At 35.2% G+C, this 72,089-nt stretch overlaps 5 protein-coding genes across 5 annotated transcripts in view; 2 read left to right on the top strand and 3 right to left on the bottom strand.

Moving 5' to 3' along the window:
- Nucleotides 1-29,776: 29,776 nt before the first annotated feature.
- LOC113316606 (F-box/kelch-repeat protein At3g06240-like) lies at nucleotides 29,777-30,702 on the bottom strand. Its single transcript, XM_026564768.1, has 2 exons — nucleotides 30,516-30,702; nucleotides 29,777-30,273 (listed from the first exon to the last, which is right to left on the bottom strand). Exons 1-2 carry the CDS (start codon nucleotides 30,700-30,702, stop codon nucleotides 29,777-29,779), a joined length of 684 nt encoding a protein of 227 aa, XP_026420553.1.
- Nucleotides 30,703-31,806: 1,104 nt separating this feature from the next.
- LOC113318952 (protein trichome birefringence-like 41) lies at nucleotides 31,807-34,525 on the bottom strand. The gene is made up of 5 exons (XM_026567245.1): nucleotides 34,035-34,525; nucleotides 33,444-33,615; nucleotides 32,780-32,955; nucleotides 32,470-32,628; nucleotides 31,807-32,306 (listed from the first exon to the last, which is right to left on the bottom strand). The coding sequence occupies exons 1-5, from the start codon at nucleotides 34,370-34,372 to the stop codon at nucleotides 32,012-32,014; spliced, it is 1,140 nt and encodes a 379-aa protein (XP_026423030.1). The 5' UTR covers nucleotides 34,373-34,525; the 3' UTR covers nucleotides 31,807-32,011.
- Nucleotides 34,526-46,707: 12,182 nt separating this feature from the next.
- On the top strand, nucleotides 46,708-51,018 carry LOC113318243 (serine/threonine-protein kinase HT1-like). Its single transcript, XM_026566379.1, has 4 exons — nucleotides 46,708-46,862; nucleotides 47,638-48,790; nucleotides 49,252-49,707; nucleotides 50,576-51,018. The coding sequence occupies exons 2-4, from the start codon at nucleotides 48,044-48,046 to the stop codon at nucleotides 50,861-50,863; spliced, it is 1,491 nt and encodes a 496-aa protein (XP_026422164.1). The 5' UTR covers nucleotides 46,708-46,862; nucleotides 47,638-48,043; the 3' UTR covers nucleotides 50,864-51,018.
- Nucleotides 51,019-67,573: 16,555 nt separating this feature from the next.
- Nucleotides 67,574-71,302, top strand: LOC113316894 (coatomer subunit zeta-1-like). The gene is made up of 6 exons (XM_026565052.1): nucleotides 67,574-67,727; nucleotides 67,847-68,006; nucleotides 69,989-70,136; nucleotides 70,229-70,306; nucleotides 70,778-70,862; nucleotides 70,976-71,302. The coding sequence occupies exons 1-6, from the start codon at nucleotides 67,710-67,712 to the stop codon at nucleotides 71,033-71,035; spliced, it is 549 nt and encodes a 182-aa protein (XP_026420837.1). The 5' UTR covers nucleotides 67,574-67,709; the 3' UTR covers nucleotides 71,036-71,302.
- A 497-nt stretch (nucleotides 71,303-71,799) lies between these two features.
- LOC113316607 (putative FBD-associated F-box protein At5g56700) overlaps nucleotides 71,800-72,089 on the bottom strand; it is a 1,152-nt gene continuing 862 nt past the window's right edge. Inside the window, exon 3 of the mRNA XM_026564769.1 lies at nucleotides 71,800-72,003. Coding sequence (XP_026420554.1) covers nucleotides 71,800-72,003 — 204 coding nt within the window. The remainder of the gene's footprint in view (nucleotides 72,004-72,089) is intronic.

Below are 72,089 nucleotides of genomic sequence, written 5' to 3' on the forward strand. Positions count from 1 at the left end.
ATCTTCATATTATGTTTCATTATTAGTGGATGTAAATTCCAATCTGAATGAAAAAGCCATCTTTATTCCTTTTGGAGAAATTAAAACAATTCCAACTCCATTTCCTTCTCCATTTAATGATCCATCTACCAATGTTTCCCATCTATTTGGTTTTGTTAATAAATCTTTTGGATCTCCATGCTCTTCTTCTACATCCATCATTTCTTCTACTTCTTCATCTTCTTCTAAAGGAAATTCTGCCAAGAAATCCGCAACAACTTGTGATTTTGGTGAAGACAAAATTTCATATTTAATATCAAATGATGCATAAATAATGCTAAGATTAACTTTTCAATCTTTGAGTAATTCTTCTCGGCAGTATTAAAAGTTTTGCTAATGTAATAAATGGGTTTCTCCACTCCTGCGTCTACTCGTAATAACACAACACATAATGCATACGACGTTGTCGCAAGGTAGTTCAATAATTATTCTCCTGGTTCTGCTTTTTGTAAAATAGTTGTATTCATAAGATGTTCTTTGATAACTTGAAAAGCCTTTTCACATTCATCACTCCATTTAAATTTTGCACCCTTCTTGAGTATATCGAAAAAATATTTGCATTTGTCTGATAATCGCGAAATGAATCTTCCCAGCGAAGCTAGAAGCCCATTCAACTTTTGTACATCTTTTATTGTTGCTGGTGTTGGCATGTCACGAACTGCTTGCACTTTTTCTAGATCAACCTGTATTCCTTCCTTTGATACAATGTAGCCTAAAAATTTTCCCGATGCAACTCCAATAGTACACTTCTCAGGATTCAATTTAATGTTATACTGCCGCATTTTTTCAAAAATCTCCCTCAAATCTTGTACATGGTCTTTAGCTTCTTTACTCTTTACTAACATGTCATCCACGTATACTTCTAACGTCTTGTGTATCCATTTTGTGAACACCTTCTCTACCATTCTTTGGTATGTCGCTCCCGCATTTCGCAAACCAAATGGCATTTTCGTGTAACAATATAAACCTCTAGGGGAAAAGAAAGCAGTATGTTCTTGATATTCTTCGGCGAGAGGGATTTGGTTATACCCTTTGTATCCATCTAAAGATGATACCCTATCGTTTCCCGCTGCGGATTCTACCATTTGAGGAATATCTTATAATGGAAAACTGTCTTTGGGGCAAGCTTTGTTTAAATCAGTGAAATCTATGCAAATCCTGATTCCTTTGTTTTTCTTTGGGACAATGATCATATTCGTTATCCATTCTGGGTATTTAGCTTCTCTTATGATTCCCGCATCAAGCATTTTCTGTAGTTCTTCTCCTATTTGGGAATGGTAAGTTATTGCAATTTTTCTTATTTTCTGTTTAAATGGTCTCACATTTTTGTTAATCTCCAACTTGTGGCATGAAATCTATGGATCTATTCCCGGTATCTCATCCATGCTTCCTGCAAAAACATCTTTATATTCTCGCAACAAGTTAACAGTTCTTTCTTCTTCTTCCTTATCCATTTTGGTTCCAATTTTCAATATTAGAGGTTCCTCTATAGTCCCCACGTTTATTTCTTTTGTTGGTTCTGCGGCAGTGTAACTGGGTTTAGGTTCTCCCATTGGTGTTGGTTCTTTTATTATTTTCATAGGCTCTTCTCCTTCTTCCGAAATTTCGCTGGGTATTCCTTTGCCTTCTTTTGCCCTTATCATATATACTCTAAATTCTTCTTCTTTCTTTGCTTCCTTTGCCAATTTTCTGCGAAATTGTTTCTTTTTTGCTTGTCCTTCATAATGTTTGACTTCAATCTGATGACATAATTTCGTATTGTCAACATCTCCTCTGATTTCACCTATTCCATTTGGAGTGGGGAATTTAATACATTGATGCAACGTTGATACCACATCTTTTATCGCATGTATCCATGATCTTCCTAATAACATATTATATGGTGATTCCATATCCACTACGCACAATGTTACATGTGTTTCGATTTCTCCAAGTGGAATTCGTACAATTATCTCTCCTTTAGGTTTTGTTGTGGATTTTCCGAAGCCGTGAACAAAATATGTTGAACTGGACATTTCTTCATCTTTAAATCCCATTCACCGGAATGTGTGATAAAATATTATAGCAACTGAACTTCCTGTATCGATTAAAGTTTTGTTCAACATCCATTCTCCTGTGGATTTTATTGTTGTCTCCTTCTCTTTTCGTGTAATAGGCACTGTGATGACCAGCGGAGATGTGTGGTTCAAATTTTCTTTTGGTATTTCTTCCGCCATGAATGCAATTTTTTGCTTTTCCCAATCTTTCAAGGGTGATGTTTTTTCTACCGCCATAACTTTTCTTCCTTCAAATTTTTTTTTATGTATTCTTCCTTTGATGTTTTCATGGAATTCATTAATCATCGTTTTTGTTATCATATTACACTCCAATCTTTTGCCATTTTCATTAATTCTATTCATCTTTCGTCTAACTGATTCATTGATTAATTTAATCACTTTGTTGACTTGAATATTCTCAATCAACAATCTTCAACTTTCGATCTTCAGTCCCTGTTTCTAGCGCCATTATGTAGTTGCAGGAAATCCTACACTACACTCTTCATGTGATTACATCATTAATCAACTCATTTTAGGTTTATATTCTTAATTTTATTGAGTAATCTTTGGATGTTCTTACAAGAAAAGATTAAGAACTAAAGAATGATCTCTGCTCTAAATTTTCTCTCTCCTATTTACTTGTTTCTTACTCAAAAAAGATCTCTCCCTCTCTTTACAACTTGAACGACTATTTATAGGAAATACATAGTGGATGACAACTAATCTGTCCTTTATTTTCGGATATGGTTTGCGACATTCTCGCAACCTTACAAATGTTAATTTCGCAATCTCTCTAATTTTCGCAGGACTATTACACCTTTCTCATGATCCTAGCTGACGTCGTTTGTATATTCTTCCTGAAATTTTTCTGCGACCCTATTGTGTTGTGCCATTGATAATTTCGCTGAGACATTATTGTTGCGATATTCTCATCCTACACCATCAATATTTTTCATTAAATGGATATGGTTATTCACTTTATTTCATCCATAAACAGTACTAAAGTAAATTCTTTGGCTATTTCACTTTATTTCATCCATAAACAGTACTAAAGTGAATTATTTGGCTATTTTGCAGAGATGATAAACTCCCTTAGGCAATGGAGGTCTAAGCCTATTAAGTTACTTGCATCTTCAGGCCTTGCAGATTAGGATTTCAACCGTGGAATCAGCACTTTGTTTTCGGTTATTGAACATGGGTTGTGGAAAGTTATTCTCTGCTATGTTGGCATGTCGCGCTCTTTTTCTATAATTGTGAGTATGGGAATATTACTCTACCGGGTATGGAATCTCAATGCGGTTTTTACTTTTGAGTTCTATATAATTCCTCTCTGTAGGCCTGTCAATATTTGTCCGATATCCGGTATCCGTTTCCGAGTATTCGAGATCCTATAGGATTTTATCCGTTTTATCGGATATCGGATATCAGATCGGATATTTTATCGGATATTTCTTCCTTAACATATCGAAAACGGATTAGACCCCATCCGAAATGTTAATATCCGATATCCGATAGTATATGAACTTATTTGTAATTTATCCTAATTTCGAGTCTAGTATCGGATATTATCGGATATTGTCGGATAAATATCCGATAAGTGTCAATTATGAAAATGTTTTACAAAGGTTTTTAAGCTTTTTTGTTATAACCGGATATTATCGGATATTTATCGGATATCCGACAGATTAGCCTATCGGAATCGAGATCTGATTTTGATATCCTATAGGATATTATCGGATATCGAATATCCGGTAGTGCTTAACATGTCGGATATCGGATTTCTAAATATCCGACGGATATTCTACCATTGACAGGCCTACCTGTCTGTTTGATGTGATATTATTTTTAAGGTAGTATTTTGGTTTCTAAGGTAGCATTGATCTCTATCCTTAAAACAGTTTTAAGGAGAAGAAAAAGGAAATCTGTAACTTGATGTTGAATTTTGTTAGCTTGACATCATGATATTGGCACCAACTTTTTTGTAGGTTAATGACATAGTTGGATGAAAGTTATTAATAATGGCATAAAAAATCGAGTTAAATCGTGAATGGATGTAAAATATATTGTGAGAAATGGTTCGGATTTACCTAACAAACATCATAATTATAGACCCACCTCTTAGGAAAATAATTAATTCCTGACGATATATTGATTATCGTCACTTAACGCGGAAAAAGTTATAAATGAGTTTAATTAATTTGACATATAACTTTGGACACTTTAAGTTATCTTTTTCTTTTCTTTGTGCTGGGATAATAGAGTGTACATGGATGGGTGTTGCCACATATGGCTGAGAAAAAAATGGTTTGAGGTGACCTCCTTTAGTTTCTTTGTTCCTTTTGTGGTTATATGGTTTCTTTGTAGAATTCTTATTCATAAAGATTGTTAATTATGAATTTATAAATTGGCTCCAGATGGTAGAAAGAACCATGGACATAATCTCATGAATCAAATACAAGAATAGAGTTGCAGTACAAATACTGCTGCACAAAGTATATATGGTCGATTGATTTCCCCTTCTATCAGTTACCATTGTTTGAAAAGACCAGCGCCGTAGGGAAATCTTGCTTCTATCCCATACTAAGACAAGTCTTTTAAATCAGGGATCTGAGGCGCAATGGTGTCGCATCTGACCCCACATCAAAAGGTTACGTGTTCGATTCACGTTAGATCCAATAGCAGGTATTTAACCGTGTTCTACACATAATTGAAGTGTTGTTTTCTGTTTTGCTTGAGATTCTTACAGTTTAGATTTTTTATCTTGGTACTTTGCTGATAAATTATTGTAGATTCTAACAACATTATGAAAGTTCACTGCTTCTTTGGTTGTCGAAACTGAGAAATCTTAAGAACACCTGAGAAATACCATGTAGGATGATTGACATTTTATTATAAGGATTCATTCAGAGATCTTTAATTAAGCTCCTCTAGGTATATTAGCTAGAGTAGGTTAATGATTAACGTAGCTTTATGTTTATGTTATTATTTTGTTAGCTAATGTATAAAGATGATACATAGGACCTCAATAATAGTTTGGATTATTGTTGCTTGCAACTCCATGGACATATATCTTTAATTAAGTCATTGTACTGAGCACACATGAAACGTATCCTCCATGGACATATATCGTGAAATACGTATTTTACATGAAAGTTTGTTGTGTTTAGATTCATCAATCCTTTCTAGAAAATAAAGAGATTTTCGTAGTTAGAACTGGAGCACTCTTTGCAACGTTAGTTGATTCATAGGAGAAAGATAGGATTATGTTGAGTCGTAAGATTAAAAGATAACGATAGTGGCAGGATAACGCCTAGATATTGCTCCGTAGAAGAACGGAATATTTAGCGAATCTCTAGGTTAATTGGGAAGTTTGGAGATAACATGATGGAAAGAATCCTTAGAGATTTAGTGTTATAGACTTTTAAGTTTGTAAAAGTTCGAGTCAGGGACCCAAAATCTCTTGCTCAGAGAGTAACTTGGTTTGCAACAATGTTGGGATGGTTCTTTGTAATACTGGATTCCCAGTCCTCTGTGAATGAAAGTGAGTGCGGTGCTTGGCTTTGATACCTTACCAATTTTTGGTCAGATGAAATGTGTACCAGTGTGGTTTTAAATAATTAAAGTTTCTATGCAATATTTTTTATATTTTCGATGAAAGTGGGATACGGAACTATGCTGGCTACACTCAGTTGCTCGTTGGACTATGATGGACTATTACTTCTACTGAATGTTTCCCCGCCAGAAGGAATACTCAACAACACAGTTCTCCGGAACGGCCAAGACATTTTATTTCTGTACAAATATGGTTGCACCGACCATAAACCAGTTAATTTTTTCTAGAGAACCATGAAGAATGCCAACACGGCAGTAATATCATTAATTGGTGACGTTGAGGCGTTCTTTTTTATTTTTCCTACATTGCATCTGAGCTACTCTTCTTTCTGGGTTTTGTGTGACAAAGATTTTGGTATAATCAACTACCCTATAGGTGGTGTAGGCAGTCGTCTGCATATAATATTTTGTCATTAATCAATACCACGGATGTAGCTATTGTTGATGCATTGATGCACTTTGACGTTTATGTTACACCATTGTTCGGTTAATGAAGTTACTTTATAAATGATTTGGAAGGTATCAACTTCCTAACCATGTGCAAAAATCCTCAACCACTTTATTTTTATCCATCTATTTAGCTTTTATTAGATTAGGTCACTTAATGAAGGATATTCTGGGTTTAACAAATGTTACTTGTGCAACATGGAGGAAGAATCTTTGGAGCATATTATTTGGAGTTGTACGTTTGCAACTCAAATTTGGCAGTGGTGTTCAGGTTTGTTTAATCTAACACCTTATTATGATATTGTGAATTCATATAAATCAGCAAAGGGTAGAAGTAGAATTGTCAAAGATTTATGGCTTTTAGCTATTTTGGTGATTCGCTCGGAATTATGGCAAACAAGAAATATGGCATGTTTTCAGAATTCTTCTGTTAGCATTCATTTTTTTAAGAAGAGAGTGTTCTATTTGACTAGTAAATACGCTGGTCGTTTGAAGGGTTTCATGCATAATACTACAACGGACTTGGATCTTTTGAAATTTTTCCGTGTGATGCATAGGAAGGTTAAGAAGGTTCAGCCAATTGAGTGCTTTTGGAGTCCGCCAAATAGGGATGAAATTTTATTATGTTGTGATGGAGCAGCCAAAGGAAATCCGGGTATAGCTGGAGCTGGTGTTGTTGTTCGTGATGCTGATTGTAATTTTTTGGGTGCTATGAGTATTGGTTTGGGTTCTACTACTAATTTCTTAGCTGAACTTTATGGTATTATTGTTGGTTTGGAGTGGGCTATGAAGTGGAATGTTAAAAGAGTGGTTGTACGTTCTGATTCAATGGGAACAATTAAGACATTGACGGGTACAAATCTTCCTTGGTTTGTCAAGCACAGATGGAGAAGAATACAAAATAATTATGACTCTATTCGTTTTGTTCATACTTATCGTGAGGCTAATTTTACAGCAGACAAGATGGCTAAAAGGGGATGTTATCTTCGTAATGGTGAAGGTTTAAATTATGATGAAAGGCCTGATTTCCTTTTGTCTTTAGAATTTCCTAATGTTGTTTATTTCAGATTCAAGTAGTTTGTAAGTTTTTGGGGTCTTCTGACCTCTTTTCTTATGAACATTTTGTACATATTGGTTATTCATTAATACAACATGGATTTAGGAAAAAAAGATATATCTTTACCGAGTGTCTCTTCTCGATTAGAGAAGGGAAAAGGGATTATAAATAGATTCTATATGACCTAAAAAGTGCGGAAGCACCGGAGTGAAGTTCTTGAAATAGAATACAACTAGAAGCGGATTAGTAATATATAAGTTCAAAGTTTGAGAGGTGATGTTGAGGCTTCGAAGAAAGATGGAGGTGATGCTGGACCAAGACAACCAAAAGAATGGGATTACCCAAGGATATACAGAATGAAATAGAGGAATCTTCCAATCCGTCGGGGAAGATATCTTCGCCCAAAGTAATTATATATGTCATTTGTACTTAGGATTCAAGTAATCATGTTTAATGTTCTTCGGATTCTGAAACAGATCAACAGTTGTGTATATCTTTTTCAAATTTTATTCAGATACGGACAATGGACAGACATGTTTAACCAAGAAAATTATTTATAAACTGGTGGTGCTATTCAAAGCTCTAAAACACCACTCTACTCATATCTCAACAACATATAAACCTCACATCTCTCAGATGGTGCCCTTTTAGCCAGTGATGGGTTCAAGCTGAACAGCCCTGAACCACTACGTACCTTTACGACACCTAGCATTGAGTGGTGAATATAGTTGTTAAGGATGAGATGAATATCATTTCCGTTTATAAACCGAAAATTAACGTAAAAATTATTTATAAACCGACACAACAATAGCAGAAAAAACTTCTCTGACTACAAATGGGACCCAACAGCGTGCCATATTTTTCAAGCAGGGCTGGCTCACCTGTTTGTGAGAGGGAGTTATTGTTTTTTATATATTTTTCTTGGTTTGTCTAAACGGACTGTATGTAATGAGAGTGGAGATTTTAAACATATATGGTAAAATGATTCATACGTTAATTAATCAACCAATCAAAGAAATTTCTGATCACATGTAAGCATCAAAGTAACTTCTGATCAAATATAAGTTTTTAGAGGAGTTTGCGCAGAAATGACTCCTACACTTGCACCTTTTTTAGGGTTAATAAGTTAATTGTATTAGAAAAAAAATGTCAAATACAAAGGGAAAAATATAAGAAAATGAAGAAAATAAAAAAGACACATTACAATACTACAAGGAGCCGAGAGCACAAACTTATGCAACTCCAGAAGATATAGCAAAAACAAGAAAAATTTCACCTCTTTTTTGAAAGAGCAAACTATTTCTTCTTCATTGCGGATCTATGTCTCACTTTATATTTTTGACAACAAACCATTGGGTGGATTTCCCCAGTAAATAACGATGCAGAAAAGTCGAATAACACATTCCGGCATATATATTCATGCATGGGCCATGACGGCACAGGTCATATAAGGAGAAGGAGAAATGTTTTCTTCTTATGGAATAGAAGTTTAAGACGTTCGTTTAGTTTTTTTTAATTATATATAAGAGTCATAGGGCCTATTATTTACTGGGCTATGCTTAAAAGCACATTTTATTTTATTTTAATATTAACCTAATTTCATATCGCACGTTCTGAAGCGTTTTGGAACTGAGGCGCTAAAAAGCGCACCCTGAGATGCGTCTCAAAACGCTTTTTTAAACACTGTTGCCTGCTACTTTTCATACAATTCGTACATATTATACGTAGTCACAAAGCTTGGTTATACCACCTAAATTTTCTATGTCACCTGGTTGTCTATATTATTAAATGATTGTTATGAAGAATAACTCTGAAGGTGCTGAGAGTTCCTAATTTCTACTACAACTTTTGACTCGCGGCTCTTACTAGCACAAGGATCGAGATAAGGCAGTAGAAGCAACGACGATGGGTGTCAGACCACTAACTTTCATGGAAGGTAAATTTCCTTCTACATGCTACTTCTCATACACATCTTACATATTGTACTTAGTCAGAAAGCTTGGTACCTAAATTCTATGTCGGATGGTTGGCTACATTAGTAAATGATTATTATGAAGAATAACTCTGATGGTGCTAAGATCAGATTTCCAATGGTGTTGAGATATGTACTGCATTTGCTGAAACACACACTTACTGCTCATGGATTGAGTTAAACATTGGGTGTAAGGGTGGTGGGCCAAAATACCTTTTCTTGAATTTTCGTTGGTTCTTCTGGAAGTGTCTCAGATGTACATGTAAAAAACTACTTCTCATCGCCCAATCAAAACTTAAGTAACCCTTCATAGAGCATTCTCTACGTTCTTTCTAAATTCGTTGCATTATTTTCTTTGCAGGCATGGTAGGTATATGCCATTGGAGTTTCTCTAATTATAGACATTAACCATACAACAAATAGGATGATATTGGTTTGTGTTTAACATTAAACGAAGATAACGAATACAAATTGGTGCTCAGTTAAAACGGTAATATCAATCTCATGTTCTATAGCGAAGACTTCATGTTAACATGTTTTCACTGTTAAGTTTAGTAGTGCGACGCAACTTATCTGTGAGCAATTATTTTAGGTTTCATTGATTTTATATGTTATTTTTCTTTACAAATCAAATCCCTGATTTTTTGTGTTTTTATATATTTTATTATGGTCGAGTAGTTTTTTGCATATTGACTTAATGTTTCCCAGGTTAAAAAAAAATCCCGTGCCTAGAAGAGCATGTGTTATAAATTGTAGTTGCAGGAAATCCTGCAATACACCCCTCGTATGATTTTATCGTTGATCAGCCCATTTTTAGGTTTACACTCTTAATTTTATTGATTAATTTCTGAATATTCTTACAAGGAAAATGAAGAAATAAAGAATGATCTCTGCTCTCAACTTTCTCTCTCTTATTTACTTGTCTCTCACTCAAAAAAGATCTCCCCCTTCTTTACAACTCGAATGACTATTTATAAGGGAAATACATAGTGGATGACAACTAATCTGTCCTTTATTTTCGGGTATGGTTTGCGACATTCTCGCAACTTTACAAATGTTGACTTCGCAAGCTTTCTAATTTTCATGAGACTATAACATCTTTCTCATGATCCTTGCTGATGTCGTTTCTGAAATTGTTCTGCGACGCTTTTGTGCAATACCATTGATAACTTTGCTGAGACATAATTGTTGCTAGATTTTGATCCTACATCTTGCCTCTTCTCAAATCTTCTCTGCAAAGTAGAGAATGATGTGAGAACTGTCGCAACTGCTTATCTTTTCATATTTCACATTTATCACACGTACTCTCTCTCTCTTCCACTTATTTCTTGACACGTCTTTTGTAACCGCTACTTTTCAACCGCTCACGTCTCTTCGTCTTAATGGTGTTTATTTCTTCGAGAAGTAAATTTTCTTTATATACTCTTCTCCCTCTTTCCACTTTTCTCTTTAATTTTTCTTCTATTTTTATTCTCTCATCTCTGCAACTCTACCATTCTTCTGCAAATTCTGTTGCTGTAATTTTTTCTTCCTTCAATTATTTTACTTTCCATACATTCCCATACCTTTTATTCAATAATGGCTCCAAGTAGTCACAGATATGATAAGAATCTACAAGATGTCCAAAAAGATATTGCTAATAAAGGTCTTACACTCTCCCCCATTCCTGATGTGAATGCCAAATCAAATCTTTCTGTCAAGCTTTTCTCCAATCAAAATTGTGATGATCAATCAATCATAATTTCGCTAGGTCAATTCTCGAAGGTCTCCCTCTTCCTCTTTACAACTCAGACATTCCTTTATTTTATGAAATTCTCGCTCGTCCGGGATTTTCGCGAGCCATTTTCCAACTAAGTGGGGATTGCATCCGTCTAATGCTAGAGTTCGCTAATCGTGGTGCTGGTAGAGGATCTCTTTACTCCATTGAACTTAGGGATCCAAAATTCGCAGACTTAGAAATAGTTGCTGAGAAGTATACAGTGGCGAATTTCTTTGAAAATTACGAACTTATCTACATGAAGAAAGAGAATACTCGTTGGGGTATTCGATTAAGAAGAAAAGATAACATTGATGAATCCAAAATTCTTATGAAAGATATTGACTGGCATTCTGGTCAAAACACAACTCATCGCCAGTCCAAAGATGAAAAATGGTGCGTGTTTTCTTTAATGCTAAAGGGTCCTTACATTGCTGGATCAAACGTTCTTCCTGCGAATCTCGCTGCATATCAACCTTGGGTTTTCTCCTGGCCCGAAAAGGAGAAAGAGGTACACTTCTCCCCTTTAACTCATTTTATACATCTTTATTGATTTTTACTATTATGTTCGCTAACTCTTGCGATATTCCGCAGATCCAAAAACTAAAATATAGTTATAACAGAACCGGGAAATCCAGTACTCTGTTAGCTCTTCACTCATATACAGATGAGGTAAGAAATTTTCTCTTATGACTTTAAATAGTACTGTTATTCCCATGCTCCCATTTCTTACTTCTATCTGTGTGCAAAGATTATTGTTGAAGTAGAAGAATCTGCGAAGATTGGCGATAAAGGTAAAGGTGCTCTTCGCAGAGAAAAATCAACTGGTCCTCCTCCAAAGAAAAGAAAAGTTCGTTCTTCTTCTCCTTCAAATGTTCTTCCTAACGAAAATTCTGAAAGTGACAAGGATGATGAGGATAATGATGATCTCGCTGGAACTGAAGATTCTCCACCCAAATCTTCTACGGCTAAGCTTTTTGGCCTCTTTTCTGATTCTCTACAAGGAATGGGAGATAGCCAGTTCGCAAACACCTGTACAGCTCTCGGTAGTCTTTGTGATGTTCCTTTACCAGATGGTGATAGCTCTCTTCGCGGAGTTTCTAGATCAGTGACTCCCGACTTCTTGCACTCTCTCAATAGTTTGGTATACTTTTATATTTTTATTTCTTCATTGTTATCGCTAAAAATCTCTTTCTATATTAATTTTTTTTTCTTTGCAGGCTGGAAAAGCTTCTTTTGCGGTTGCCTCAGATCTAGAGAGAAGACGCGAAATTCTTGAAAAGAAGAATCTTCAATTTCGCAAAAGGAATGAAGAATTAGAAGTTGAAGTTAAAGGTCTTCGCGAGAAGAATAGACAATTAAAAATTGATTCTTCCTCTTATAAGAACAAAATTTCTAGTTTTCAACAACCTAATAATCAGCTTTACGGTATATTATTTTCTCCTTTCTCTTTATTGAGTCATCTTGTTGTTTTATCTTATTTAAATGATCATTTTTGCAGACATTTATGGTCTTTCTGATGAAGCTACCCTTCTTCGTTCATTTCCTAATGCCTTGGATAATGATACCCTTCTTGAACGTCTTAACAATTCCTTAAATAGCTTTTCTAATGATAGAATTTCATCTCTTTCTCTAAATGAACTTAGATCAAATTTCGCCTCTTAGAAATTGATCATAGATCCAGTTTAGGCTTAGCTAACAGATTTAAACGTCTCCTTATTGATTCCAAAGAGAAAACCAATGAGTTGAGAACCAAGATTAGCGGTCTCATAGATGATGATAAAGATCGTATCTCTGATCAAGGTGCCAAGGCTGGCGAAATTCCAAGAGGCTCTCCTTGAAGTTCAACTTGAGCGAGATGAAGCTAACCGCAAGAATATTGAACTCTGCGAAAGGGAAAATCAAATTCGTTCTCGTCTTCTCATAAGTAGTGAGGAGAATTTGTCTGGGCTGCGAAAATTTTAGATGATGCTAGAAAAGATTTAGGCGTAAATGTTAGTCTCCAAGTTGAACATACAGCCTTGATTAGAGACATGATTTCTGACAGAGAAGGTTGCTAATTGCTCTTCTTTACTAATCTTTTGCTTCTTATGAGATTTTCATCAAGTTAATAATTGGTTGTCTTTTGTTCGCAGATTCTGAAAATAGATATCGTGAAAAGATTGAAGAACTTGAAGCTGAAAAGGAGGAACTCGCAAAGAATCTTTCTTCTCGCAACGACAAGTATTCTAGATTGAAGAATCAAATCAAAATCACCATTGAAATTTTAAGAATGACGCTATGCATTTTCGCAATCAAACCATCCAGATGGTTTGTGATGATCATAATATCCCACATTCTGATTACCCTTGTCTTTTAGAGAAATCCCACAGAATACTCCCATTTGATTATCTCTGATAGTGAAGCTGACGATGAAGTCTGATAGTGATGGAAGTTCTGATGGTGATGAGGATTCTGACGCAGATGAAGAAGGAAATAAGTCTGATGAAGATAATGAAGGATTAACCAAGAAATAGTCTTTATTTCTTCTTTGATTCTTTGTAGCACTTGTATATTATTTCTTCTTTCTGTATATTTGTGTTTCTTTCATTTTGGCCTGTAAATTAAAACAATTCTTCTTTGCAATACAGTTAATCAATATAATCATTAATTCTTGAATTTTTGAGTAAATCTCTCATATGGAGACAAATACATTTTCTAATTTCATACATTCCCATACTTGCCTCTGTTATTTGAATCCAAATGAGAGATTTCATAAATTTCTTATTTTAATTTCGCAATTTGCGAAGTGAATTTTGTTTCTTTTCAAAATCTCATTTTGTGGTCTTATTTTGCCTTCCTAATTAAAGGTCTTATTATGCCACCTCTTGTCATTGCGACAAAATCGCAGGACGTCCTTGCACTTTCATGCAAAACCATTGATCTTGCCTTAACTTTTTTTTGTATTATGGCCTCTTCAGGAATGTTGCGACAATATGACAGGCCTAAATATTCTTGCGAAAATAAAGCCCCATGACATTGCCGTCTTGCGATGAAATCGCAGGACGTCTTCGCACTTTCATGCGAAAACCCATTGATCTCATCTTATCTTTTTCTTTTGTATTATTGCCTCTTCAGGATGTTGCACAAATATGACAAGCCTTAATATCCTTGCGAATAATAAGCCTCATGACATTTGCGTCTTAAGACACTTATCAGCTCCCTAATGGAGGGTGCCGCCCTTATCTTCCCCCTGGTTGCCCCTTCAAGGAGGCGTACTTCTACCATACAAGGTTAGCTCCTCCCATCCAGTCTTAACAACAACCAGTTGTTTTCGCAGCCTCTTATCCCTTTTACCTATAGGGCTTATGGTTACGAGACTGCACCCTAAGTGGGGTTTTCTTCAGGCCGAGTGCAGTATAAGCCAAGACTTGTCAAGAATGGCAAGGACGCTTCAAACCCCGGCACTCTTGACTCAACCGTGTACCTCGGCGCCTTGATCAGATCTGCACTCCTTGGGAGAGTCCTTATTACCTTAGTCGCCCAACCTAAGTCATATGCTTAAGTTGAGAATCCAAGGTGCCTCTCCCGGATGGGCTTTATTGACCCCAAATCTCCATGACTCAGGTTCCGGTGGCGGTGTAGCCTTTCCCTGAGCCATGTAACAGGTACCCCCTAATATGACGTACTTTAGGTCTTACATTTGCCTCTTGCGAAATTTTATTCGCGAACTAGGGTGTACGCCATAAAGGTTCGCCTCTTTCTCTTTTGTCATTCTTTCTGATTATTTTCTGTAAAATTCATTATCTCTGCGAGAGTCTCGCAATTCATATTGTATCTGAATTTCGCAATCTCAATTTTGTTGTTCAATCAAATGTATTTTTGAGAATTTTACTTATTGCGAGATTATCGCAACAACTTAATCATTCATACATTTCTTGTTTTATTACTTTTGCCCTCCTCTGCTTCTTTATGATTTTCTGCTACTGCTTCCTTGGTAATGGTATGTTCATCCTTTTTATCCTGAGCTAGCATTGATTTGTAACATCTCTTCTCCTTTCTTTTCGATTGTATCCACCATCAACTTCTCACTTCTTTGTACATCCTTGATTTTGTGTCGCCAGTTTTCCTTCTTGTTTGCTCTTCCTTCGCAAGATTCTATCTCAGTTTCGTAACATTTCTTTCCTTCAACCCAATCTCCCTTTATGATTCCTACACCATTGGGGTGAGGGAATTTGATGCATTGTGGAAAGTTGAAGCTACACCAGAATCCCATGTAGCCAAGGTCGACCAATTAATGCATTGTAGGGTGATTCTACATCAACAACACAGAATGAGATTTTGAAGATATTCCCTTCAATGGAATTTGCATAGTAACCTCCCCTTTAGGCTTGTTGCAGTACCATTAAAACCATATATCTTATATGTTGATGGTATAAGATCATCATCTCTTCCACCCATGGTTTTATAAGTATGATAAAATAAGATGTTCACAGAGCTTCCAGTATCGACTAGATTCTATTGATTGCCCATGAATCTTCAGCTTCATCATCCTCATCTTCTTTGGTTTTGGATTAATCTCTAATTTTATTACCAATGGATTGTCATGCCTCTTCTCCTTCGGGAACTTCTTCTGCGGTAAAAGAAAATATCTGTTTCTGCCATTCCTCTAGTGCGAAATTTTCGCAATATTCATAATTTCTTTCCATTATTATCTCTTGCGAACACTACTTAAAACATTATCATGAAATCTTCAATTGTCTTATATGAATGTACGATAGAGTGACAGAATAGATTTTTTGCTTTTGCACCACTTCTATGAAGAATGTTTCTTTTTTTCATTGTATTCACTTTGTGATGTTCTGGTGGTGGTGGTAATGGTTGAGGTTGTGGATGCCCTACCAGAAAGTCGTTTAATTTTCCTTGATCTATCATTCTCAAAATAATCTCTTTTATTTCTGCAATCGTTTGTGGTATGTCCATGAAAATGATGATAAGAACAAAATTCATGACTTCTGTGATTTGGAGGTGGTTCCGTTCCCATGTTCCACGGTGTTGGTATATTTCCATCAAATTATAGCTTCCCATATTCTCCACACTTGCATTTAGAGGTGGCATCTTGATTTCTTCCCATACTACCTTATGACCTCCTTGTCCTCTATTAAAGTTTGGTCTTTGACCTCCATAAGTTTCTTGCGGTTGATCGAGTCTTTGAATCTTGTTATTTCCTCCACGACTGTAGAAATTTCTTTTCTTTCATACTCTTCTTGATCTCGACTTCCCATAGCTACCAACTTCTGCTGATTGTTACCTGTCACCTTTTCTTGTTGTACTTGCGAAGTATTCGCCACTGTTTATTAGCTTGGGTAATAAGCTTGCATTCGCTGCTTGTGAGCTGGTTCGCAACTGGATATGATTCCATTTCATTTTGTCTTTCCTCCAAAGCAATGTATTCTTCTTGAAGTTCTCGCAATTCAGTCATTGTAATGTATTCTTGACTCTGAAAATTTGGACATACAACAGGTTTGTTGCAAACATAGCATTGATAAATGATAATATGAGATATCTCTCATCTACACGGCCAGCCATTTCGCTACACATAGTTCTCCATCTTTTAGTCAAGTGTTTCAAACTTTCACCAATCCTTTGTTTTAATCCAAACACATCTTCTATACCAGGTCGTGAGGAATTATTACTTATATATGCTCCCAAGAATGTGGTCTGCAAATGATTGAAGGAGGTTATTGTGTTCTTTGGTAACCTTCAAACCATTTTAACCTCTCCTGTTAAGCTGGATGCGAAATATTTGCACAATACCGCATCATGATTTTCCCATTGTAACATGCACCTCACATAAGCTTTAATGTGTTGAATTGCACAAGTTGTTCCATCGAAAATGCTGGTTAATGCGGGCAAATTGCATTTCGGTGGTATTCCTCCTAATTGTACTTCTCTTGTAAATGGAGTTTTCGCAGCTTTTTCTATTGCTTCATCCAATTGTCTTCTACCTACTTCTCCTCTGTTATTTAGCATTCCTGTCATTTCTTCTAATTCTTTCAAGATTTGTTGATTTACTCCTGAATCTTGACCCATTGGTCTCTTTAATTTTGCTTCTCTTCTTATGTGTTCACGTTTATCTTCTCTTGCGAAATTTTGTATCTCTTCTTCATTATCCTCATCTCGTTTTCTTCTGCGATTCTGTTCCTCATCCCTATCTTGAATTCTCAAGTGATGATGTCGTTCATTTTCCCCTCCATAATTTGGTTCATTTCTTATCAACTCAATTCGATGTCTTTCAGCCATTCTCTTCACTCTATCATACTCCTCATTGAGATTATCATTATTCCAGTTTTGTATACGCCTTATTTCTCGGTTGTCATGATTGTTCTGGCGAATTGTCTCCTGAAGCTCTTGCTCTTCCATTTCCGCTCTCAACTTTTCACGTTCGCAGATTAAACGTGCTTGTTCAGCATTATGTCTTTCAATTTGTTCTTCAATTGTCTGTTGATTTCTTTGATTTTCTATCACATGTAAAATTCTTCTTCCCTTTTCTTGATTTCCTTCGCCATCTTGGTTATTTTGTCTCTGAATTTTCCCGTTCTCTTGATTTCCTCCAATTTGCCTATCATCAAAAGTTTCATTTTGTGGAACGTAACGATCATCAATTCTTTCTCTATTTTCGCGATATTCTTCATTAGGATTTGACATTTCTTCCTGAATATTGTTTCCAACATTGATTGTAGGTGAATTTTGCCTCATTTCTCTTCTAGTTGATCTGGAATATGATTTTTAATACTTCTCGATCTTTTATTCTGCAATCTAATATTCTCCATCCTTAATTCGTGATTTTTTCTTGTTAAATTTGCACGCTCTTCCGCCTCAGCTCTTCTTTCCTCATGTATTCTTCGTCTCAATGTTTCTAACGCTCCAATTTGTTCATCTCCATGAATTATTCCTTCATCTGCTTCTTGATTTCTCTCTTCCTGTCTGTAATTTCTATTTTGTTGCTCCTCTTCTATTTCTTCTGCTGAATTTGATCGCCAAGTGTGTACGCTCACTATGTCATAATCTGTATTCCTCTCTTGAACTAGTGTTTGTTGAATTGGTGATTGAATTATATTTTCTCTATTATTTCTCCTTCTAGTAGATTCTCCCATTTCTCTTCCAGCAATTTTTTTGCTTCTTGTAATAGTAGTTGGTTGTTCGGATGTATTTCTTCTTCTAGCCATTTCTTCAATGCTAACAGTGTTTCAATAAATTATGAAAAATTCTTAATCAACTACTTTAAATTTTCACAAATCTTAATATTAATCTTCGATTTTTTCTAGAATAGTCTTCACTCTTCAATCCTCCATGTTTCTAGCGCCATTATGTAGTTGCAGGAAATCCTACAATACACCCCTCGTATGATTTTATCGTTGATCAGCTCATTTTTAGGTTTACACTCTTAATTTTATTGATTAATTTCTGAATATTCTTACAAGGAAAATGAAGAAATCAAGAATGATCTCTTCTCTCAACTTTCTCTCTCCTATTTACTTGTCTCTCACTCAAAAATAATCTCCCCCTCCTTTACAACTCGAATGACTATTTATAAGGGACAGCTAATCTGTCCTTTATTTTCGGGTATGGTTTGCGACATTCTCGCAACCTTACAAATGTTGACTTCGCAAGCTTTCTAATTTTCGCGAGACTATCACATCTTTCTCATGATCCTTGCCGATGTCGTTTCTGAAATTGTTCTGCGACGCTTTTGTGTAATACCATTGATAACTTCGCTGAGACATAACTGTTGCGAGATTCTGATCCTACATAAATAATTAGTGATTTATTTGGGGTTTCAATCCAGGACATAGAAAGGTTTATTTAGCTATTATATTTAAGCATTAATTATCAGCGACTGTGTAAAACCTCATATTGTTTTGTTGTTTGGGGGTTTTAGTTGTTTTAGAATATCATGTCATAACCTCATCAGTGTTGTTGTTTGGGAAGAAAAGCCAACTTACTGAAATTGGAGTTCATCATTTTTTTGGGGTTAATTTTGTGGTGTTGTGCGGAGTAGTGTTGTTGATTTTGCACCTAGACCAATTACAATTGGTGAAGTTTTAAATGTATTTTGCAAGATGCGTAAGGTTCCATTTTCTTCATAGTATAATAGATTTTTTCTATAAACCACTTGATATCTTCTAGAGTACGGAAAGCGACTAAAAACATAAATTGTGGTGTATATATGTTTACGTATGGATGAACAGTCGCTAGACGACTAAAAACTCGCAACAAAGCTCTTGCCATTAAGAAGGGGTTTGCAAGAAAGTTCTTGCGAGTTTTACTACATTTTTGAAATATGCACTTTACTTTATATTAATCTGTAAGTTTAATACAGCTTTGGCGAGTTTTAATGCGGGTTTGAGATTTTAACTTTAAATATACCTGTAAGTTTTTGTTTATGGGCTATGTGGTATCATGGTAAACAGGTCAGACAACTTACACCATCTTAAGATATCAACAATTTATTTGTTCTAATTTCAGAGATAATACGTCTTTCTTCAAGTTTCCTAAGGGAGGGAAAGTTGTGATTTAGTTAAGAAAATCCTCCAATTATTGTGATATTTTGTTCATTGGTTCCTCCGATGCATTTTAGGGTAACTAATTCACCATGGACAAAATTTACTCGGTTCCGTGAAATAATCGACAACATTGGGGTTGAAAATGAGGCAACTATTTTTCGGTTTTTATTTGATCCTTTACTTATAAGGTCATTTGTTTACTAGGGTTTAGTATTTGTAATGGAAGGTTTTGTTTGATATACTTGATATATTTGAGATTCTAAGTTCTGTTGTTGATGATTGATGAAATGACTCGGTTTTGTAGTGGGTTCTTTTATCAAAACCTTATCTGTTTGGACAGAGTTAAAAATCTAAGTCCGACCAATTTTTTCAACTTTTACAAATGAATCTGAGAAGCGCCAGGGTATTATTGAAGAATAATTTAGCTTCAACTTGGGTAACAAATTTTCAGAGTGCAATAATTCAAGTGTTGACATGAATTAAATCTGGGAAATTGGTAAATTTATTAATGGTAGGAACCATTAAATCCATTGATGCATATCAAATGGTTCTCAGAAGACGCACAATTTCCAATAACAGTTTGCTATGCATGTCTGATTGAAAATAGCAAATCACAGAATCTGCATAATGTCGGTATATACATAGACAATGGCGTGTTTCGCCTGGACGACTTTTCCAATGGATCTCAAACACAAGGGAAGATGAACATATGAGGATGCTAATTATAACAAGAGATGACGACGAATATAATATACTAAAATTAACTATATAGAACAAAATTATCATAATATACCATTGATTGACCATAACTGTGTAGTTTTGTTAGAAGCTAGATTACTATGACCCGACTAACTAAACATGCTACTATGACCAGACTAATTAAACATTGATCGGATCTAGGCTCAGTATCACCGGATAATTAATTGACCAATCATAGTATAAGAGCTATGAAGCATTGTGATGTTCCCTGGCTTAAATAAAAATCCTAAATGCAACTAAACCAAGATCAAGGGAAAGAGCAACCATTATGGCCCTTGGTTATATGGTGTCCAAGAAATATTTACCGGAAACCGAGTATTCACAAATGAGCCTATAGGATTGGCCGATCATGTGGGCTGTAAAGTTTGGCTGGGAGAGTAATTCCTAAAATGCTAAATCAACTCCCACGTACAGTGACGTCTGTTTCCTAATACAACTCCGTTTCTGTATTAAGAAATACAAATTTCAGATTTAACTAAAATTCCTTCCCCCAGAACCTTCTAAGGTTTTACACCATGAGGTTAGTCTTTGATTATCTGGCATTGGATTATAATAAGGTTTTTATTGGTCAGTATGCTTAATGAATATATTTGTGTATCAGTTCTTCAAAGAGGAAAAAGACAACTTCATCACAAGCTGGCGGTGATGGACAACAAGCTATTAATGTATGTTTCTAGATACGCCAAACATGCGTGAGTGGTATTGATAAGAGAGATGCAACGGGGAAAATATTTTTCCGCTTAAGAGTTAAGATCTAAAAGTACATCGGAGGTTCAAAATCAAATTGCTCATTGAATTCGGCGAGTTTAATCAGGTCCTTAACCCATTAGAGGGTGTGGGTATGTTTTAAATTTGATTTTTTGTTGTTCGATGTTTACTCATTACTGTTATGATTGACAAATCTTTCTTTATTGCAGGATAGGGTGAAAAAGGCACAATTACAGAATCAATTAGAGCAGCACATGACTCTAAAGTTGCAGGATTGAGTGTATGTAAAACTTCAACTTATTCCTATATATAACTCATTACCCAGTTACTTGATAGAATTGGAGATTACATATTTTCAGAGTCTCAAGAAATGGGAACTTCCCAAGCCCTGTGAAGGCAAGACTTGGGTAAAACTTCGATAATTACGCCTTTAAGGTTGATGAACCACGGAAATTTCGGTTTTCTAATATATCTAGGTAATGCCTCTAAATAACTTTAATTAGCACTCTGAAATACCTCTAGGGAACACCTGAAACTCAGTGCACTGAGAGAGGTACAGAGTCTGTAAGTTACAGAGGCTAGCGATAGAATCAGGTAGTGTTATCCCATCATTGTATAGAGATGTTAGGATTCCAAAGTCTCTCAAAGACTTAGCCTAGGCCTAATTTCTACATCGTATAAAATTAGTGTGCTAATTTTATTTTTTATATTTAGATTCAGTTTGTTTCACCTCCAACATTCTTCTTATATCTTTCACATGAAAATAATTACCTAAAATGAGATTGTTAAATGTTCCTGGGAAAATACCATCCAAAAATTCCCTCACAACACTAGAAGTCTAATATGGGATGCAATGAAAAAGTGTTACCGAACTAGCTCAAAGCGGTTCTCTGTAATTAATGCCATTTGGTTTCCTCAGGCTATGTATTAAACCTCTGTTAATGTTTCGAGTTCCATTACAATCCTTCTCTTTAATATGTAACAACTATTCTAGCGGAAAAATAGAAACTTAATGTTTTTAGAGGGAAAAAGAGCCAAGGTAGAAGTTGCATCAAAGAATTATCAAATTAGATGCCTTGAATTCACGCTATTTCCATCAATATGCAAGCTCTGAAAGGCTCTTAAGTAGAATTTTTTTATTTGAAAAAGTAGTGATGGGCATATGTAAGCTCTAGAAGGCTCTATACATTGGTGAATCAGGCATCCCTGAACACAAATATAATTTCATAGGTTTCAAAAGTGCACCGAAAAAGTGAACGACACAGTAATATATCTAAATAAGAACCGATCTACCTTTGTGTTTTCCATGCAACATATATATGATACATATATTTAACAACATTGTTACTTGAAAATGCATTGGAAGATTGAAATCAATTTCAGGTATTACTATGGTTGCAGTCAATGGTCAAAAAGGGTCTGGCGAATTTCATAAGAAACATATAGTCATTGAAGGTAGAAAGTAAGTAACTTTAATTGAAATTGTATATTATTTCTAAATTATGAACTGGGACTCTAAATCAATTGTCGATGAATCTCATATTATTGTTAAAACAAGGGGTTGATATGTGAGTCACTCTATGAAGGGAATGATGAAAATCATTAAAAGAGGTGTTGTGGAGGAACACATGAATACTCCGATAATTGTATTATTACTGAAACATTTGTGAGCGAATTCGGAGGTTAGTGGTCTGTTACAAATATACTTCGCCATGTACTGACATTATCATTTTTTTTCACCTAACGGATAATTATACCTTGCAACAGGTGTACTTGCATTAGCTATTAACACTTCCTCTAGAGTGTTGATCAAACAGGATTTACCAGAAGTGGATCAATTCAATAAAAAATAAGGGCAAAGAATCAAATTAAGACTACATGACTTTTATTACTTATTAGAAATACAAAATGAATTTATCCAGGCTTAAATCAGGAGAAAATAAAATCAGAATAATTGGCTCGCCACAACTGGATGATCCCAACGAAAATAGAAACACCAAACATGAAGCAACTTCCATGATACAATAGACTGAAAAAATATGGTAAGCGTGTATTTGGTTGAATTTTTTACCTGCTAAAATAAAACATAACTAAATGTGTGCTTCTTCGGGTAAATGGTAGGGTAAAATATTCAACATCGAGGCGACGGTACTGGGCTTGGATGAGAACATATTATGGTACTAAATATAATTTTATTTTTTATATTTAGCTTCAGTTTGTTTCAGCTCCAACATTCTTATTATATTTTTCACATGAAAAGAATTACATGAAATGATATTGCTGAATGTTCTTGGGAAAATACCATCCAAAAATTCCCTCACAACACCAGAAGTCTAATATGGGGAGTAATGAAAAAGTGTTTCCGAACTAGCTCAAATTGGCGGTGCTCCGTAATTTATTCAGTTTTCTAATCATTTATCCAAAATAAAATTTTGTTGACAAGTAATGCCATTTGGTTTCCTCGGCTATGTATTAAACCTCGACTATTAATGTTGCGAGTTCCATCACAATCCTTCTTTTTAATCTGTAATAACTATTCTAGCGTAAAAATAGAAACTTAATGTTTTTAAAGGGAAAAAGAGCCAAGGTAGAGGTCGCATCAAACAATTATCAAATTAGATGCCTTGAATTCACGCCATTCCCATCAATATGCGTGCTCTAAAAGTCTCTTAAGTATAATTTTTTATTTGAAAAATTAGTGATGGGCATATGCAAGCTCTAGAAGGCTCTAAACATTGGTGAATCAGGCAATTCCGGACACAAATATAATTTCATGGGTTTCAAAAGTGCATCGAAAAAAAGAGAACGACACTGTAATCTATCTAAATAAGAACTGAACTGCATTTGTGTTTTCCATGCAACATATATAAGATACATATAATTAACACATTGTTACCTGCAAATGCATTGGAAGATTGAAATCAATTTCAGGTATTACTATGGTTGCAGTCGGTGGTACGACACAACAGAAAAAGAAACCTTACACACGATGCCCTCATATCCTTAATAGAAAATCAATGGATTCTAATGACATATACAAAGAAAACAGTGTCAGTACAATATCATATTATCACCATATTATCCGATTGAGTTTTATGAGTCTAAAAAATATTTGATTAGAGTTTATTACTATAAGATCATATGGATAAATAAAAAGAGAAGGCAAAAATACGAGCTGACAATGTTTAGAAATATAAAAATTAGACAAAGATTGGAATGGCATCATGTTTAACGTAGAATTTGAATACACTGACGAAATCAACAATGTAGGAAAAAAAATTCTACAACTCATCAAAAAAATCGTTGAGACCTCCAAATATTCAACACTCAATAACAAGCATAAGAATCACAAGATGACATCAAAAATAGGATGTATAAACCAACATACTAACAAGGTTTACCGATACATAAACCCGAAAAATAACTGAGTTTTCATATGACAACGGTTAGAGTTTGAGAACAATAGAAAGATACACTTATATCTCTACAACAAGATAGTTCAAACTTCAGATCGAAACAGTTCAATAGATAACGAACAAAGTGCTATCAATCAAGCAATGTTAGGGACGGCACAACAAAAAGGTAACCCTACACATGACGCCCTCATATCCTTAATATAAAATCAATGAATTCTAATGACATATATGAGTTGGAACGGTATATACAGAGAGAACAGTATAAGTACAATATCATGTTATCACAGTATTATCTGATTGAGTTTTATGAGTATTCAAAAGATTTGATTACAGTTTATTATGAAAGATCATATGTATGAATGAAAAGAGAAGACAAAAATACGAGATGACAAAGTTTAGACAATATAAAAAATTAGACAAAGATTGGAATGGCATCACATGTAGCGTTGAATATTATGACACTGACGAAATCAACTGTGTAGGAAAAAACTTCTACAACTCATCAAAAAAATCATTTAGACCTACAAATATTCAACACTTAATAACAAGAATAAGAATCACAAGATGGCATCAAAAATAGGATGTATAAACCAACATATAACAAAATTTACCGCTACATAAGCCCGGAAATTAACTGATTTTTCGTATGAAAACAGTTAGAGTTTGAGAACAATAGTAAGATAAATTTATCTCTCCACAACAAGATTCTTTAATCTTCGTATCAATGCAGTTCAATAGATGAATAATAGAGTATTATCAATCAAGCAATGTTAGGTACGGCACAACAGAAAAGAAACCTTACACATGATGCCCCCATATCCTTAACAGAAAATTAATGGATTCTAAAGACATATACAGAGAAAACAGTGTCAGTACAATATCAAATTATCACAGTATTATCAGATTGAGTTTTATGAGTCTAAAAAAGATTTTATTAAAGTTTATTACGATAGGATCATATCTATAAATAAAAAGAGAAAACAAAAATACGAGCATATAAAGTTTAGACAATATAAAAAGTTTATTAAGATTGGATGGCATCACGTTTAGTGTAGAATTTGATGACACTAACTAAATCAACAATGAAGGAGAAAAGTTCTACAACTCATCAAAAAAAAACATTTGGACCAACAAATATTCAGGACTTAATAACAAGCATAAGAATCACAAGATTACATCAAAAATAGGATGTATAAACCAACATATAACAATAATTACTGCTACATAAACCCGAAAAATAACTGAGTTTTCGTATGACAACATTTAGAGTTTGAGAACAATAGGAAGATAAATTTATCTCTCCACAACAAGATAGTTCAAACTTCGGATCAATGAAGTTCAATAGATGAATAACAGAGTATTATCAATCAAGCAATATTAGAAAAGAAACCTTACACGCGATGCCCTCATATCGTTAACAGAAATTAATGGGTTCTAATGACATATACAAAGAAAACAGTGCCAGTACAATATCACATTGGCACAGTATTATCCGATTGAGTTTTATTAGTCTAAAAAAGATTTGATTAAAGTTTATTACTATAGGATCATATTATAAATGAAGACAAAAATACGATCTGACAAAGTTTAGACAATATAAAAAATTAGATAAAGATTGGAATGATATCATGTTTAACGTAGAATTTGATGACATTGACGAAATCAACAATGCAGGAAAAAACTTCTACAACTTATCAAAAAAATCGTTTATACCTCCAAATATTCAACACTCGATAACAAGCATAAGAATCACCAGATGGAATCAAAAAATAGGATGCATAAACCAATATAATAACAAGGTTTACCGCTACATAGACACAGAAATTAACTGAGTTTTCGTATGACAACAATTAGAGTTTGAGAACAATAGTAAGATAAATTTATCTCTCCACAACTATATAGTTCAAACTTCGGATCAATACAGTTTAATAGATGAATAAAAGAGTATTATCAATCAAGCAATGTTAGGTACGGCATAACAGAAAAGAAACCTTACACACGACGCCCTCATATCCTTAATAGAAAAGCAATGGATTCTAATGACATATATGATTTGGAACGGTATATACAGAGAGAACAGTATATGTACAATATCGCGTTATCACAGTATTATCCGATTGAGTTTTATGTGTCTAAAAAAGATTGGATTGAATTTATTACAATAGGATCATGTGTATAAATGAAAAGAGAAAACATACGAGCTGACAAAGTTTAGACAATATAAAAAATTAGACAAAGATTGGAAGGGCATCACGTTTAGTGTAGAATTAAACGTTTAGGGCATCAATTTAGGGAAAAAATTCTACAAAATTCTACACTAAACGTTTAATTTTTTCCCTAAAAATTAGACAAAGATTCTACAACTCATCGAAAAAATAATTTAGACCTCCAAATATTGTACAATCAATGACAAGGATATGAATCACAGGATGGCATCGAAAATAGAATGTATAAACCAACTATTAACAAGGTTTGCCGCTACATAAGCCTGGAAAATAACTGAGTTTTCGTATGACAACAGTTAGAGTTTGAGAACAATAATAAAAAGATAAATTTATATCTCCACAACAAGATAGTTCAAACTTTGGATCAAAACAGTTCAATAGATGAAGAACATAGTGTTATCAATCAAGTAATGTTAGGTGCGGCACAACAGAAAAGAAACCTTACACACGACGCCCTCATATCCTTAATAGAAAATCAATGGATTCAAATAACATATATGAGTTGGAACGGTATATATAGAGAGAACAGTATAAGTACAATATCACGTTATCACAATATTATCCGATTTAGTTTTATGAGTCTAAAAAAGATTTGATTAAAGTTTATTATAATAGGATCATATGTATAATTAAAAGAGAAGACAAAAATACGAGCTGACAAAGTTTAGACAATATAAAAAATTAGAAAAATATTGGAATGGCATCACGTTTAGCATAGAATTTGATGACACCGACGAAATCAACAATGCAAGAAAAAAATTCTACAACTCATCCAAAAAATCTTTTAGACCTCCAATATTCAACAATCAATAACAAGCACAAGAATCACAAGATGACATCTAAAATAGGATGTATAAACCAACATATAACAAGGTTTACCGCTACATAAACCCGGAAAATAACTGAGTTTTCGTATGACAACAATTAGAGTTTGAGAACAATAGAAAGATAAATTTATATCTCCACAAAAAAATAGTTCAAACTTCGGATCCAAACAGGTTAATATCTGAAGAACAGAGTGTTATCAATCGAGCAATATTAGGTACGGCATAACAAAAAAGAAACCTTACAGACAACGCCCTCATATCCTTAATAGAAAATCATTGGATTCTAATGACGTACATGAGTTGGAACGGTATATACGGAGAGAACAGTATCAGTACAATATCACGTTATCACAGTATTATCCGATTGAGTTTTATGAGCCTAAAAAAGATTTGATTAAAATTTATTACAATAGGATCATATGTATAAATGAAAATAAAAAAAAAATTACGAGATGACAAAATTTAAACAATATAAAAAATTAGACAAAGATTGGAGTTGCATCACGTTTAGCGTAGAATTTGATGACATCAACGAAATCAACAATGCAGGAACAATATTCTGCAACTCATCAAAAAATCGTTTAGACCTCCAAATATTCAACAATCAATAACAAGCATAAGAATAATAAGATGACATCGAAAATATAATGTATAAACCAACATATAACAAGGTTTACCGCTACATAAAACCGGAAAATAACTAAGTTTTCGTATGACAACAGTTAGAGTTTGAAAACAATAGAAAGATAAATTTATCTCTCCACCAAAATATGGTTCAAACTTCGGATCCAAACAGTTCAATATTTGAAGAACAGAGTGTTATCAATCAAGTAATGTTAGGTACGGCACAACAAAAAAGGAACCTTACACACAACGCCGTCATATCCTTAATAGAAAATCAGTGGATTCTAATGACATATATGAGTTGGAACGGTATATACGGAGAGAACAGTATCAGTACAATATCACGTTATCACAGTGTTATCCGATTGAGTTTTATGAGTCTAAAAAGGATTTGATTAAAGTTTATTACAATAGGATCATATGTATAAATGAAAAGAGAAAACAAAATTACGAGATGACAAAATTTAGACAATATAAAAAATTAGACAAAGATTGGAGAGGTATCACGGTTAGCGTAGAATTTGATGACACTGACAAAATCAACGATGCAGGAACAAAATTATACAACTCATTTATTGTCACGTGACAGTAAAATGCTTGAGCTTATTTACTGAGGACAAATTTCTGAAAAATTTCAAAGACTTATGAGTGGATGGATGCAAACGAACTACAGAGACATCTTTGCAGCATTAAAAGATAGACAATTTTTGTTTTACAAATATTGTTTGAAAAAGAAAATACTACCAGAAATAGAAGGATAAATGATTTCATTCCTAAGAAAGCATATAACATACCAAATATATGAGTCTTTTCAAAAACCATGGCTTTTAAGAACAAATGGAAGAATTGGGAAAATATCACTACATAAATGAACGAAAAGTAAAAAAGACAAGAATGTAAAAATTTAACATTCAAATAACTTTTGCGAAAAACATGGTGTAAGCATGGATAGAATTCGCAGTCGAATGAAAATATGCAAAGAAGGTCTATAATATAAGAAGTTGTCGAAAAATTATGAGAAATTGAGTGCAACTCAAAGACATATAGATTTGGTTAAGATTTGAATGATTAACAGAAGTCAAATAGGATTAAAAGGTTATGTCTGCTACATTTTACATTAAATTTTATGGATGTTTTTATGTAGTTTTTTTAATTAATCAACATACATTGTTGCTATCTTATTTCGGTTAAACGTGATAACTTCAATAACAATGAAATTAAATAAAGTGATTGATATTTTTTAAGTTCAAAATATATTTTATTAGAAATGTGTGCCTATACTGATTCTATTACTACCGATGTTATAAAAATGTAGGTATCATATAAGACTGTAAGGAAAGGTTGAGTCGGGACCGTAAGGCCCCGGTGATACCTAATAAAGTTTACGCAAAACGGTGATATAGTTTAAGAGATAAATCATTTTTAAGTTTTACTAACATTCTTGTCTTAAAAATTGTGCAAACTACAACTAGGTCATTTAATTAGGGACGGAGGGAGTATATTATTTCATCTAAATCTGGGAGAAGTAAGAATACAACAAGAAATACTGGAGGATCAATTCACAATTTAGCGATAAATAACAGGAATATTATTGATGTCGATTGATGGTTCTTCCCTGACAAACTTAAGTGTGTTTTTTTTTTTGTTGAACATGACTTTAAGAATTCACCTTATTGAAGTAAGTGAAACTAGACTTTCAATGAATGTTACTGCACCAAGCTTTTCCGGGGTGTCAGAGATATTCAAAAACGTTCACCTTCTTCCATTCTTCAGGTCATATGACATTAAAGCACTCTCATACTGCTTACCTTGTAGACGAGAACAGTTGAATAGGATCTCCCGGTTCTTATTGTAAGATGGCAGTGCCCTCCAGATACGAAAATTTCTCATATCTTCTTGAATACTCAGAATCTTAGTCCAAGAATCTACAACGCCGTAATCCTTCATGACCCATAACTCGAATATGCCTGAAACATAAACTGAGAAGTAAAGGTCCTTTTCAAGCACACCGATCCTTTCATGTCTAAACATGGATGTTTTATCAAACAAGCAACTTGGTATTTGGATTTCTTTGGTTTTCTCTTTAGCTATATCATCAAAAGAAACAATAAGCATTGCCCGTTGGTCACCTGTACCTATAACCTTTCCTGTTACCCAATGCATAGCTCCATTTAAAAGGAAAAGCTTCTTAGAATACCTACCGCAATGTGCATAAGGACTGTTTCCTATCTTTTTCCATGAACTGGAACCTAGTGTGTGTGAACATGAATTTCAGAAAATGTACTAGAGCGGTCGTAAAAAATTAAGACCAACTTGTTATCATCGATCTCACAGTCGTAACCTAACCCATAAGACACGGCACTTCTTTCATTATAAGACTTTTTAACTATCTCCTTATATTCTTGAGCAGATGGGTTCCATAATCAAACTGTAACCGAATCATTTATTTTATTGCGAGTCCTCTGAAGACAAAAGCATAATATGCCATTACATGAACCAACAGATATACGAGCAGATTTGCATGTTGGTACATCAATCTTTACAGCTTGATTACTCAAGTATGATGTTGAAGCAGCATCGAAACCCACGCGATAATGAGATGCTAGTGATGGTTCACGACTCGATGAATTAAGAAAGACATTATAGTTGTTATTTTCAACAGCCTGGTTAAGATGCATCTTGATAAAAACAGGGCTTTTCAATAGTCTTAACCAGAGTTTGCATATACCATCGAAAGTATCAGGATGATAACATCATCGTGAAGGCTTGGGACTGCGGTTTTCCCCTTCATGGTTTTCCTGAGCTGGTTCATGATGAAGTTAGGGTTTTGTGCACAGGACAATCCTAAAATCGTATATATGCCATGAAGAAATACGTAGGGTTTAGCACCTACCTCCTTGTTCACATCACATCGATACACGACTCTAATAGTTGGGCCGCGCAAACTTGTGATGGTCTGTGGACCGCGAGAGTCAATGGGCTCAATACCAACTCCATGTAATTCATGAAACATTGACTGATTACATGTTTATTCATGGTCATAAGATTGATAAATTATTTCAGTTAAGCTATTATGGTGTACCATAAAAATCACCATCTTATATGTCAACTCATGTGGAGAATATTGAGAAACGAGTGTTGGGAGGAAATAACTTTGGAAGTGGTAGGTGATGAGTAAGAGTTACCTAGCAGTAATGTTCGCAGATTTTACAGCGTGCATGATTATGTATGCAGCTTATAATTAAGCAGCGCATTTCCTTTCAGAAGAGAACTGGTCCTGTTATGCTGCTTCTTATTATGTTGTTTCTGAATCTTCTGATCCTATATAAAGACAGATCTATGATGTTTCAAAGAAAGATCAAGAGGTTTTCTGGACTTGGTGGCCTATACGCTTTGTTCACTGCTAAAGATGCTAGTGGAGCTCTTGCAAATTAAGATGTCCTTTGAAGATAAGGATCCAAAGATGTAACTTGTGATACCACCGGTCTTTGCCCCTTTGTACTCGAGGGTTTACAATATTGGGAGTATTATATTTCACCAACAAATGCCTTAAGGTTGTTACTTGTTACTGTCAAGAAAACTGTGCCGGTTGATGATGGATCTTTAAGTTTAACCTCTGTTGCCAGCAGAAATTTGTAGTTTCGTGCTTGGTTTTCTTTCCTGTTGGTTACAGTTATAGACTTGGTACATTCAGATTGTTGTAATCTGACTATGGATGACGTTATCACTAAAAAATTTCTGAATGCTTTCGCAGCGAGTCTAATTTTGTGCACTCTCCTTAATCAGTTCACTTGACATTACAATGTCATCCATTATTTAAAGGACAAGATTCTTAACACGGGTGGTGGTAGTAAAATGGGAGTAATAATGTGAAAAGCTTACAAATGTTCCAAGTATCAGGAAAGATTGTGCAAGAATCGGAGAATCTTATAGATGGTGAAAGAATCTCTGAATTTATTTTTTCAATTATTATTCTTTATTTTCTCTTCAAAGAATAGCATTATATAGGATCTGGTTCCAAGTATCAGGAACACCAGCAAGGCACCAATGACTGCAATCCATTGCTTTTGGACCACCAAAACCGTACATAGATGGGTGCCCATCTTTTCTCAACTGAGAAAGAGTGGTTATATCCAGCAAATACACTGGCTTTCTTATTGTTTTCAGGACGTCTTTCATTGCGTGTACCGACTGCAGAGTACCTCCCAGGTATGTAGAACCTTTTATAGGTTCCTTCTCTAGTAAACAATTCTTCAAACGCGGCTCACTCCAATCACTTCCACTGATAAATTCAAAAGAATTTTACGGATGGGAAGTTAGAACGGCGCGAAAGCATATTTACAAGGTGATAATCCATGTGCAGAAATCAGTCTTAGGATCAAATGCAATTGGGTCAAATTCAGTAAAGACATTGCACGATAAAAAAATCAATAAAAACGGCTTACTTGTAATGAGATGGAGATACCCCTTGGTAGAAGACTTTGGTTTTTGTAGGATCAACATTGGCATCAACCCATTTACCCCAAGTGGTTAATGCTTTCTTGAAAGCAATCAGACGATCCATGTCTTTGTATATTTTAGTTCCCTCTTGAATGTAATCCCACCTATAATGACCAAATGTGTCCGAATCACAATCAATTTGTCCAAACAAAGTCGCACAAAGCTCAAAGTCATCTAATATATGATGCAAGTACTGGTCATAAGCAATTCTACATGGTCATCCATATAACTAAGTGCAAGTACTGGTTTACATACGGTTGTGTAGTGCCTCTACGATTCCACCAATGCCATGTGTTGAAGATTAACGTGTCGACTCCCATCCATGCCTTGCTACTTTCAAGTGAGTCAAGTTTTAGAACTCGGCCGATCTTTTCGCTTACGACATCAACGAGGTAGACATTGCGTTGGAGCATTACAGTAATCTCATATTCCTATAACAAAAGCACCAAAAAAGAATAAATCAAAAAAATCAAAGTAAGTTGTGCTCGGAAGCTGATTAGTAAAGTATAAAATTGTCATTGTCCCAAATCCAAAAAATTTCTCTCGCGGGTCTCTCTCCCTTGCTGGTATCTTTTGTCCACGAGCTCGTGACCTTATAATCATTTTGTTGATTGGTCTTGTCGTGAACTTAAATGCCCACAAGTTTGGTTGGTTAATTTCGTTCTGTGACCTCCCCTCAACCAGATCTGTCGGTGGCATCCTAACTGGTAACTTTAAAATATTACTGAGTGGTGGTGGTCTTTAAAATAAACAAATGCATCTCCTGGAAAAGTTCCAGGAATGTACTGTGTTGGTAATCACTCTCCCCAGTCCTCATTTATTGGTGACATACTCCAACAATATTAACACGAATTTTGGAAAATAAATGAAAATTGCAATTGGTACTGAAAACCAAGAGAACAAAAATATAAGAACTCACGCTGATTTTGAATGTGGAGAGGGATGCTGTTCTGACCATAGTGTAAGTAGCATTTGGTACCGAAGAATGAAGCAAGCAAATTAGTGATTCATACTGATTTTTACTCAGAGAATCCCCAACAAACAAGATTGATTTCCCTCTGAATCTCTTCAAGAAATCTTTACCATCAAACCTACAAAAAAATCAAATTTGAATCTACTGAGTTACTAACTAGGAATAATATTGAACTGGTTCAGATTTGGAACTTGCATAGAGAAGTGTGCCTTGGTGAAAAACATAGAGAATCTATGTCACATGAGAAAAAGATAAACTGAGGCTGACAACACAGTTAAAATTTGTATGGTCTACACTGACGGAGGTTCCCCAATGAAAACACAGAACTATGGTCTGCCTGTCTCTCACTTGTGCGGCCCTTATTGGTTGTGCCATTAAAATACTAAACTGAGATTAATCTAATCATAGTTTCTTAGTTTCATGAGTTACCCATGTTGTTTTTTTCTTAATCAGGATGAACTGCCAAAGTTTATATCTTACCGGAACAGAAAATATGGCAGATTAATCAAAGAACAAGATGAACTTCATAATATGTACCTGACCAATTCACAACCTTGAGGCTTCCATCTATACTTTTCGTACTGGCTGTCAGGTCTACCATTGTGCCGACAACTATATTCACGTTCGATCAACGGACATTTCGATGCATCATAAAGAGGATACGTATTATCGAAAACCCAAGAACCTGTGAAGAAATCACAATTACCCTTAGAGGATTGAGATCTGCTTACATTTTTAACAGACAACAATTGATGTCTATTTTCAACATCAGTAATAGCAACTGAATGCTGATTTAACAGACATATGCAGATTTGTATGAAGATAATAAGCCGAAGAACTGAAAATGGTGAAGAAGAAGATGAAAATGAATACATCTCTCCCTCCCTCTCTCTCTCAGGAAAACAGAGTTTTCAGAGAGAAAACAGAGAGAAAGAGAGAGTATGGAATTGAAGAAGAAGTGTAAAGGTGTTATTATTAATTATAAAGTAATGGCAATTTATTACTGTTTGTTTTATCTTCATATAAAGATGGTGAGGATTTTAATAGCAAAATCTTGTAGAGATTATATTGCAGTAATAAAAGGTAAAGATCTCAGTGCATTGTGGTTGTGTGTAGGCAGAAAATTGCCATAAATTCATAATAACTGTTGGATTGGTGGTCTCACTCAACTAAGCAGGTGTTTGTCATAACTCCTAAAAAAGTTGTAACCGTGATGATGGCCCAAGCTACCTACACATTTAGGCTAAATAAATAACCGTGATTACCCATGCTGCTTATGCAATATGCACTATGCCACTATGAAACCCCAGTTGTTCCCAACCAAGCTCAATAAATGAGAATAGCCGTATCGTGTAGTTTACTGAAATACCCTTCATATATGTAGTTATTTTCTAACAGGGTATCAAATTTTTTACCTCTTTGGCAGACAATTTGTTGTTACAGAAATGAAGTAGCTCAGGAACCATTCAAGCCTATAGCTCAGCTTTGAAAACCCCCCAATATGTGTCTTATCAGCTAACAAGGAACCACAAGTGGCCCTTGCATCCAATACTGATTTAGGAGTCGGGAGTTCGACAAGCTCCCAGTAGATTGAGTATTTAATCTATCAGTAAACAAAACCAAGCTCAGTTTGAGCAAAATCTAATGGTTATGAAAACAGAATGACCATTCCACCAGATGCAGAACCTACTAAAAGATCAACCACAGGACTTGTACCCATGGCAGGACAGTTATTTAAGATCCAACATCATTATTGCTTGAATGTCATCAAATGGAATAATCCAAATAACACTGTTTCCTCTGATTCACAAAAGAAAAAAAGCTCTTTCGGATCAATCCGAAACAATAACAAAAGAATTCAGATATCAATTTGGCTTATTGCGAGTTACCTTTAAGAACCAAAGACACCCTCATGCTTCAATAGCTTTTTCATGGGTTGATACTTGATACACACACCAATAGAATGAAACCCTTCTGTTGTAGTCTAAAAGAACCTCGTTAAGAGTACAAATAAAAAAGATCACATTAATACGAAATCACGAGCAACAATTCCACAGAATTCATGACATATTATTTTCAAATTTTTATTAGATACAAATACAAGTAATAACAACATAAATCTTGTCACTTTGACATCACATCTTCTTTTCTTTTTGTCCGACATCACGTATTCTCATATCCTTGGTATATAATCAAATACTAATGAACATAGAATCCGACCACAATAAAAAGAATAGCCATACAGAACACAAGTTTTGCAGCAGCAATATTCAAAGATCGATTAACATAAAAAAAATTAGATAAAGAGATGGTTATGATAATTACGCTTTCTTATCACGAGCGACGAGCCATGACAAGAGGATCTCGTCTCTCTTGATTTCATAAGGGTACCACACACAGCCCCCTTCTCACCAAAAAGCTTTTTCCTGATACCAGATGGTTCCCTGTTGGGTTTAGTAGATGCCCGAATAGCCGAGATCCAGCTTTTGTAACCCCTTTCAATGCTTCCTCGGATACCATTAACCTGAAGTTACTCACTCTACTACAAAAAAATTCTGTGCAACACAGGATAGCATGCTTAGATGATTGACCTTTGTTTATCATTCTACTTTCATTGGAACAACTGTAATAAATTCAAAATTATTAGAGGTTGAAATCTGATGAATGCATCAAAACATATGATACAATTTTGGTTAAAGTTATAAGAATCACTAAAAAGCAACCTCCGATCGCACAAAAAAGAATTACTCAGTAAAATTAAGCATAAAAGAAAGTTAAGCAAATCAAGATAAAACTTGCTAACATCTCAATAGAATCTAATAATCAACTAATCCGCATTATGGGTTCAGAGACAAGACTAGCCAAAGCAATAAAACTGGTCTGCTACAGGAGATGTTCAATGTTGCCGACTATATGGATCTAAATCTGTTAATAGACAACCAGTAGTCCCAGCAATCAAAACATCTATTATTAACCCTTCATTAGCTCTTTGATTCAGCTCTTGGTCATCCAACATTGAACCAGGCCAACCACAATACAGCAACAATCAATAAAAACACATTGAACCATAATTGAATAAAAAACCGTATGCAAATTAGGCTACATTTTGGTGCAATAATTGGTAATTGAGTAGCATACACAGAACCCACAACATTAAGTATATCAGAAATCATTTCAAAATCTGTTAACAACCACACATACATACAGAAGAGAAATAAAAAGGAACATATTTCAAACCAACAAACAAGCAAACAAAACATTAAATTACCTGTAATAATCCCTACCAATTCAGGAGGTAACCCTCTTTGGTGATTCGTATCCAATATCAGTTATCAGGAGGTAAAAGGAGTTGAGCAAATGTGGTTTTTCCAGTCCCACCATTTAGCAATTAGCACCATGGGGGGACTGGGGAAAACAACACTAGCTAAAACCCGGTTTAAGATTCGTCTATGTTTCACCAATTTGAGGATAGAATAGAGCGGTGGGGGATTTGAGTTCAGCAGTGAGGAAGAGAGGGTTTGAAATTTTAATGGTGGCTGAAATGAGAACAGAGAAATGAAAACTAGGGTTTGAAAGAAATCCAGAGAGGGAGCAGATAATGGGTAAAGTGGCCTTGGGGCCTTGGGCCTTGGCTGCTCATAAAACTCCTTTGATGGGTCATGGGTGGTACCCTAAAACCATCTTGTAAATACTCCCAGTCTCCCACCGAGCATGGATGGTCCAACCTAGGGTTGCGCATGGGACGGGACGGTACAGGTTTTTACCTAGTTCAGTACTTGTACTTCTCTATGACCGGTATCTGCACCTTGTACCTGTATTTGTACTTGTGCAGTACGGGACGGGACTTGTACATGTTTAACTCGACACGGGACGGGACCGGTTCTTTACCTGTAGCATATGTAACAAAAAAAAAATCTTGAAAGTTCTAAGTTTAAAAACATTAACTGTTAAAAGTCTTAAGACCTGAATTCATACTTTAAGAAAAATCTTTAAACTTCTAAGTTCAGCAACATCAACTGTTTAAGACTTCAAGTAGAAAAAACAAAAGCAAAGCAAAAACCAGCATTTCGGCAGTTCGGCTTTGGCAATTGACCACTTTCAAAAGTTTGTTGCAACAGAAAACGAACTCCATCTCCAAGCATCAAGCACCCAAGACCTCTGAAAGTTCAACCACACCCAAGACGTCTGTAACAACAATTTATATTTCAATTAGTGTTTTGAAGTTACTCTAATACGCACAAAGGGAAGTGAACCAACCAACAATTAATATATCAATCAACCATTGATTCAAATAAATCATAATCAAATAAAGAAAATTTTATATTACCTTCATCATCCTTAGAGTTGTCATCTAGTACATAATCAGCTAAAAGATCAAGATCAATGGGTTTGCTTAACCATCTTTGACAACAGAGCAAAGCCTCAACTGTTCTTGGAGATAAAGAACTTCTCATATGGATTAATCACACACTTTCTGGTGTTAAAAGTTGATTCAGAGGCAACGGAAGACACTGGCATGGCTAATATACCCTTTTCCATACATGAAAGTATCTTATACCTGCTAGTGTTAGCCTGTCACCAAGGAAGAATATCAAAACTAGACTTGCTTGTATTGTTCCCATCAGATTCAGACCCATCAAACACTTCCATTAAATACATATCCAACTATGTTATTGTTGCCTCAGTAGTTGATTGGTTCTTCTTGTGCCTTTTCTTTCTTGACCAACGAGTAGCAAGTCGACCACCATTTGGAAAAATAAGTGAGTTTTCAATTACATCACTACTAGATGAACTTTCTACCTCCTCATTAATTGAATGAAAAGACTTGTATTATTCAAAGAGTATCTTAAAGTCTCCCTCTTGACCTGTCTCATAACTGTATTAACCCTAACAAGGTCTTGCTTATATAAACACTGAAGAGCAAAATTTAAACCATTTTCCTTCTCTCTTGGATCCAAAAGCTGAGCAAAAAACAATGCAGAATTCATCTTTTCATAAGCACCCCAATAAAAATTGTACTTCCTAAACATAATATCAGCCATACGAGCAATAAATGAATCATTAGTTGCATTATCTCTAAACTAAACTAACTGTTCATGAATGAGTACTACTTCCCACAAGAAACCAGGAGTTGTAACTTGTGTGGAGGCAGAAAATCTAACAGTAGCATCGAAAAATATCTTTAAGCACTTCAGAAGACCTCTAGTGTTAGAGCATAGCTCGGTTGAACCCACCAAGCGTTGGTATGTCAAGTTTGGTTGTCATATTTTAGTGAAGCAAAACTCATTTAAGAGTTGCTTGATTAAATGTACTATAGTCATCTTCGTATAGGTTAGCTTGAAAGTATTAGGATTTGAGATATTACAAGTATTGCGAAGACTTGAAGAAGTGAAGAAGTAAGGATCTACAACCACAATATCATCCTTCCACTTGAGGTTAGTGATATTTGACTTGAAATGTTTCATTCCCTAACGTATCTTTAAAGTCGTGCATATTGAAAACAAAACTGCGAAGCATGAACACTCTAGATAGACATAGTATTAAGGAATACAATACGAGGTTTGTTGTTTAACCATTAAACTTTGTAGATAAGACATCGACATAATCGTTTGAATGCTATTGTGATTATGTATGGTTATGAGCTGAGGATTTCATCTTAGGAAACAATGTTTTTGCATGTGTTTTAAGGAAGTAAGTTCATGAACTTTGTTTGTGAATCGAAAAGGAAATCGTCAGGCGTTATTGGGATTGTTCTTCATTGCACATCTTATGAACGACCTATATGTGTGATTAGTATAACCGCTCATGACTTGTTTTTTTTCTTGGTAAAACTATTCACAGGAGGCCTGACTTTTGTATTGGTATGACTTTTATTAGTGAAACCGATATTAAGTAATCACCTGATGGTATGATCGAGTTTGTGTAGTTTGTAAGACCTAACACTGGGTAAAGGGGAACCGATCCTAGTAAAAGGTGCAACACATCACAAAGGGGAATCAATCCTTGTACGGGGTGCAGCAAGGTTTATAGCAGAAAGGGGAACCGATCCTATGGACATGTGCAACATGTTTTTAGGCAAAGGGGAACTGATCCTATGGACATGTGCAACACATATGAGTTAGATACCAAATCTAGTGTGACTATGCACAATACTCGCATGGAGGTAGAAATGAAACTTGTTTTGGTAGAACCGTTAAACCCATGATTTGTGATTGAGAGTTCTTAATCAATCGCATAGCTCTTGAAAGTCATATGAACTAATTCTAAACTTGTTTGGAAGCGTGGTAAATCGGTTTCAAGTGTGTAAGTATGAAAGAGGACTTACAAAGTAAGGATGTCGACACACTTTGAACACGTGCATTTATGCGTATCTTTTATCGTTCAAAGATATTCTTTAACAGCTAAGAAGGAAGTAAATCCCAGGATCGAAATTAAATAAGTTAAGAATCTTTTAGTTAAGGTTTTTAATTATATATGGAAAATAAGAATTAGTAATGTGCATTTGCTAGTTAAAGATTTTCCAGGGAGATTTTCGATCAATATTTTTGGACAGAGCATTCTCAGGAATTATGAAAACCGAATATGGAAATTATTATTGAATATCTTGAGAATATTTTCGGTTTTGGAAATTCCTTGGTGTCCAAGCTTCCTTATCTATAAATACTTGAAGTTTGCATTTCCGGTAAACTAATCCTTCGTGACAGTAAACTTCCTATGTTGTACTGTTACTGGTGAAGCCGCCTATTCGGAGAGGAGAGTAACCTAATTAGGCGAAATCTCTTGCGTCCGCTCAATTTAAAGACTTCTTTGGGATTGAGAAGCTCGACGAGTACCGTTGGTGGGAAACTACATAATTGCGGTTTATCTTTTGTTTTCGATTGATTTGATTGACTAACGGTGGTTGAACTTTGATTGCACCTAGTATGTTTATGCATGGAAACTAGTTCGAAGCTTCGACATGGATCTTTAGACTGTTGTTAGTTCTACATACGATCTTGTGATAATCCATTATTAACAGACTCCGTTCTGTGTGTGATTGATTACAAGAGATTCAAGTAGTTGTGTGCAGGTATTTATTGAAAATCTAAGAAGATTTGAAGACAAAGAAGAGATAGAAGATTTCTGACTTGGTTATATAAATCTTTGGTGTGCACAATACTTGTTTTGATAAAAAAGAGGATCTCACTATAGTCGGTTTATCCTTGTGGTAGATTGGATAGAATAGTTGAGTAGACGACATCAATACGGTTCCTTGGGATTAAAGGTAATGATTGCAAAATCTTATGATTACTTTGGGTAATTGAACACAAGATAGATCTAAGAACCTGATGAAGGAGTTTATGTTAAGATAAATATAAGAGCCTTTGTCCGACTCATATCACTTGGTTGAACAGAGTAGATACCAAACAGATTCGTTGTTCCTTTACTGTTTGGAATACGAACCAAAGGAATTGTTCCAAGTACGTGACTTATTCATAAGTTGGAGGCGTGGGAATACAGACGGAACTAGGTGAACTATAGGTTTAGTTGCTTGGTCTCAACTATACGAAGTTGGTTTATTTTGTATAGTGTCTTAATCCTGAGAGTATTCAATTCTAGACAAGGTACCGGGATTTTTCTGCATTTGCGGTTTCCTCGTTAACAAAATCTTGTTGTGTCATTTACTTTTATTTTCCGCATTATAATCGTTTTTATTATAATTAAAGTAAATTACACAAACGTTAATTTCTATTTACTTGATAAGCAATCCCATTGTGTTTGGTTAAGTCCGAACCTTTGTATCAAGTAAACATACTTCGTTGTTGTATTGTCTCGATCTCGTATCCACAGACGATCACACGAAGTGTGAACCGATTAGTTGTATTGTCTCGACTCAGTCCATAGACAATCACTTTCGGAGAAAGGACTTATGGAAGGAAAAGTTTTAGCTTGATGTATATTTGGGTACCCTCGCCTTTTCATCTAGCATATTTCCAATCCTCTTCATATGGAGCATGTTGACGAGGCTTTTTGTTCTTGTTGTTCATCTTTTTCTTCCCCTTTTTATTATAATCCTCCTCAACTTCCCCCTCGGATTCAGAACTAGAGTAATCCTCAAAAGCATTATCAATTTCCATGTCATAATTATCAGTATCAGGTAAAGCATCTTTCCTTGGTTCTTTAAATATGTGCTTCTGTCTAAAGTCCCTATCTTTTCTAGCCTTTTGAAACATTTTCATACTTTTCAGCAGCTTCTAACATTAAATAAGTACTATTCTATCTGCTTTTCACATCCAAGATCAAACCTTGCTTATATTCAATCTTTTCTAATTCACAACAATAGTTAAACTTATTCAACCTAGCAGGAGATCTAGTTACATACTTGATAAGTGACCTGGTCCTACATATCGACTTATTGTAGAGTCTTACTGCATCTTTTGTAACAATGGCAAGAACATGAGATGCACATCTGACCTGGTAAGAATGAAGTGAACAAATCAGAAATGAAATGTACACATACATTGACATGGAAATTGACTCCAACCTGCCAATCCGACCCAATGCATTTGCAATTTGGCGGGTGAACACCCAACCCACTCATGGGACATTGGGTATACGTCTACTCCTGAAAACCCATTAAAGATCTCATCGGTTGTGGGTGCATATCTAAAAATTTGTTGGACACCCTATATAAAGGTAAATTTATTAATTTACACATCAATATACCCATTTCATATTATTCATCTATGGTAGTTTTCGTTTTACATGTCACCGATAGAAAGGCGAACAAGGTTTAGTTATTGACATAAGGATATTTATTAAATGATGATTTAAGATGTTATAGATCATTAACTAAATAATATTTTTTGTTAGTTTCGCTTTCATCTTACTTAAATAGAATTCTTCATACAAACAAGCAAATCCACCTGCCCGCTCACAAATATCAGACCTATGGTGATGAACCAAACATGGATAGGAATTTAACACCCGCCATTTGGACGGGCCTAATGTAGGTATCACGAAATACAAAGCTCTTATCTGTTGCTCAAGCTTACTTGTGGCGATGAATGGATTATGTGGCCCCTTATCATAGATTCATAATCAAGGATGACCAATGATTTTCTCGGATGAGGACATTGAGCTTGGGATGCTCCTCAGTATATCCAAGACACCGAGGTGGATGTCCCCATATATAATATGAATTTGAATACATAAATCTTCGTGGATTCCATTTTTGATCAGATGAGTCATTGGAGATTTTGTGGGTTATTAGGAACAAAAATTATGAGATAAAATGGGCTAAGGGGCAGATAATAGATTATGGTGTTTATCCCATATGGTAGTTAGAAGAAAACACTTTAAGCGGCAAATTCCATATAACAATTGGAGAAAACAACAGGCGGTGCATTGATATTCACCTAAGTTCATGTTATTTTAAAATAACATGAGTTTAAAATATTTGTGGTCCCATAGATTAGAAAGTATATAAAAATATTAAAGGGTGGCCCTCGTAGCTTTAAAATTAAAAAGAGATCAAATTTTTCTTAGGTGGCAAGTGTTTAGCCTCTTAGTGAAGACTTTAAGACATCACTTCGCCGTGAGAGAAAATTAATTTGATGTTTTGTTTTGCCATTTCACTTTGAAGTAGGATTCTACTTCTCATAGGATTTGCTTTTAGAATTTCCGGTCAAATTATCTGATTGTAGATCTCATCAGTTTAGTCTCATTGCAAAAAGAAACATCAAAATTAATTTTTATAAATGGAGCTGGTGGTACTTTTCATATCACATAAGATATGTTTGTTGCATTAATGACTACACTCTTTATGTTATAACCATTAGACTCGTCATCTCTAGACTGTTGAACCTGTTAAACAATATGAACTACATTCACACATTTTCAAAGAGTACTATCGTGCACCTTGGTTTCCAGATATACCACATAATAAAAAAAACCAGTATTACCATAATTCATACTTATGTAGGTGAGAGAATCATTGTTATTTTGATACAAGCTAATTATCCAATCCATGATAGTAGTGTATTAATCATCCCTGCAAAGTTGGAATTCCACGAATATCCAAATATATTTTGAAACACAACACTTGAGCATATGATTTATGGACTCAGACTCATTATTGCAAAGGGAAAGTTTCAGGTATGTAGCCGACAAATCAGGATAGTTTGGCTCTAACTGATAAGTATTTTTGGATATATTTCCACATGAAATGCATAATCGGGTGACAAGTTTGTCTTTCGAAATTCGTTCGGAGTGAAATTTGCCCCATTAAATGTAATGCCATTTACTCGATTTCTAGCATCAATAGCTCTATAAGTTGTTATAACAAACAAAACACCATTATGTACTGGCAACCATCTCAACTAATCCTCACCCTACATATAGATTCTTATTTTACATATTTCATCAACAATATTATTGTTATTATATTTATATCAATTTCCTAAAACCTCCTTTCATGAATAATCAATTAGTGAACAATTTTCAGACTATTAGAAACCAAATTAGAAATAAGAAGGTGCTACCAAATTTTGCAGCCATCGCCCATCACAAAAGATTAATGATGTCTCTTATTTTCTAGATCTCTACAAATTCCTCTCCTGATCCATGATCCTTTTTTATCACTTGCATGATGCAATGGATTATGAGATAAAAAGTATTTGTCCCTCAAGGTGGTGACCTGAAGACTATATATCTATTTAACATTCTGCTTGCCATCTTTCTTAAGAGAACATTATTCATGGTTTGAGTTTCCCGGCTACCTAGCCAACCAATAACTTTTGGTTTTGCGATTGTGTCTCATTTAATCAAGTGAAAACCTTTACCAGAATTTTTCTTATTACACGAAGAATTCCTTTGAATGTCATCAGGCTTACCTATCATCGCTTTTGGCGTAAGGAAGACAGATAAGTGAGGCAAGGGGTCCAAGCACATATTGAGTTAGGACTGTTCTACCTGATTCATTTAAATATTTATTTTTCCAAAAATCCATTCTCCTTATCCACTGGATGACTAATAATAGTCACTTTATTTTTCTGAATTGGCAAAGGCACATCGAGAAATTTATTTTTGAGGACCATTTTCCTAATATCAAGAGTTTTTTTTTTAAATAAATATACCAAGAGTATTAGTTATCTGGTACTTAACAATTTTTGGGCTAAAGGCAAGCTCATATTTTTCATAATTTATGGATTGACACGAGAACTTACAGAACAACCGAATAAAATTATCAAGATTCTTAGCACAAGCAACAATTACTCAAATGAAAACTAACCAATCATCAACAAAAATTTGACGACTAATTAGTGAGCTGTTGTTGGCAATTTATAGTGTCAATTAATAATATAGAAATGAATTGCATGCAAATGATAAAAAGATAAGGTGACAAAAAAGTTTTCGTATCAAAGACCCCTTATAAGATAAAATATTTCACGTGGTATTCCGTTTAGGAAAATAGAGACATGAACAAATGACACGGATCTCATACTGCAAAATAAAATTTCAAATTTCTTAAAAATATCACTCAAGAAACCATTCAATCCTACCAAATATATATGGCCGGTCTTGAATTATTTTTTGCCCCGAAATGGACAAATTTTTTTTTTGGCCCCATAATTATTATTCTGCGGCTTTACTTATTCTAACAAGAGAACTTTTTAATTCTCCTTTTTATTTTGTAATCCGGACGCTTGCTTTCTTTTTAAATGAAGAGCGTACATTTAAAAAATAAATGTAAAGAAAAAAGGGCACCTACAATACACAAGAATTATGAGTAAGCCTGGAACTTAAATTGAATCACCAAGCCCATGACATTTTGATAGCCAGAAGCCTAAACTACTCAATTTCTCCCCTTCATCACACAATTTTATGAATGAGGCCCTACGATAGTTATCATTTTTTGATAAAACACCAAAATGTAAAACCCATAATTTGTTGCCCCTTAGGCCGTATGCCCCAAAGCGGAGCTTTCCCTGCTTCCCCTATGGGCCGGCCCTGAAATACATCTACGACTTTGGACATTTCAAATTCAAAGACTTTCGACTCATCAAAATTTGACTGCCAGTTTGGTTTGAAATCAGTCCACACTCCAGACCAACAATCTCTATCATGGGCCAACTTTTGGAATGTCCATCATCACGGCGCGACCATGCTCTAGTCGCTACCTAGTAGAGGTGTAAAACGTGCCGGCCCGGCACAGCTCGGCACACGAAATCACGTGCTTCACTTGTCATGTGTCGTGCTGTGCTGTGCCAACAATTTAAACGTGTTGTGCCGTGTTGTGCTTTATTAGTCAAAAGCTAAGCACAGCACAGCCCACGGGCACAACACACGAATAAACGTGATATGTTGTGCCGTGTTGGTGCACGTGTTATAAACAATTTGAAATCACTTAATGTATACATTATGCCGGACATTATCACGAGAATTTAAATAGACAACATATTATTTGAAATTATTTCAAGTAAAATTAACAAGTTTATTCAATAAAAAGAAATAACCTATCAAATATAAAAATTGGATCATTGTCATGTAAATTAATGTTCTAGTCAAATATAGGTAACGATATTATAACAAAGATATTGGAATATATTTTCCAAATATTTATGTATTATACGTGTTGTTATAAAAATAAGCCAACATAAAATGTCAAAACCTAGCTAGAATAGTGACCCTTTTGTGAAATATACACAAAATATGATGTAGTATGTCCTGTTATATGGTATACTTGTGCATGCTATGACGTGCTTTCTTAACGTGCTGTGCTGGACTGGGCCACGTGCTTATCCGTGTCGCGTGTTGTACCGTGTTATTGTGCCGATTAGGCTAACCCAGCACATCCCATGAAACTAACGTATTTGACCGTGCTGGACTGGGCTCAGATTTTAGCGTCTGTGCTCGTGCTGGCACAACCCAATTTACACCTCTACCGCCTAGTACCCACAAATAGAGAAGTGTAAATACAAGACACCGCTAGAACCATTCTTATTGAGACAATTCAAATGTTTTTTTAATAATTTTGTCCTCTCCTCCTACTTTCTTTGACTTTCGGTCCGTCGACCCCACATTACCGCCTTTATCACATTCTTTTATGCAATGAGAACATAACGAGAATATAAATATAAAATATTTAATAAAAAATGGGGTCTACAGAATCTACGGGGTTGGAACCGTATACCATACGTATATACAGCAAGTAAATTAATTAATTAATTGATTTAACAGACTAATAGTCTCTCTGTCCGTCTCTCCCTGATAATAAGCTGCTGTGTTGCTGACTCTTTCTTCCCATTGATAGACCAAGACGACGAAAACGAAGAAGAGGAGCTTTGAAGAAGACGAAAGAATGGTTTAGGGTTCATAAACCAGGTATTTTTCTATTTTTTCTTTATTTTTATTTTTTTTTTAATTTGTGTGGATTATTAGATCCGAAATTAGCTGTGATGGGTTTATTGGCCGATTATAGAAGGCCTGATGTCAAGAAATTCTTTAAGAAAAACTCCATAGAATTTAGAATCAGTTTTCTTGTTTTGTGCGGATTTCATGAAATCGAGATATAGAGGTTTTCTTTTTTCTGGTAAAACCCTTATCAAATTGATATAATCAGGTCAAATTTATCTTTAATTTCTAACAAAACTAATTTTGAAACTGTTATTTGGAATTCGTAAAAAAAAAAAAAAGTTTTATAATAGTAGCAGCTCAGGATCAGATCGGGTTGTTGAATGGTATAGGTAGGATTTACCGGTGATGACCTTGAGACAAGGAGAGAAGAATCAGCAGCAATGGCGGAAGGAGAAGAAGATTAAAGAAAGATGGTGCTTAAACCTTAAGCTAGAATAAGTAATTTATAAAATGACGAAAATGCCCTTGTATTTCTTTCCCACAACTGTTGAACATGCATGTGAGGTGGTGGTCATCATCATCTAGTTTGTTTGTTTATTTATCTTTTAAGATACGGGTTTGTTTGTTTGTTTGTTTAACTTAAATCTTTAATATTAAGTTAGATTGTGGTTGCGATAATTTTTTTAATGATTCAAATTCAATCGAGTAGTTTTACATTATTGCTTAGAATAATCGGTATGAGTTTTCTCTCTTTTGACTTTTTGAAGGGTTTGTGTGTATTTGCTTTTGGTGATTGGTATAGGTGGAAGCAAGAAAAGAAAGTGGAAGGGTGTTTTGAAAGGTTGTTTATATCTCCGAAGACTTTTTTTAAAGGTTTGTTTTGGGTATAATGGAAGTTTAAATCATTAGACTGTTTGTTGGTGCCGAATAAGGCAAGGAAAATGTTTGTTGGTGTGGATTAAGGCAAGAAAAAGAAAATTATTCGTTGAAGATGTGGTAAGAGATGTAATAGGTGCATGAATTGAGAGGTTTAAGATCGGCTTTTGTTTTGCTGATGGGTTTGGAAGAATTTTGGATATGGAGTTCTATTGTCATGTTAGAATGTTCTGAAAAACAAGTTTGTTTATATCTTAGTTGTAGAAAAACACAAGAATTTTGTATATACAAGTGATTTAGGGGATTGATTAGGGATTTTGCTGGGGGTTATAATGGATGAAGAGTCCAATTCGTGGATTAGGAGGGTGAAATACTCTCATACGGTTTGTCATAGATTGGATTCGTCGAGTTTGCATACGAGTCCTATTACACGGCAGACGAATCGAGAAGCTGGATTGAAATCTAGGCCATCACCAACTACTACGGTTGATTATGTTAAACCAAGTCCGTGTAGTAGTCCAATTGTTCGAAATCCGAATACCAACAAGCTAAGGGCGGTATCACCTCACCCTGAAATTAGTATTTCAGATGCGTTCAAGGAAGCTCGGAAGTCCCGGAAGAGGTTCTCAACTCCATTACCTCGATCTAGAACGCCGGAGAAGAGAGGTTTTGGGAAATTTCTTCGTCAAAATTCAAATGAGAGCCGTGCTTCTGATTGTGCATCCCCCTCAGGTGCGAAATCTTTTGGTCAGTTTTCTTCTCCGAAGCATATTGAAAAAACAAAGAGTAGGAAAGATTCTTGGACAAAGTATTTTGATAATAAAGGGGGAAAGGTTATGGCCATTGAAATGGACGATGAATTGAATGTGGATCTCTCAAAATTGTTCCTTGGACATAGGTTTGCCTGTGGGGCAAATAGTCGACTTTACCACGGTGTATATAAGGATCAGCCTGTTGCAGTTAAAATTATCAGGCAGTCCGATGATGAAGAAAATGCAGATATGGCAGCTCGACTAGAAAAACAGTTCGAGAGGGAAGTCAGTCTTCTGTCACATCTCCACCATCAAAATATAATAGAGGTAATCAACCCTGTTTTCACCTAACTCTGTTCTTCCTTTCCAATAAGCATCCTTAACTGTTCTCATCTTTTAGAGCCGTCTTTACTTGACCGTCTTCGTCTTTTTTTAGACAAATTTTGTGTATCCATTGAGGTCAATTGACTTAAACTTAACATGGCTTGGTCCCAAGCATTTTCGTTTCTTGTGGGGTTTGCTGGATTGCTCAATCTGACTAATTATTGTTCTACTTAGCAAATTCACCTCATTAACTGATGAAAGGGAAAATGGATTATGGTTGTCCTGACTGGATTAATTTTTTTAATGATATATAGCAATAACTAATGACGATTTAGTTATCAACAGTTGTAATTCAGATGGGTTGTTTTGTACTAATGATATATAGCAATAACTGTGTAATAAGTGACAGATTTAGATGGCTACTATATGGATCTGTTAATGAAGTTTTTGATCTGTTAATGTAGTTGGTTGCCGCAAGTAAAAATCCTCCAGTATTCTGTATCATCACTGAATATCTAGCCGGGGGCTCATTGAGGGCGTTCATGCACAAACTTGAACACAAAACACTTCCTTTTGAGAAAGTCATCAGTATTGCTCTGGATATTGCACGAGGAATGGAATTCTTACACTCACAAGGTGTTGTTCATCGAGACCTTAAACCTGAGAATCTCATTTTTGATCAAGAAAACCAGGTGAAGATTGTTGACTTCGGAATTGCGTGCAAGGAGGCACATTGTGATTCTTTGGCAGATGATGCGGGTACTTACCGCTGGATGGCACCTGAGATGATCAAGCGAAAATCCCATGGGCGAAAAGTCGATGTGTACAGCTTTGGACTGGTCTTATGGGAGATGGTTGCCGGAACAATTCCTTTTGATGATAAGACACCCATCCAGGCAGCTTTTGCTGTAGTAAATAAGGTATGATTCCCTGCCATGGCGTTCTTTTTCTTTTAGATTGCACTCACAGACATCAGATATGCACTTTTTTCCATCTTCGAATACTCTTAAACATGTTTGTAGGGTTTTGGAAGCCTTGATCTTGGATTTAAAATGTCATCTTTATTGAATATTTCGGTTAGTAATAAAACCTAGGAATATGCTAGCCTCACAGTTTAAAATACGCCAAAGCAGGCGGATGAGATACTTGAGCAAATGACATATCTTGTTTTTGTTAACACTTACAAGTTATAGTTAACATCTGAATTGTTGTTCCATGGTGCTTATTCGGTTATCCCATAAGGATAACTGCCCAGAAAACTTGATGGCACGAGGTCCGGAGTCTCAAATCGACTTAATGTTCTGCTTGTTTATTTACTTAGATATCCCGTCCTTGACATTTGAGATATCCAATACAAGTACCAATCTGATTTCAAATAAAAACAGGGGATTTTGTTCTTTACCACAGAAATATTTCATCTGCATCTTCTTCTTAACATTATTATGTTGTGTTCTGTTAGTAAGCCTTTTTATCGTTAGTTGAATTGGCTTCGAGGATGGATAATCTATCTCGGTCTCCTCTAATATGCACCGATAAGATATATGTTTTGTTTGTTTGTAACTTGTAAACCCATAAATGGTAATTGAGAAACCTCCTACCAGGGGTTGTGTTGTTCTTGACGCCTCTAGAACTGGGTTACTTAACTCTAGCAATGCGAATTTAAGAACCTTTAGACCTCCCATTGTGAATTAGTATACCATTGATGAGGAAATCTTACATTTATGTGGTTGTTTAACAAATTCGAGTATGTTTAACTTCTGACTGAGAACAAATTTGGAAATTGTTCAGAAGCTGAGACCTATTATTCCGAAGGATTGTCCACCTTCATTACGAGATCTGATTGAGCACTGTTGGACTTCAGCTCCAGAGAAAAGGCCTGAGTTTTGGCAGATTGTCAAGGTTTTAGAGCAGTTCGAAACCTCACTTGCTCAAGATGGAACTGTGCACCTGATTCGAAGCTCAACCTCAGACGATCACAAGAAAGGGCTTCTTCACTGGATACATAAGCTTGGACATCATCATTCTCATCACAGCAGTCATGACGCTTCACAAACGGCCAAACCCAGATTTCCGTGATTTGTCTTTGTTGCACATATCCTGGCGCTTATGTTCTGCACCAGGTTTACATTGTAATTAAAATATTTTCATTTTTTTTTTTGACTCTTTTTGTTTGATTTTCTCACACATTTCACCAAGTAAATAGATGCGCACAAGCTGTTTTTCTTTCTTCACAAATAGATCACATAAGAAAAAGATGACTCTGATTATCATAATTATCGATCTCTCGGTTCAGGCTCAACATGTTCTTTACAGGAGAAAAATGTTGGTTGGTCTTGGCCTTGTCGTTCTAGTTGAGAATGTCGGGTTCAGCATTTCTTGCATCACGTTGAGCTAAGATGAGTGCATTTTTTGGAAGATCCTTCCCATGCGTGATAACAATCAACCACTGATTCTACCGAGCAGCTGTCTGAGCACCAAATAGAGTTTCTTTCTTGATTTCTTATATACACCTGCTTTTTAGATAACCGCTACCTGAGCACCCAAAATGATGGCAAGAAGTATATTGATATTGTAACTCATTCTCTGTGATGAATGATTATGCACTTTCACATGTCTTCCTTGATAAATTTTCTTCTTTTTTGACATTGACATGAGAACAAGATGATCACAATAAGAAGAAAAATCGATCCATTTAGAACAAGATGAACAAAGGAAGAAGAAAAAACGATCCATTTAGAACAAAAGAAGAAGAAAATGTTCTTGCGCACACCAGATTTAAAACCACAAACCCATTTAACTTTGACAAATTAAACAGACGAATCTTATTTTGTCATGGTATGGGTACACCACTTATATAGTTTAATGTAAGGAGGAAAAGAAATCAAAATAATAAATACAATATTAATTTCTTAAATGATGGGGGGCAATAAATGTATTTTCATTTCAGCGTCTAAAAGATTTTGGAGAGAGTTAATACAGTGGGTATGCAAATGAGTAAATGAGGTAAAATACACTGCTCTTGCAGTATAGTGGTAGCAGATGTCATTATGGTACAATAGTTTACGGGTGATGATCCAGGGACCTGAATTTAAAAATAATCAACACCTTATCAATAAAAATAATCATCATCGTGGTAAAAGTCTTTAGGTCATGAACTTTACCGATCAAAAACTGTAGTACAATAGTGAAGTCTTTGAGTGATGAAGTTAACCTATAAGAAAATGCAAATCTACTATCAGTATCAGGTTTACAATTTTAAATGGGCCAAAGTTTACATAAGTCAGCCCAAGATAAGTCCAACAGGTATTGTATATATAAGAATGACTTGTCAGGGACCGTGGTTTTTTTGAGGGGACCATGATTTTATTAGGCCACCTTGCCTATAGTGATAAGGGGTGTCCTAAAACGTTGAAATGACTAACCTACCTTAACCTAATTTAATTTAAAACCAACCTAATAACCACCTATATATTTATATAACCACCTCCTCCCACCATCACCGCCCACCACCACCGATTACCACCACCACCACCTCCGATTATCACCACCACCAACCACCGATTACCACCACCACCGATTACCACCACCACATCCTCCCACCACCACCACCACCTATTTAAGAAATGTAACAACATCAATGCAATCACAATTAAGTTCGGTTACATAATAATTTTATCGAGTATAAAAGACGTCAGCCGCAACCTGATTTTTCCATGGGACCACTCCGGAGGTATTTTCCAACAAACCCTTCACTTTAATTTGATTTTGATTGCTTCAATCGAATAGAAATCATCAAAATATGGTTTTAATAGGAGTTACATAGCCATGTTTGGTTAGGTCGATTTTCCAAAAAACCCTAGTTTACTAACCGAACTTCTTGAAAATGAAGAACACGAAGAACAATTCGGTTCTATTGGATTTAAAACTAAGTCACCGAACTCTGTTCGGTTGTTTCGCAAAAAAATATAAAATTACAAAGTAACCGAACTCCACCCTTAGAAGCGAAAAAAAAAACAAATCCAGTCTAACCGAACTGTGTTGTTGTGGCTACTATGTTGTGTTCCAAAATAACCGAACTTAGCCAATAGAGTTCGGTTTGTTCGCAAAAAATTTTAAGACTACGAAGTAACCGAACTTAGTCAATAGATACTGTAACTTCACATTTTTGTTGTTTGTTAAGTTCGGTAACTTCACAATTTTATCGCAGAAACCGAACTCAGAGTTCGGTTGGTTAGCTGTTAGGTTCAAGTTTGCGAAAGAACCGAACTTTGTAAACTTATATACTCTTATATTACATAAAGTTCGGTTAGATCAAAAGTGCATGCAGTTTGCGAACCAACCGAACTTTGTACACCAAAGTTCGGTTAGTTGAGAACCAACCGAACATAACGCTGTAACTCCTAGAAATTATTAGAGAGTTCGGCAACCTGCGTGTTTGGAAAAAGTAACCGAACTACACTTTCAGATGAGTTCAGTTACTTGTTCATCTCACGGGGCAACCGAACTACAGCTTCAGATGAGTTCGGTTACTTGTTCTTCATATAAAGTAACCGAACTGTTCAAAATCCAGTTCAAATCCGGATCATTTTGAAGATTAACAAATATTCTAGGAGAGGATGGAGATGAAGAATCAGATGAGTTTTCATCATTTGAATACTCAAACTTAGTGCATTGGAAAAAAAAATTATTTTCCATGTTTTTCTCCTTCATCTTCTATAACTCTACTCTCTCAATAATTCTATTCAACTAATAATAAACCCATCTTTTAATTTAATCTCACTAATTGTTTTTAACTAAATCATTCACTAATCATAACCTAAAATTAATTAAGAGGGTAAATTAAGTATTAAATAAATAATTAGATATGGGGTGACCTAGAATTACTTCTAATGCCTTTACCCAAAATAAAATCATGGTCCCCAAAAAAACCATGTTCCCCAAAAAATCGTTCATATATAAGCTGGCCAAACCAGATTTCGATGACATGTCTTTGCACATATCCTGGCGCACTTTTGTTCTGCACCAGGTTTACACTGTAATTAAAAATTTTAAATGTTTCTTTCAGTATTGTTATACTACTCCGGATCTGGAAAAATGTTACTTTCATTTTTTTAATTTGGTATATTTTTAGGCTAAAATGAGAATATAAAAGTAACACTTTTTCCGGAAAAGGAGGGAGTATTTTTCTTCAAATAATTTTAAAGGATAAGCTTCGTTGAGTTTTACAAGCACCCAAATAAGGAGAATGCATAAGAACTGTCTATCATTGGCATACCGACTCACAAGGTGCTTCTGTTTTCACAGTATCTGCACCATTTACCACCATTACTGATATCTAGACTACTCAACCCACCAAGTAGTTCTTCCATGGCCATATACGTGCAGCAGATGTTGATCCTAAATGCAAGGGCTCCCATATTAATGCTGGTTGTGAAATGACAAGCTTCTCAGGAGGTGGAAGTGCGGGAGACAGAGTGTTTTGTTGGGAAGCAGAATCTGTGAGATTCTTGAGCGTTCTAACGCATCTGAACTAGATATTTTGTAGTGCTACCTTGTTTTTCTTTCCTTCGAGAAAAAGTTTATGTGCTGCATTCCACACAGCCATGTATATATACAACTTCCTCCCCGAGTCTGGCACATCGAGAATACAGTTCCCTTGCTTCGAATCTAAGTAGAGCAACTCTATCCTCTAGAGCCTTAGTCTCTCCACGCAGAGGAACAGACCGACAATAATACTGAGTATGTCATACACAGACAAGGTTGCACCCAATAAGGTGTTGAGTTGGGTTACTTTCTTAGTTTCTTATATACACCTGCTTTTGCTAGCACATACATTGAGCATATCTCACAAGCAGGAGGTTGATGAGCTAAAATTATCTGAAGGTCTGACAACATAGGTCTTCTTGATGAACAATTATGCACTTTCACATGTCTTCCTGAAAAATTGGCATCTTTTTTGACACAAGGATTCAAATTATCCATTAGGAACAACGGAAAATGGGTCATTTGTCCAAATATTTTTAAAATATGGTTCAAATGGATGAGTAAAAATTAGTATGGGTGAAATGGACACCAAAAAAATAGCAAAGATGAAACTAGATTCATCCTGACTTAAACTTAAAAAATAGTAAGGATGAAACTGGATGCATCCTGATGTAAATTAAAAATAAAAAAAAATATTTGAAAACGGGTAGGATGAAACTATTTACATCCTTGCTATTTTTACATTTTTGTCCATTTAAACAGTATCAAAATCTAAATGTCCTTTTCACCCAGGAATTGTTGATTTGGTCTTTTTAACCAATTTTGTGTAGGAACAAGATGAACAAAAAAAGAAAAAAACCTTCATGCAAACACTAGACTTAAAACCACAAACTAGTTTAACTTGACAAATTGAAATCTTGATTTGCTTCGATAAGGGTGCACCATTTATATAGTTTGATGTAGACCGAAAAAAATCAAAATAATAAATACAGTATTAAATTTTTTTATATAGAGGGTAGTAAATGTATTTTGATTTCGTTATCTAAAAGATTTTGGAGAGAATAAAAATAGTGGGTACGTGAACGAGTAAGTGAGGTAAAATATGATGTTCTCGAAGTATATAATGGTAACCAATGTCATTATAATACAATGGTAAAATCACTGGATAATGATACCAGTGACCTAAATTTGAGAATCATCAATACCTTACCGATTAGAAAAAACCTTGTAGTACAGTGGTAAAGACTTTAGAGCATGAACTTTACGGATCAAAAACATGTAGTATAGTGGTGAAGTCTTCGGCTGATAGGCTTTATAGATAAAAAAACAAAACATGTAGTATACTGGTACATTCTTTAGGTGATTAATTTTACATCTCAAGAAAAATGTGTGGTTTTGTAAGGAAAAAAAAAACGTCTGGTATCATAACATTTTTGCAAAATCTACTAACGGTTACTTGAATCCGACAGGTTCACAATTTTAACTGTGCCAAAGTTTACAAATCATGAAACCTGTTTCGAGGCATACTCATTTTTTTTGAGGCATACTCATTCATTATACTATCTAGGGTGGGTTTATAAGGGGTGTCTAAAGATACTGCAATTACCTATATATCCTTAAACAACTTAAATTATTAGACTTCCCTTATCATCAAAAACCTAAAATCAAAAATCAAAATAAACTTTAAACTCAAACATCTTGGACTCAAATTCAATCAAGAAATTGATCAAGCAAAGCAAACACGAATCGAAGTGAGCGATGTTGGAGTGCGAAATCCAAATCTCAATTGCTCTTATATGTATTTTAGAATGTATGTGTAACAAACCCATCTTGTTTTTCATTGATTTTATTTTGTTTGATCGATAGAATATGATTTCAAAGATGAAATTAGGGTTTTCAGAAGATCAGTTTGGCTGATCTTGGAGTATCAATTTTGAGCCGAACCTAGTGTATGATTTAGAAAAACACTATGTTCGGCTAATGCGACTTTGCTAGATTTTGTTCGAATCAGCCGAACCAAAATTCCTCAGTTACAGAGTGAAGTTCGGCTGATAACTTTTCAGCCGAACCTCAGTTTTTTGAAAATATACCTAGGTTCGGCTGATAACTTTCCAGCCGAACCTCAGTTTTTTGAAAATATACCTAGGTTCGGCTGATAACTTTTCAGCCGAACCTCAGTTTTTTGAAAATATACCTAGGTTCGGCTGATAACTACTGTTCATATGGTCAGTAGATCTGGGTTTTAAAAATTAAATTTTTTGACAGATTCAACTTATAAAAAGAAATTAAACCTCGTATATAAGTATATCTATGATTTGAATCACACATTTTGGTCACTTCTAATCATTAAAATCTCAAAATTCAAAACCCAAGTTTTTTTCACTTCTTCTTCTTCCTCTCAAAATTCCCAACTCTCTCACATAAATTTGATTTATCTACTAATTCACCACTAATAATATAATTTTTAATCAATCCTTAAAATTCCTAGCTAATCAAATCTAATCATAATCATTAACATCAATTATGTAAGGATAGTTATGCCATTATCAAAAAGGGTGGATAAGGAGTGATGTTATTTTTTATTTGGTGACCCTATTTTGGCATTATTTAGTATGCCTCAAAAAATTTCAGCATGCCTCAAAACAGGTTTCCAAATCATCATACTCATCACAACAATCATGACGGTTCACAAATGGCAAAACCCATATTTCCATGATATTCTCCTTTTTTTTTTTTTGGCGGACGCTTTTGCTTTGCACCAGGTTTAGAGCAAGTCTTATGGTGGAATCTAACCTAACCTATTACAAGTGTGGAAAAATTGTGGAATGTCAAGTCTAGTGGCTTCCAAGTTGGGGTCTTCCACAGTTTTTTCATGCTATGTTCCATGATTTCGTGCGATGGCCAATAAACGCTAATCATATTAGCGTTTATTGGCTAATCAGTTTGCGTGCGATGACCAAAAAATACTAAACTACCGATTATGAAGGGACATATAAGTATTTTCCAACTTTTTTTGTCTTATTACTTGCCACTAATTCTTTCGGGATCGCCCCTAAAGACGCCAGGTTTATTTAGTCGGTTGCAGTGCTGCTTTAATATTTTTTTTCCTTTTTTCTTTCATTTTCCCATTATGTGTTATTTGTTGGTTGGGGTTTTCTTAACCGCGCTTATTCCAAAATAAAATAAAATACGGTTGTTGAGTTTCACACTATTTAGAGTATTTTATATTAGAAACAAGAAAATGTTAGCAAATAAATTAGATAAAATTCAAAATTCAGAAGAAAATTCTAAAATAATACTCCATCTTTTTCTACAAAATATTTACTGTCACTTTTTCGTTTTAGCCTAAAAGATGTGTTAAAACTACAAAAGTGATAGTACCACTTTTGTAGTAACAGAGGCGGCAGTAGTTGGTTTCAGTATTATTACATTTCATCACATAATTTTGAATGATAAGCATCGTTGAGCTTTACAAACACCCAAATAAGGAGACTTCACAATATCTGCACGATTTACCACCGTATTATTGATATCTAGACCACTGAACCCACCAAATAGTTCTTCTATGGACATAGACGTGCATGAGACAATCTTCAAATCATTTGGAATCGTTTTTTAAGATATCAGTCAAAGGGTGTCCGGCATGAGCTTGGCTCAATTGAATGTTCTTCCTTTAATTAATGCAAGATCTACATGATGGCCATGCATATCCCAACTTCACACCTTCAACATTGCAGTTTGCTGGTGGTTCTGCATCTTCCGTGCAAAGGAATCTTCCAAATCCCATAGCGCTCGATAAGGAAAACCATCTTCCAGAAATCAATCACGCCATATTCTTTACGTTTACAAGGGAAAATCTCGTCCAACAAAAATAACTTCAAAGTTATTTAGAAAGGTTATGCTGCCCAACAATTAAATACTGTTGAATCTGTATATACTTTTGTTTTTCCTGTTATATATCTCAGTCACCAAATTAATTCACTTCACATTGTATCGAAAAGGTTCCCGTGCAGATAGTTCCCGACAATGAGCAGCTATTGCGGGCATCAACAGTTTTCTATTCTGAAATCCCGGTGCTTGCAATCATGCAAGGCAAAGAAACAGCACCAATGAGTATCATTAAGCGAGAACAAATGCATTTTTCTTACTGATGATGACGAAGTATATATTGATATTGATAAACATTCTTTGTGATTGATAATTATGCACTTTCACATATCCTCCTGATAAACTTGCGTCTTGTTTGACATAAGGATTTGAATGATTTATTTGGGACACCATGAAACATGAGAGGAAGAAAACCTGAGTTAAAATCACAAACCATTTAACTTGACAAATTGAGCTGATGAATTTTACTTTGCTTCCATATGGTTGCACCATTTATATAGCTTAACACAGAGAGAAAATAATAAATTGATCATCAATGAAAATTTTAATTTTCTACAATGGGGCAGTAAATTTATTTTGATTTCAATATCTGAAAGATTTAGTAGAGAAATAAAATAGTGGGTATGGTGATGAGTAAATGAGGCCACCCCTTATATGTATAATGATAAAGTCACTTGAGGCCCATAGAAAAGTCACTGTGGTAATAACAACTACTCAATTTTTTTTTCTCATTTGTCTAAGAATTCTATTGTTGGGGCATGAAAAGTCATGGTCTTTTGGGGGTTGTCAAGGGCTGCCAAATAGTAATCGGGACACCCCCATCAAATATTTATATAAATGACTAATATTTTTTTATGACCCCTCACTGATTTTACATAATAAACTTGATTAATGTCACTAATTAATCATGATTAGCTAATTAATCAACACTAATTCATTTCCTTAAGTTAATTGTTGAAGTTGAAAATCAAAACAAAAAAAAAAATAGAGGGAGGAGGAGGAGGAGGAGGAGGAGGAGGAGGAGGAGGAGGAGGAAAAAAAATTGGGGAAAAAAATGAAAATCAGTGATTCAAGCAAAACTTTTGATGTAGGTGAACCCTCATCTTCAAAATACGATAACATAATAATACCCATCAACAACGATCAGTTCTTTACTGATTTTTCACAAAATCATGAAATTTCTTCTCAGACTCAAAATAACCCTTATGAACCTTACTATGATTTCGAAGGACCAACCCAAGAAGAAGAAGAAATCGAAGAAACAATTGCTCAAGATTACCAGGTATACCTCTATTTTAACTCCTATTTCAGTTTTGAAGCTCAGAGTTTCGATATTTTCCTTCCGAAAACCCTAGGTTTCCAGCCGCAAGGTACAATTACGGCTGGGAAACCAAGAACTCCTGGCCGTTATTGAGTTATACGGCTCACAGTTCATGAACTTCCAGTCGTTATGAAACCTGACGGATGGAACGATGAAAAGTTCCTGGTCGTAACTTGTCAATTACGGCCATGTATTTTCTACGTGCATGGGAAGCATTTAATACTGTCGGCGGCTGTTAGGTTTCCTGTCCGAAAATATTAAATGCTCTTTAATGCTGGCGGCGCCGGTTGGGTTACCCAGCCTTAACTAGTTTTATGGCTCGTTTTTTAGGCCGTAAGCTGGCTCCTCCAGTTACAGGAAAATATACATCTTGGAATTCCTGGTCGTAAATGTTTTACGGTTAGGAATAATACTTTTCGACCCAGCCGTATCTTTAATAACGACTGGAAAATCACTTGTCGACCCAGCCGTGTACGCTTTGACGGCTGGAATATCACTCTTGAACCCAGCCGTTTCTATGTGTTTAAATATTTTTTTGTGAATAATTATTATGTGACATATGTCATTCTATTATAGATTGTACCGTACATTCCGGTGGAAGATCAAGAGGTGGTTATGGAAGATCAAGAGGTGGTTATTGGAGAGCAAGAGGTGGTTATGGAAGATCAACCCCCACCTGTGCAAGTTTCCGAGGACACAAGTGCTCACTATGCAAACAACTATGAGTGGAAAGATAAGAAAGATGCAAAGTTGTGAGCTCCATCACAAAGGGTTGAAAAAGATGTGCATCATAGATGATATCACCCCCTATAGATGAGGAAGGTAATTATATCCGACGATGTACAAAAATTACATGCACTTTTTACCACATTTTATTCATAACTACGTCAAGTCCACCGACGATGTTGAGGGCGACGGAAATTGTGGTTACCATGTGTTTGTAGATCAACTTGGACCTTTTGAGCAGGCAAAAGAATGGGGTGACGACCAAATTACTTATGTTAGGCAAAAGTGTTTGCTTGAACTACGTTGTTTCCCCGATTCTTACAAGCCAATGATGAGATTCGAAAGAAATGACACGGAGGAGATGCTAAACAAGGAGTTCAAAGCATTTGAACGGCGTTTAATGGGAAACAAGTGTTTGACAAGTGAATATTGGATGAAAATGCCAATATGTAGCTATCTACTCGCCAATGCATTCCATTGCGTTATTCATTCCATCTCCTATGCAGATAGTGTTACATACGCACCAACAAAACATGGTTTTACCGAAGAAGAATCTTCGAAGATAGTCGTCATGGGGTTCACGAACATGAACCATTATATCGGCCTCCAATTGAAAGATGGATGCCCATTACCTCCATTAAGAAAGGTAGACGGATGTGACGGCGAAATACCAATGACTTGGTGTCATAGGTTCGAGGAAAGATTTCAATTGTGGGATGCATTAGAGTTATCGAAGGATGGCCCGTTGTGTGTACTAACGAGTTCCGATGAGGATGAGTATGAGTAAATGTGGTCTGAAGGTATATGATAACAATGTTTTTTGTGGGGTTGTGATTAAAATGATAATATGATAACAATGTGGTGAACCTATGTATTTTGAATCACTCATTATATATGAAGAATCTAGTTTTACTCTTATTATGTGTTTGTAATCTAGTTTTACTCTTATTATGTGTTTGTAATGATAATATGATAAAGTTATGTGGTTATTTAGAGGTGTTTACGGCCAGGTCATACGCTTACACGACCTAGCCGTAACGATCCAAGTGAGCAATTCGCATAATCACGGATGGGAAACCTAACCGAACATCCGGTAACGGCTAGGAATTCAACCCGTATTTCTGGGTAATGTAAAATTTACGGTCAGGTCATACGCTGACACGACCTAGCTGTAATGACCTAAGTGAGCAATCGCATAATCACGGCTGGGAAACCTAACCGAACATCCGGTAACGGCGAGGAATTCAACCCGTATTTCTGGGTAATGTAAAATTTACAGCTGGTAATCCTGGCCGTAACTCTTCGTGTAATCCCAGTTTCAGATTTTACTAAGTGACGGCTGAGACACCAAACCGTAAACCCGATTTCGGCTATGTTTTCTCCCCGTAATTCTGGGTATTGTCAGTTCTACGGCTGGTAGTCCTAGCCGTTGATACAACTTATGGATGATTATCCTAGACGTTACCAAAACTTACGGTTGGTAATCCTGGCCGTAAGTTAAGAATCTCATCAATTAAGAATCTCATAAATTAAGAATCAAAACACTATTAGACATTCATTCAAGGTTAATGAAAAGTAACTCTGAAAATTAAATCACCCAAATCCATAACCTTAAACATGCTAAAAAGTCTGCATAAACATAAGATGGAATGACTTAAACAAGTAAATTATCTACAATCATCCACTACGACCAACAATCAAAGGAACATCCTCGGAAGATGATGAAGAACTGTCGGGAGTTTGGGAAAGACTAATCCAATCATCAATTACTTCGTCAGTATATAGATCATCCCTCATTGGATTATGTAACTCCAAAAGCCTGAGAATCAGTGTTCTTTGTTCCTCGCAATCCAAATATAAAACCTCCTCAATGTTACGCCTCAGTCCCCTGGCAATCCACTTAGCTCTCTTGACCTATTTTCACATCATTCAATTAATAGTGGTACATAATTTGAGAAATGTATACCAAAAAAAGAATCATATACTTAGGCTACATGCCATCATCGTAGCAATATCACATATTGGTAGTTCCTGGGGTTCTTTCTCCCTTCCAGGGTTCCTAAAAATGATGACAAACATATCATAAATAGGATTACGGATTGAAAATAACAGATAACCCATCCGTCAGAAACATTATCGTCCGGGAAAAGTGAGACAACCTAACCGTAAACGTAGTCTCGTCTTAGAAATATGCGGACGACCAAACCGTAAACAAAGTATCGGCTAGAAAATATAAAATAACGGTTAGGAATATTTATTTACGGTTAGGAAAATACCAGCCGAAACATTAATCACTCAATTTTACTCTGCAAACACAGGACAACTTACGGCTGGGAAAGTATCATCCGTAATAGTATTCCACGGTTGGGTTCTCAAATATTCCTAACCGCGTGAGACAATAATGGCTGGGAATTCTTGATGTCCCAACCGTCAAGTGTACATTACGGCCAGGACGATATGATATCCCGACCGTAAACGCTTCAGAAAACCATTTTTTTAAAACCCTAAAACCATCAATCGAACCTATTTTTTCAATCTAATGGTAAAATAACTGGTGGGTTTTTCGATTCTTACCTAGTATGAGTCATTTGTGGAGGATTCGCATGTGTTTGAACGGTTTGGTTCACCACAGGAGGATTTGAAGGTGTTTGAAGAGATTGGTTCACCACATCTCCATGAAAATGAACATCAATAACTTGCCCTGATTCAGAATCAGGGTTCAATCTTCCAGATCTTGTCACTCTTGATCTTGCGGCCATCTTGAGAATCAATGGGGAAGAGGTTGGTTATTATTAGGTTTTTGAGAGTTTTTTTTTTTGAGAAGAAGAAGAAGAAGAATAAAGAAAATGAATGGATTTTGATGTTTGGTTTTGATTTAGGATTAATATTAGTTTTTGATTTTAAATTATTTATTTACAAAGGTTAAATCTGACTTTTTATTCACTTAAGTCTCCCCTTATCTATAATTTTCCTACCCAAAGCGAAAAAGCCCCTAAAATGGTCAACCCTTTAAGCCCCAACAATAGAGTTCTTGTCTAATGTCCTATTGATATTTGACTAGGATCTATTTGAGTGAGGTCGTTGGGCACATAACTGTACTTCAATATTTTTTATTTATGATTTCAGTAAATGGTTTCACCAACAATTTCAATTTTTTTTGGTCAATCAACAATTTCAATTTATTCAAATCAAAATGTGATTACATGATTGCATACAAGAATAACAAAAACATCAAAATACAAGATAATAAGAACCCTAATACAAATGAAGATATCAATTACAGGTAAATAACGAAGAGAAAGATCCATATACCGTAAAGATACTCAATTTTTATAAATGTAGTAGGGAAGGATGACGGTACAATCCGGAATCGATTCCGAGCATTTAATATGATTTTCTTCTTCTTCTTCTTCTTCAATAAGAGATACTCCTATAAGAAAGGAGTTATTTTTCCAATATCTTGTAAACCCAAACAAACCCGGATGCCCTAAAGAGTAATCTCTTTTTCTTATGGTTCAATGTAAAGAGTAATCTCTTTTTTCTTTTAAAATAACAAATTCATTATCAATGATTTTTTTCTCTACTTTAACAAGACAATTTATATTAGGATTTCAATATCTAAATGATTTTGGAGAGAAATAAAACAATGAACATGCTATTAAGTAAATGAGGCAAACTAAGAAATTCTTGTAGTACAATGCTCAAGTTTTCTTTTTTTTTTTTTTTTTTTTTTGTGATGATGCCAATTATGTGCTAGCCTCGTCCTTCAGATTTATTTGAAATTTACTGAAATATAAAAGGCCACAATTCATATTTGAGTCTTGCAAAAACTTTTTGTTTCGTTTTCAATGAACTAAGACTTTCACAAACAATATAGAAATGGAACAATTAAACTCTACGGTTACTAAGCTTAATTTGAAGGATGATATCTTTGTTGTCTACAATATTCTTTACGTCTTCATGAGTAACAAGATCAACTCTGAGAATTTATATATTCCAAGTCTTCATGACTTTAGTAAGCTAATTGAGCGACTTGCATTTTGGAGCTAAACTTGACAACCAAACTCATATCTACTTCTGGTTGGTTCAACTTGTGGAACTGACATAACTAGAAATAAGATCCTCTCAAGTGGAGGTTCTTGGGGGAGAATTGTGATCGTATCCATAGTATAAATTCTAGGTTGATGTTCTTAGGTGTAGTTCTAGGAACCACTCTTATCTTATCAAAAAAAGAAAAAAAAAAGCATCTCTTGAAACAAAAATTGCAAAAGTTACCAGTCGTTACTTGCGTCCGACAGGTTTATAGTTTTAATTGGGCCAAATTGCACATAACTTTTGAGATTGGAATTGACATCTGCTTCTTGAGAAACACAAAAGTGAAAACTACAGACAGACCCATTCTCCCAGATTTTTCCACCGAGAAACCCACGGACAGAAATCTGAAGGCGCGCACCCATTTTCTGGGAAAAAATTACAGACAAACCCATATTTTTTAGAATTAGTTTTTCGCTTATTCTTCTTCCTTCGTCTTCTTCTCCTTTTTTTTTAATTTCCTTTAACGAGGTTTTGTGCTAAATTGATTCGATAACTTTAAAGCCGGGAGATTAAAGAAGAACTGGATTGAGAAGTTTGGGCTCGAGTTGTTATTTTATTAAATTACAGCTGCCATTAATGGGGTTTCTGTGTTAAATTGATTCGATAACTTGAAAACCGGGAGATTAAAGAAGAACTGGATTGATGAGATACTGAGAAGTTTGGGTTCGAGTTGTCTCTGATTATTATCGAATTTGTAAGAAATTTGGGTTCTATTTTGTAACAGAGAAGCTAGGTTTTTTGTAGATGTTTGATTCTGTGAAGAAATTAAATGAAGAACTTGTGTTGATTAAATGGGGTTTGAGTTGATTATGGTGCTGATTGTCATGGGTATGGTTAGTTTTCTCGAGTTATAGAAGTTGGATTGAATTTGAAGTCAGATTGCAATGGTGCTGAAGCATTTGGTTTAATGAACCTGTAATTGGAATAAGAACTACGATATGAGTTGGTATTAAGCTCATAGAAGAGGTGGTAGTGATTCTGGTAATGGACTATGTCGATGTTGGTAGATCTGTTTTGGTGCTGCGGAAACTGGTGTTGTGTTGTGTTTGGTTTCAAGAGATGTAATTTGGGTATGATGCAGATGGGTTGGAGGTTGTAAGTTGTAGGAATGGGAAAAATGGGTTTGTTGTTACTGATTTTGAATGAGACTTGTGATCAAACGAAAACAGATTTGAAGTCAAGAAAATGGGGATGCTGTTGGTTGGCTTGATGGTTGAAATTCATGAGTATTATGTCTAGGTTATGGTTCTGCGGTCGTCAGAATAGATGCATAACCTACTATGCATCTACAAAATTTGTTGCATAACTTGTTATGCAGTCCAGAAAACGGTTGCATAACACATTATGCAGCAAGTTTTTTGTCACTATTAAAACCAACAAAAACAAAGTCTGCATAACTTGTCATGCACCTACAATAATATATGCATAATATGTTATGCAGTCGCGAAAATGGATGCATAACGCATATGCATTCGAGAAAATAGATGCATAATGCATTATGCATCATTTTTTTATGTAGTTACGTACTAATACAATGGCAACATGACTTGTTATAGATGCATAACTTTGTTATGCAGAGGCATAATTTGTTATGCAGTCGAGAAAATGGTTGCATAATTTGTTATGCGTCTGCAGAATGTATTATGCATCCTTTTTGGAGTCTGCATAATGAATATGTAGTCAATTTTCGAATTTCTCCCCTAAAATGATGATCACCTCCGATTTTTTCATGTAAAACAAAAATTTGATATTGTTGTTTGTACTCGTTGCGTAGCTCTCTTAAAAAAATTTCCAACGATATAAAATTTGTAAAATTCCAAGGCGCAGATTTTTAGATATGTTATATCCAAGTTACATAAAATTAATTGTGGGCCTGACAATGAGAATATTATTATTTTGGGCATGCGCCTAATTTCCCCAACACAAAATGCAAAAGAACCCTGATTTTGGGTATACCAAAATCTTTCTAGGCATACAAAGTAATAGTCCTAATTTGGGTGACCTTATAAGGGTACCCTATGGGTAGTTCAATTACCTATATACCCTTAAATATTTTAAATTACTAACAAACACAAAATCAGTTTCATTCCAACATTTCTTCTTCTTCCTCATCTCCTCTGCCGCTCGCCGAACCTCCTCTCTGTTTATTTTTTCATCCACCATCGCCGAAATTGATTATCGTCGATTCGTGAAAAGTTATTCGACGATTCTTGAAAAGTTAATCGAACCTCCTCTCTATTCGTGAAAAGTTAATTGATAATCGTCGATCCATGATACAAAAACCTAAAATTAAGTTTAGATTTGCGCCGAACTGTTCTTGAAACTGAACCCTGAAAGTGCATATGAACGGCTCGGCTTAAAATGCATATCAGTTTTGAGCCGAACTACAAAGAATATCACAAGGTTAAATACTACAAAGGGAAATTAATACTTATGTTCTGCTCATACGATAATCATATTTTGTGCTGAACCATGAACATATACAGGTTTCGGCTTGTACGATATTCTCAATATATGCCGAACCGTTAATAATAATATGTTCGGCTCATACGATTTTCAATATATAAGCCAAACCACTGACAATTTTTATTCCAAAACTCTCAGGAGGAGGTTCGACTTTCTATTAAACTTTCATACAAGCCGAACTAGTGTCTAGCAAATGGGTTGGAAGTGGAAAATATTTGTTCGGCGCATACTGTAAATAGTTTCAGCGAGCCGAACCGTTCATCAATTGGTTGGTTCGGCTCATAGATTTAAGCCGAACCTCAACCTGGTTCGTCGAACTATGAAGAAATTAACCATTTGGGAATCATTGTTGTAGTTGATGTGTATTTTCCTAGGTTTTTTAGATGAATTATGACCCTCCTCATCCTCCATTGAATCAAGACGAAATTTTTTCTCACTTTCTCCTTATCTTTCTCAATCAAAACTTTGATTTTTTTTTCCCAAATTTTTTCATCTAAACAACCTTTATAATTCTGAAAATTATTTTAATCACTAAACAAAAGTTTTAATCACTAATCCAGATTACTAATACGTAAAAGGGAAATTAGCCATTAAAAAACAATTTGGTTAAGGGGATATCTGATTTTATTATTTCACATCTCTTTTTGTCTTTATTCAGTATGCCTAGAAAGATTTTGGTATGCCCAAAATAAGGGTTCATGCAAAAGCCACGACGGTTACTAGAATCCGACAGTTTTACACTTTAACTGGGCCAAAGTATACATAACTCAGGCAAATATAAGTCCAATGGGCATGGTATATGATGACCAAAAATTGGCGCTCCGCTCTTCACAGACAAAGCAAAATTTCTCCTCACTTAGATTTCAGACCTAACTCCTCTGATCTCTCTCACTTCGAATCCCTAATTCTTCTTCTTGGTTCTCTGTAAATTTCTTAGAGTAAATGTCGAATTTCTCACGGGTAAGCAATCACATCTTCATTTCTCAAATCTCTCGATTTTAAGATCTGTTTTTATTTTTCGAAATCTGGTTATGAATCTGTGATTTTGACAATTAGATCTTGATGTAATTTCGTTGCAGGAATCATGTCCATCGATAAAGAACATACTACTATTAGATTCAGAAGGAAATCGTGTAGCTGTGAAGTATTACTCAGATGAATGGCTAACACAAAGTGCTCAATTGGGATTTGAGAAATCTGTGTTTACTAAAACACAGAAGACTAATGCCAGAACAGAAGGTAAAATACTCACAGACACAGACACTCATTTTTGTATCGAGTAGACGACGATCTGTAGAGTACGCTTAATTTGTATTGCATTAGCTAATTGCTTATGATTTATTTTTGATATAATCAATGTTGCTTATGATTTATTTTTTTGGTTTGTTAACTTGATAAAAGTAAAAGATAGAGTTGAATTTGTAATACATGCACCGACAGTGGGTTATCTATACCGGACTTGTTTAAAAGATTACAAACTAGTTTTGTTGTTGAACAAAAGTCCTGCAAAGATTAAGCCACTGTCCATGATGCACATATTGGTGAAATTCAAGTAAATTCAATCCGTCTTAAGTTGTTAAAGTAGTAAAATTCATATGAATTGGTGAACTACTTGATGTCTGATTCTAATTTTTAAGTTGAAGTACTTTTGGTAGGCTAGGAGTTCTTAGATTGATATATGAGAAGCAGTGAACTGATGGATGTCTGAATCAGAGAATATTTTGTATGTCTTGTTTTTTTTTCATTTGAAGTAGTTTTGTTAGGAGTTCGTAGTGAAAGAGCACGGAGTTAATTCTGCAGTGTTGTGATTTGAATTGCCCGAAGAGAGGTGGGAGTTGGGGACACGTTGGTGGTTGAATAAAATTTTGCTTAATTATTTTATGGTAGTGCTTGTTCTGTTTTAATAGAATTTGGCTGGAATAATCCTATTTGCATTTTGGGATTAGCTAAACTAGCCAAGTTTTATGTGCAGCAACTACATAATTATCATGTTAGGCATGTAATGTGCATCAATTTAGAATATACTATGCGAACGCTATAATACAGCCTTAACCAAATGTCGTTAAGTCTAAAATGGTTGGTTGTGGTACTGCTACACCAAAAATGACATAGCAGCGCTACATCAAACTTTTTCCCAAGTTCATTGTGGGGGTAGACTTATCCTAGTAGCTATGCTGACACCCAAGGTTCCATACCAGCATGAACTCTTCTCCATCCATTGACGGACCCAACTGGGCTTAAAAGCCAAATATGCCATGGGCTAACGCATTACACTATATCAATCCAATTGTTTATTTATTTATTTTTCTTTTTATTACAAAATTTAGGTAACGGACTTGAGGGGCTGACCGAGCTTAATCCCAGGTTAGCCCTCTCATAGGTCCGTCCCTGACCTCAATGATTATTGCAGTACTGATTCAAAATAAGACAATTGTGGGGGGAAACAGGGACGGACCTATGAGAGGCCTAACCTGGGATTAATCCCTGATCAGCCCTTGAGTCCATTGCCTATTTTTCTTAGCCTGATCGATGGTGTTTGCCGAGGTCATATTTGGCTTTTAAGCCCACCTTGGTCTGTCAATGATTGAGGTCGAGTTCAATTAGCAAAACGAATGATTTGTGCTTTGACATACCTAACTGCTAGTGAACATTGATAGATCAATGGTGTTAGAAAGTTAACCTCTTCTTTATACTACATGATTATGTTGTTACTTGCTAGGCATGGAACGTCAAGATAAATATTTTTCTTTCCTGTGGTGGTAATATTTGGATACAGTGTGGCATGTCAGTATAGACAGTAGCTGTAGTAACTAATACGACAATTCTGAATCTGTATATAAAGTTTCTTCTGTATGTATGTGCACTCTTCTAAACCCACATTTTGTTTGATTTTGAATCCACACCTTGACTGTAATCCTTGGGTTCGAGTTCAATAGGAAAAACCAAAGATTTCAGCTTGATGTACCACATTCCAAGTGCACATCAAATAGATCCATGTCGTTAGCGAGTTAGTCCCTATTTCTTTAATGCTACTGGAAGGAAACAGAGCACCAAGAGCACATAAGCAAGTCGTTGATATTCGTTAGCATCTTCCGTCTTGACCAAATTGTAGCTTCAGTATTGCATATTTGGTGTTCCATAGAGGAAACAATTTCGTTTCTATTTATATGGTTTATTTCCAACTCAGTTTCTTCTTCAATAATTCTTGGGTGCATCTACAGCGGAGATAGCAATGTTTGAGAACAACATTGTTGTCTATAAGTTCTTCCAAGATCTTCACTTTTTTGTTACCGGTGGGGATGATGAAAACGAGCTTATCTTAGTTACAGTTCTTCAGGGATTTTTCGATGCAGTTACGCTTATCCTAAGGTATATTTTCTCATGCTATTTATCATTTTGTCATCTTGATTGCTTAACTTTTGATCTGTTATTCATCTGTACTGTTTTGTGTGTCTTTTCAGGAGCAATGTTGACAAAAGGGAGGCACTTGAAAACTTGGATCTTATCCTTTTATGCCTTGATGAGATTGTTGACGGCGGGTATGAAAACGCTAACTAAGTTCCAACTTACTTGTAACCTAGTCAGTGTTGTTACTGTTTAGGTACTCTTGTTTTAGTGGTTTGAATAGATATATTTTAGAGATGGGAGAACTGTGATAATCAAACGTAGGGAAACATCCTCGACTTGTATTATCCCTATATACATTTGTTAGTCTTTAAGATGTGAAAGTAGGAAATTTGGGTTTTCCTCTTTTCACACCTGACTGTTTTCTTAAAAATTCTTGACCGAGTACTGAACCCTGTCAATACACTCCATTATGTTAGATACATAACGTCTTTATAGGTTACAGATTAAAATCCTGAAAAATGTTGAAACCTACATACGGAACAGTGGAATTGAAGCGAGGACTTTGTGAGGGTTGGTCTTCATGGTTACACTGACCTGTTTACTATTTTTTCTTCTTCTGGAAAATTATTTGGAAATTGATTGTTTTGTTTTAAACTATGCAGGATAATTCTTGAAACAGATGCAAGCGTTATTGCTGGTAAAGTGGAAAGCCATAGTGTGGATGCTTCAGCACCTTTATCTGAGCAGGTAAGATACATCTCCCCACTCGAAACATATCCAGATGAAGTACAAGTTCACAGAGCAAATATCCGAGCTAACACTACTGCTATCCCTTTATTTGTGTTCTTTTTACCTTGCAGACAATATCACAGGCACTTGCCACTGCTCGTGAACATTTTACAAGATCTCTTCTCAAGTGATGAAACCTGTTTTCAATATTGCTCATTTTTCTTCCCTTTTCCCGTTTCTTTTCGGTTTTTTAATTTTTTTAAAGGTGGTCCATTTTATACAGGATAAACCGGATCCTTCACCCCAATTTGTCTTACTAAACATGATCTACTTTCACAATTGTAATTCGTAATTTGATAGGTATTCATTTCCTTCGTTTTACAGATATACCTGTTATCTAAATGAAACCATTGTGTAACTTGTGTTCTAACAAGAATGATCTTCTCACCTTGGTTTCACGGGAGATTTAACCTTACCATTGTGCCTCTTAATTCCTTTTCTGATCCCCACTCGTTGGTCGCATTTCATTACTAACCAACAACTTAGAACCGGATCTCTGATTCATAGAATTGTCTGTGAGTGGGGCTAATGTACAGATTGAAGCTTCCGAGATTTATTAGTTTTGATTGAAGATTAATATGGTTTTGCTGAACAAGGTGTTCGAGTATCTGTCTGCACAAAAACATTTCGACAAATTGGAGTAGTAATTTCACTTAATTCGTTCATGAGAAACTGAAGGCCGTGGTGGATTCTCAACATGGGAATCACTGTCAGTAACTGAAGGCCATTGACGAGAACCAAGCTTAAAAATACAAATGATACTCGGTTTAACAGTAGTAAGAAACCGAACAAAATATGTTTATTTTAGAAAATTTTTAACTCCACCGCATGTTTTTGACGAACTTAATCACACATCTGCCAGAGGCTCTTGCAAGACTTGATAACTCCAACATAACTACATCTTTGTTTTTGGAATAGTAATTTCCATGTCCAATATATTCACTGTCTCCAAAGATTTTGCATTCTTCAAAATAAATTTCACCCACCGCAACTCCCTCGGATTCCCCACAAATCCCTCGAACCCAACTGACTGGAGGTGTCGAAACAATTCTTGAGTTTCATCAAATACTCTACCGGCATCGTCAGACCAAAGAACCTCCTAGGTGAAATAAATATAAACATAAACATCATAAGAGTAAATTTTCAGAAGGCATGAACGATTAACTACAGTAAACCCAGGTTTTG

This window comes from Papaver somniferum, chromosome 10 (assembly GCF_003573695.1).
Source record: "Papaver somniferum cultivar HN1 chromosome 10, ASM357369v1, whole genome shotgun sequence".
In the NCBI taxonomy this organism is placed as follows: Eukaryota; Viridiplantae; Streptophyta; class Magnoliopsida; order Ranunculales; family Papaveraceae; genus Papaver; species Papaver somniferum.

Coding starts and splice junctions, on each gene's coding strand:
- LOC113316606 (XM_026564768.1), bottom strand. CDS start 30,702: ATGCATCTTAACCAGGCTGTTGAAAATAACAACTATAATGTCTTTCTT. Junction 30,274..30,515: donor TCGTATATCTGTTGGTTCAT/GTAATGGCATAT, acceptor CACACACACTAG/GTTCCAGTTCATGGAAAAAG.
- LOC113318952 (XM_026567245.1), bottom strand. CDS start 34,372: ATGTATTCATTTTCATCTTCTTCTTCACCATTTTCAGTTCTTCGGCTT. Junction 33,616..34,034: donor CAAGGTTGTGAATTGGTCAG/GTACATATTATG, acceptor ATTTTTTTGTAG/GTTTGATGGTAAAGATTTCT. Junction 32,956..33,443: donor TCTCCACATTCAAAATCAGC/GTGAGTTCTTAT, acceptor CTTTTGTTATAG/GAATATGAGATTACTGTAAT.
- LOC113318243 (XM_026566379.1), top strand. CDS start 48,044: ATGGATGAAGAGTCCAATTCGTGGATTAGGAGGGTGAAATACTCTCAT. Junction 48,791..49,251: donor ACCATCAAAATATAATAGAG/GTAATCAACCCT, acceptor CTGTTAATGTAG/TTGGTTGCCGCAAGTAAAAA. Junction 49,708..50,575: donor CTTTTGCTGTAGTAAATAAG/GTATGATTCCCT, acceptor GAAATTGTTCAG/AAGCTGAGACCTATTATTCC.
- LOC113316894 (XM_026565052.1), top strand. Junction 68,007..69,988: donor GACTAATGCCAGAACAGAAG/GTAAAATACTCA, acceptor GTGCATCTACAG/CGGAGATAGCAATGTTTGAG. Junction 70,307..70,777: donor GATGAGATTGTTGACGGCGG/GTATGAAAACGC, acceptor TAAACTATGCAG/GATAATTCTTGAAACAGATG.